The sequence below is a fragment of the Salvelinus namaycush genome, chromosome 31, assembly GCF_016432855.1.
Source record: "Salvelinus namaycush isolate Seneca chromosome 31, SaNama_1.0, whole genome shotgun sequence".
Classification (NCBI taxonomy): Eukaryota; Metazoa; Chordata; class Actinopteri; order Salmoniformes; family Salmonidae; genus Salvelinus; species Salvelinus namaycush.
In genome coordinates this window covers 10,858,267-10,930,355 of record NC_052337.1, presented here as the reverse complement: position 1 = coordinate 10,930,355, position 72,089 = coordinate 10,858,267, and the positions used below count along the sequence as shown (strand labels likewise).

At 44.7% G+C, this 72,089-nt stretch overlaps 3 protein-coding genes and 1 non-coding gene across 5 annotated transcripts; 3 read left to right on the top strand and 1 right to left on the bottom strand.

The window, feature by feature from the left end:
• Positions 1 to 31,938: 31,938 nt before the first annotated feature.
• LOC120025788 (protein phosphatase 1 regulatory subunit 26-like) lies at positions 31,939 to 41,523 on the top strand. Of its 2 annotated transcripts, none has more exons than XM_038970437.1 (5): positions 31,939 to 32,032; positions 33,755 to 37,516; positions 39,790 to 39,910; positions 40,724 to 40,779; positions 40,929 to 41,523. In XM_038970437.1, exons 2-5 carry the CDS (start codon positions 33,795 to 33,797, stop codon positions 40,951 to 40,953), a joined length of 3,924 nt encoding a protein of 1,307 aa, XP_038826365.1. In that variant the 5' UTR covers positions 31,939 to 32,032; positions 33,755 to 33,794; the 3' UTR covers positions 40,954 to 41,523. The 2 variants fall into 2 exon arrangements, with proteins under 2 accessions (XP_038826365.1, XP_038826364.1); XM_038970436.1 differs by lacking the exon at positions 31,939 to 32,032 and adding an exon at positions 32,041 to 32,304.
• A 114-nt stretch (positions 41,524 to 41,637) lies between these two features.
• On the top strand, positions 41,638 to 43,876 carry LOC120025824 (28S ribosomal protein S2, mitochondrial-like). The gene is made up of 4 exons (XM_038970515.1): positions 41,638 to 41,693; positions 41,996 to 42,109; positions 42,239 to 42,368; positions 42,843 to 43,876. The coding sequence occupies exons 1-4, from the start codon at positions 41,669 to 41,671 to the stop codon at positions 43,393 to 43,395; spliced, it is 822 nt and encodes a 273-aa protein (XP_038826443.1). The 5' UTR covers positions 41,638 to 41,668; the 3' UTR covers positions 43,396 to 43,876.
• A 9,017-nt stretch (positions 43,877 to 52,893) lies between these two features.
• On the top strand, positions 52,894 to 53,025 carry LOC120026615. Its single transcript, XR_005473186.1, has one exon. It is a non-coding gene; the product is annotated as a small nucleolar RNA SNORA17 (small nucleolar RNA).
• A 3,710-nt stretch (positions 53,026 to 56,735) lies between these two features.
• On the bottom strand, positions 56,736 to 71,119 carry LOC120026483 (divergent protein kinase domain 1B-like). Its single transcript, XM_038971356.1, has 7 exons — positions 70,995 to 71,119; positions 67,091 to 67,225; positions 65,073 to 65,180; positions 64,802 to 64,978; positions 58,105 to 58,331; positions 57,744 to 57,885; positions 56,736 to 57,312 (listed from the first exon to the last, which is right to left on the bottom strand). Exons 1-7 carry the CDS (start codon positions 71,061 to 71,063, stop codon positions 56,869 to 56,871), a joined length of 1,302 nt encoding a protein of 433 aa, XP_038827284.1. The 5' UTR covers positions 71,064 to 71,119; the 3' UTR covers positions 56,736 to 56,868.
• Between the last annotated feature and the right edge of the window lie 970 nt (positions 71,120 to 72,089).

Genomic DNA, 72,089 nt, shown 5'->3' with positions numbered 1-72,089 from the left:
TGATCCTGATCAGCAAATGTATGTTCTAATTTGGGACAACGTGAGTTTCCATCGGGCTGCTCAGGTCCGCAACTGGTTCCATGACCATCCCAGGTTTACAATTCTCTATCTCCCACCGTATTCCCCATTTCTCAACCCCATTGAGGTGTTCTTTTTAGTATGGCAGTGGAACGTATGGCCCTTCTCCAGGCAATGGAGGAGGCCTGTGGTGACATTCCAGCAGAGTTCTGTCAGGGGTGGACGCGTCATGCCAGAAGATATTTCCCCCGCTGTCTGGCCAAGGAGAATACCGCATGTGATGTTGATGAAAATCTGTAGCCGGACCAAAACACAAGACATGACTGATTTTGTTTTCACAATTGAGTATTTGTGTTTTGATTTTGATATTACTGTATTTTGACAGTTTCTTTATCTATTCCGTACAATTAATCTAACATACAGTACTGTAGTACAAATAGGCATATTTGTCTTCCTTTGCACATGCACGTGTGCTTACAGTATGCTGTTTGACCTGTATTGAGTCATATTGAAATATAAAACATATTTTTTTGCATTTGTGTTCTTTTCTTGTTTGAGTACACACAAACAATATACAGTATAACAACACAATCTTAGTCTTACACTAAAATAGGTTCTGATAGTAGTGTTTTGAATACGTCACACACAGGGAATATAGGAGGGGAATGAGTACGCACCCTGTGGGGCCCCCGTGTTGAGAATCAATGTCAAGGAGACCATACAAACGCTTCACACCGCGTGGCCGCCGCTACTCTAACCTGGTGGTCCCAGCGCGCACGACCCACGTGGAGTTCCAGGTCTCCGGCAGCCTCTGGAACTGCCGATCTGCGGCCAACAAGGCAGAGTTCATCTCAGCCTATGCGTCCCTCCAGTCCCTCGACTTCTTGGCACTGACGGAAACATGGATTACCACTGATAACACTGCTACTCCTACTGCTCTCTCCTCGTCTGCCCACGTGTTCTCGCACACCCCGAGAGCTTCTGGTCAGCGGGGTGGTGGCACTGGGATCCTCATCTCTCCCAAGTGGACATTCTCTCTTTCTCCCCTGACCCATCTGTCTATCGCCTCCTTTGAATTCCATGCTGTCACAGTTACCAGCCCTTTCAAGCTTAACATCCTTATCATTTATCGCCCTCCAGGTTCCCTTGGAGAGTTCATCAAGGAGCTTGACGCCCTGATAAGTTCCTTTCCTGAGGATGGCTCACCTCTCACAGTTCTGGGTGACTTTAACCTCCCCACGTCTACCTTTGACTCATTCCTCTCTGCCTCCTTCTTTCCACTCCTCTCCTCTTTTGACCTCACCCTCTCACCTTCCCCCCCTACTCACAAGGCAGGCAATACGCTTGACCTCATCTTTACTAGATGCTGTTCTTCCACTAATCTCATTGCAACTCCCCTCCAAGTCTCCGACCACTACCTTGTATCCTTTTCCCTCTCGCTCTCATCCAACACTTCCCACACTGCCCCTACTCGGATGGTATCGCGCCGTCCCAACCTTCGCTCTCTCTCCCCCGCTACTCTCTCCTCTTCCATCCTATCATCTCTTCCCTCTGCTCAAACCTTCTCCAACCTATCTCCTGATTCTGCCTCCTCAACCCTCCTCTCCTCCCTTTCTGCATCCTTTGACTCTCTATGTCCCCTATCCTCCAGGCCGGCTCGGTCCTCCCCTCCTGCTCCGTGGCTCGACGACTCACTGCGAGCTCACAGATCAGGGCTCCGGGCAGCCGAGCGGAAATGGAGGAAAACTCGCCTCCCTGCGGACCTGGCATCCTTTCACTCCCTCCTCTCTACATTCTCCTCTTCTGTCTCTGCTGCTAAAGCCACTTTCTACCACTCTAAATTCCAAGCATCTGCCTCTAACCCTAGGAAGCTCTTTGCCACCTTCTCCTCCCTCCTGAATCCTCCTCCCCCTCCTCCCCCCTCCTCCCTCTCTGCGGATGACTTCGTCAACCATTTTGAAAAGAAGGTCGACGACATCCGATCCTCGTTTGCTAAGTCAAACGACATCGCTGGTTCTGCTCACACTGCCCTACCCTGTGCTTTGACCTCTTTCTCCCCTCTCTCTCCAGATGAAATCTCGCGTCTTGTGACGGCCGGCCGCCCAACAACCTGCCCGCTTGACCCTATCCCCTCCTCTCTTCTCCAGACCATTTCCGGAGACCTTCTCCCTTACCTCACCTCGCTCATCAACTCATCCTTGACCGCTGGCTACGTCCCTTCCGTCTTCAAGAGAGCGAGAGTTGCACCCCTTCTGAAAAAACCTACACTCGATCCCTCCGATGTCAACAACTACAGACCAGTATCCCTTCTTTCTTTTCTCTCCAAAACTCTTGAACGGGCCGTCCTTGGCCAGCTCTCCTGCTATCTCTCTCAGAATGACCTTCTTGATCCAAATCAGTCCGGTTTCAAGACTAGTCATTAAACTGAGACTGCTCTTCTCTGTGTCACGGAGGCGCTCCGCACTGCTAAAGCTAACTCTCTCTCCTCTGCTCTCATCCTTCTAGACCTATCGGCTGCCTTTGATACTGTGAACCATCAGATCCTCCTCTCCACCCTCTCCGAGCTGGGCATCTCCGGCGCGGCCCACGCTTGGATTGCGTCCTACCTGACAGGTCGCTCCTACCAGGTGGCGTGGCGAGAATCTGTCTCCGCACCACGCGCTCTCACCACTGGTGTCCCCCAGGGCTCTGTTCTAGGCCCTCTCCTATTCTCGCTATACACCAAGTCACTTGGCTCTGTCATATCCTCACATGGTCTCTCCTATCATTGCTATGCAGACGACACACAATTAATCTTCTCCTTTCCCCCCTCTGAACCTCGGCAAGACGGAGCTGCTCTTCCTCCCGGGGAAGGACTGCCCGTTCCATGATCTCGCCATCACGGTTGACAACTCCATTGTGTCCTCCTCCCAGAGTGCTAAGAACCTTGGCGTGATCCTGGACAACACCCTGTCGTTCTCAACTCACATCAAGGCGGTGACCCGTTCCTGTAGGTTCATGCTCTACAACATTCGCAGAGTACGACCCTGCCTCACACAGGAAGCGGCGCAGGTCCTAATCCAGGCACTTGTCATCTCCCGTCTGGATTACTGCAACTCGCTGTTGGCTGGGCTCCCTGCCTGTGCTATTAAACCCCTACAACTCATCCAGAACGCCGCAGCCCGTCTGGTGTTCAACCTTCCCAAGTTCTCTCACGTCACCCCGCTCCTCCGCTCTCTCCACTGGCTTCCAGTTGAAGCTCGCATCCGCTACAAGACCATGGTGCTCGCCTACGGAGCTGTGAGGGGAACGGCACCTCCGTACCTTCAGGCTCTGATCAGGCCCTACACCCAAACAAGGGCACTGCGTTCATCCACCTCTGGCCTGCTCGCCTCCCTACCTCTGAGGAAGTACAGCTCCCGCTCAGCCCAGTCAAAACTGTTCGCTGCTCTGGCACCCCAATGGTGGAACAAACTCCCTCACGACGCCAGGTCAGCGGAGTCAATCACCACCTTCCGGAGACACCTGAAACCCCACCTCTTTAAGGAATACCTAGGATAGGATAAAGTAATCCTTCTACCCCCCCCTCCCCCTTAAAAGAGTTAGATGCACTATTGTAAAGTGGTTGTTCCACTGGATATCATAAGGTGAATGCACCAATTTGTAAGTCGCTCTGGATAAGAGCGTCTGCTAAATGACTTAAATGTAAATGTAAATGTAATGTAAATGATAAGTGTGATCTCAATTGTCACTAAGTTAGATTAATTTGATGTGTGTGTGAGTGTATTTTATTTGTATGCATTGTTTAATTTTGAGCAGGGAGTACATTATTTAGATTTCTGTGTTTCATTTTGCAAGATGTCTGTGGGGTTTGGGGAAATTGGCTAACTGTATTGTGTTTTGTATTTAGAGTTTTGAGTACCTGAGATGTAGTTTCAGCAAATGTGTGTTAACAATAGGGAAAAATTGTAATGAACAAAGCAAAGGCCTTTTGCAGAGCGAAGGAGTCTGAGGTCGATGGGACCGGCGTGTTGGCTAATCTACACAAGCACTACAAATCAATTTCACTGACGCTCTCGCTCTGCACCCCTCCTCTCTTCCCCTCCTTCCTCACCTCCTAACCCTTCTCAGGTGAGCCCCTTCACCAGAAGCAACAAATCCATTTCAGTGACGCTCTAGCTCGGCACCACCCCAACCCTCTCCCCTCCTCGCTCTCCTTCTCTTCCCCTCCTCCTCTCAGGTGAGCCCAGAGCCCCCTCTTCAGAAGCTAATTTCAGTAAATCACCCCAGACTCCCCCCTCCACTTCTCGTTGCCCCCTCCCTTACTCCCTCCTCCGCCCTCCCCTCTCCAGCTAGCCGGGCGCCCTCTCCAGAAGCTAATTTCAGAGAGTCACCCCAGAGCCGTGTCCTTGGCTGGCCTGAGTCTTTCTCATTATTGTTGTCTGGTGTGGATAACCATGTACCACTATGTTATTGTGTTGACACAGCTAGACTGGAGAAAATATGCTATTGGACTACATGCCTTTGGACTACATGCTACTGTTGCATAATTCACTGTTGTGCTACAACTAGTGTCTTTATCTTACTTGTTCTACTGCATTGTTTGAGCTACAGTGATTTAATATTAAATCATAGAAGTACTGCTATACTTTTGGAAATACATTATTTAGGATTATGTATGGGGTAAAAATGAACTCTCATACTTTTTTTTAGCAATGACTGGAGTGAGGTTAAATCGTCTTTGTTCACAGATGAGGAAACATTATAACAAGAGAGAGAGGAGAATAGGAGAAATGAAAAAAGAGAAGAAAAGATAGAAGGGATAGAAGAAGAGAGGCAAGGGTAATTCAGTACTCAATGAGGGAAACCTGAGAGACAGAACACTACTGTCCCCATCTGGCTGAGTTCTGAACTGCTGTGACACAATAGACCTGGCAAATCTCATATCTTTTATTATTTAAATTTTTTTAGCATTTTTTTTTTAGATATATAGAATAACTTATCCTACAATATCCCAGCCTGTCTGTCAGCCTGCAACTCTTCTCTTTACATCTCCATCTGTCAGCCTAAAACTCTTCTTCTCTTCTTTTTCTCAAACTACTAACCAAATGTTCATATGTTCAGGTGTAAAATCAAAAAAAAAAAACAGAAATAATTTACATTTTTTTGAATCAAATAATGTTATTGTGGTAAATTCACTGAAGCCCTCCTCGAAAAAGCATCCAGCGGCTGCACATATTTGACGGAAAGCTTATTTTGTTGCAGCTCAATTTTGGAATCAGTCCTTACAACACAACATTCAGACTTCTAACTATACATCCCCCAGTGAAGTCAGGAGGACTCCAGACCGATACACCAGACCGATACAAATACAAAATAGATCCTAGAGCTACTTGTGGCCTGGTAGTATCTTAGCAACCATGGTAAGGCAGCTACGGCTTCCACAGACAAGACTTCCCTAGTAGAATGATTTAGTCTGGAATGGTGAAATAGGTGTGCCCCTAGAATCCCTGCTGGCAAGCAATTACAAAATCTTGTTCTGTTTGTGGCAATACCTTAAAAAGTAACATTTTACCATTTTTGTTTCTCTCTTTGGGTTTGTTGTAAGTTCTGTTTCTCAATTCCCTGAATTGGGTTGCTGGCAGTGGCACAGTCCTACTACGGGTTCAATAATGGATCATCTGATAGGGTACAGTCTGCTGGTTTCTGTTGACACATTTGTTTAGCAGTCAAAAGGATATAATAGAGGCATTCAATTCCCCCTCCAATTGCAGACGTTGAACTTGTTTCTCATGACCAGATAGAGAATACAAAAGGAAAATGGATTTGTCTGCACAAAAGCATTTTCTGTATGTACTGCACATGGCCTACTACTCCACTCTTTCTTTATCTCTTTAGCTCCCTCTCTCTCCCCTCTCCCCCATCCCCCCCTCTCTCTCTCCCTCTCGCTGCCTCTCTCTCTCTGCCTCTCCCCCCACCCCTCTCTCTCCCCCCTCTCTAATACAATTCTACAATCATAAGTATTCTTACAACCATTACTCTTTCCTTGTAGATTCTATTATATTTGCTTTTTCATTTCCCCTGCATGTTGGGTTGTTAAAGGCAGAAATAGCTAATTGTTTTAGATACCCAGTGCAGATGGTGTGAAATGGTTGTTGTATAAATAGCCTCCATGCTAGCAAAGCCTCCCTCCTCTGAAATATATGGCTGTCTGAAATGGCACCCTATTCCCTATATAGTGCACTACTTTTTGACCAGGGCCCATAGCGTTCTGGTCTAAAATAGTACACTATGTAGGAAATAGGGTGTGATTACAGAAGCAGACCATGTTCTCTAAGTCCCCCCGTTCCCCCGTTGGACCTGCTTAGACCAGCAAACGCTTTACTCCACTCTCTGAACCAAACAACCAGTGTGATAGCCAGTGGTACACATCCCTGTACCATTATCTGACGTACCTACAAGACAGTGCTAAATACTGTAAAGAGATTAACTCCTAGGCTACTCTAGACTACACCAATAGTCACAAATGCATGCGTTTTCTAGCAAGTATTCTTCTACAAATCATTACGCTAGATAGCAGTCCTAACCATAGCTCGTTGGTCCAGGTCTTTCTTGAAAAATGTAGTTTTATCTCAATGAGACTAACCTGGTAAAATAAAAGTAAAATGACGGTTATTTTAAACTTACATTCACGAGCAATTTAATGACATCAATGTTCTTACATACTGTAATGTAATACATAGTTCATTGACTGTATGTTACCACTTTGTCAATTAGTGAGAGACACAGATTTGTGTTTCTAGTCAAGTCAGATTAGGATCTCTCCTTTTCCCTGTAAGAACCATCCTGTCAGTGATGTTTGGGGTTCTGCTAAAAGACTGTTATATTTTAGTTCCAGGGGCCAATTATAGATGACAGAAGCAGTAGGCTCTCAGGAAGTGCAACCCTGAAAGCCCTTTTAAAGCAGTGTCATAGCATAACTTGGAAGTTATTGAGGTCCCCTCGCCCCTCACACACACGCTAATACATACACTTTCAGAAACACACACACACTCAGACCCCCCCCCCCCCCCCCCCCCCCACACACACACACACTCACTCTACCTCAGCCCCTCCCTCCCGTAGCATGCATATTTTATAGACAACCTTTCACTCTGATCTCATCTCTTAACCCCATGGGTTACTCTGGGTAAAAGTCACATTGACTAGGCAAACATTTTTTTCACGGCTGCCAAGAACACAGCAGGATCCGCCATAAGCTCCCATCGATGTTAATCCTGCCATTTATACACTGTCATAAAGGAGGTATTGGACCATCGCTGGGTGTGAAATGCCACACCAGCAGAGGGTTGATATTCTCACTGACTTCTGAAATTGAATATTGACCTTGAGATGTCAATCAACATGGGAAAATGGGGAAAGATTGAAAGAAAGAGAGTGTTATAGCGCAGCTATGAAACTAGCTATGAAACTAGTTGGAAAATACTGATCGATCTGATACTGATCGATTAGATTTTCAAGGGAGTTTTAGAACTGGAGGGAGGGGAGTTTTGTAATTGATTAAGTTTTTTCATCACCCCTTGACCTCCCAATCCAGATATTGGATGCTTTTCTCTCTTGAACAATAAGAGAGGGATGGGACAAATATGTATGAAATAAAGGAGACAAGTGAGATCTGAGGACACACACACTACACACACACTACACACACTACACACACTACACACAGAAAAGGGCTGTCGCAGGCTAAGAGAAGCTACAGACTATAGCCTACTACAGTGGAGATGACTGAAACAGGTGTGCTTCACCTGGAGTAGGAATGGAGTGGATGTAAGCTGCTGATGCTTGACAAGCTGCAACATACTCTGCTGACAGAAACTTCGCCTTCCCTTCTTTTCCAACTCCACTCTTCCTCTCTGTTAAACTACGGCATTGTTGAATACTCTATTCTGATTGGCTAGAAGGCCATTCTAGAGTGTGCATTAGCTTCAGATATATGGGCAGTTGGAAAAGACATTGGACACCTCTTAAGAATTTCCAACAATAAGAGCCTTAATACTGTTCTAAATCACTGCAACAAGTGGACGTCATACTTGCTACAGTGACGAAACTAAACCATCAACCACACAAACTGAAATTGGATACATTGAAAACATTGGAAAAGCATAGCTATCTAAACGCAGGAAAAACATAGATATCTAGCAAGCATTCATTTATTTTTGCAGAGATGCCTTTTTTGCAGCATCTGATGATGTTGCAGTCAAAACACAAGTAGTGCTAGTGCTGTCAAATCCCACATTTCTCCTTTGACCAGTTGTTTTCGGCAAATAGTATTGTTTATATTTGGTTGTCATATTGGCAAATTCCTCACAATCTCTTTTACTTTCAGGGCCTAGGCTTGGATATCCCTATACCAGATTCTAATTGGTTATTAGAATGGTGGCCAACCAAGAGTGTCTTGTGTGGAGTGAGACAAGGAAGATAATCATCATGGGTCATCCCATGCCTGTGTTCTTCACTGGAACTCCTTCCTACCAGGAACCTGAGGAATGGGGGTGGAAGGATGCCTAGTGTTCAGGAAACATCAGTGTTTCCCTGTAAGATGGTGTTGTTTTGACATATATTTTGCCATTTTAGTCATTTAGCAGACATTCTTATCCAGAGAAATTAGGGTTAAGTTCCTTGCACAAAGGCACATCAACAGACTTTTCCCCTAGTTGACTCTGGGATTCAAACAAGAGACGTTTCGGTTACTGGCCAAACACTCTTAACCGCTAGGCTACCTGCTGCCCCTGTGTAGAACAGAGGCCTCAGGCTGCCATTGTGAGTCACAGAGGACGAGGATGCTACAGTATCTTTGTATCTAAAGAGCTATCGATTGCAGCGCAAACTCAAACTGACAAAATATGTTTGTTGTTTGTGAGGGAACGTTTATGGATCTTCAACATTTAAAAAAACTTGTGATTAAACTACTACTAGTCACCCAAAATAACCAGGCTACTATTATTACTAATTATAAACATATAAGCCGACAGATGCTTTTTCATAAGTACTACTTTACAACTGCCACGTGTTTGACAACCGACATTTTTTGTCTACCTCAGCTGTGAGCAGAGGACAGGATCCCCTAGAGGCCAACTCTAACTCTAACTCTCCAGGGTTTTCAGGTGTTCCACAAAGAAACTATAGAGGCACAGAAATTACCCTCGATGATGTCATCCTCTTTCTCTAATGAGTTATGATGTTCCAGCTGGAACCCTGGGGAGAGGGGTTGCCAGGGGAAAGGGGTTGCCAAGGACATGTGGGGGACATATGAGGGCCAAAGTCCCGCTGGGAACCCTGTTTCTGGGCTTTGGAAACTCACAAACACTCCCACAGGCACTGAGAGACAACTGTTATGCAAAGCTCTAAGGACTAAGTGTACTTTTAAGTTCTCACTTTTCTTTTAAATCAAGCACCTAATAATGATATATCTGATATTAAATGATGTGTCTATCTAGGTGTTACTACTGATGCACATCTGGAATTAACATTTCCCTGCAAAGGCTCTTGATAAGGTTACTTATCATGTAGTAAAGTGCTTTGAGAGCACTAGTTGACGTAAAGCAATGCAGAGGATTAATTATAAGCATAATAGGCTCTAGCCTGTTATTTTAGTTATTGACAGCATCTGTAACGACTTTCCTCTTCTTCTGACGAGGAGTAAGAGATATCGGACCAATGTGCAGCATGGTAAGTGTCCATTTTAATACATAAAACTGAACACTACAAAAATAACAAAGTGAATGAACAAACGAAAATTGAAACAGTCCTGTATGGTACAGACACAGACACAGGAAACAACCACCCACAAAACACAAAGGAAAACAGGCTACCTAAATATGGCTCCCAATCAGAGACAACGACTGACACCTGCCTCTGATTGAGAACCATACTAGGCCAAACACATAGAAATAGAACAGAACAAAACATAGAAAAACAACATAGAATGCCCACCCCAACTCACGCTCTGACCAAACTAAAATAAAGACATAAAAAAGGAACTAAGGTCAGAACGTGACAGTACCCCCCCCCCCCCAAAGGTGCGGACTCCGGCCGCAAAACCTGAACCTATAGGGGAGGGTCTGGGTGGGCATTTACCGCGGTGGCGGCTCTGGAGCGGGACGAGGACCCCACTCCACCATAGACTCGGCCCACTTCTGTGACACCTTAGGAGCGGCGACCCTCGCCACCGACCCCGGATTGGAGACCCTAGTAGAGGGCGCCTCTGGACTGACGGGCGCCTCTGGACTGACGGGCGCCTCTGGACTGGAGGGAGACTCTGGCAGATCCGGACTGGAGGGAGACTCTGGCAGATCCGGACTAGCGGGCGGCTCAGGCGGCTCCTGACTGACGGGCGGCTCAGGCGGCTCCTGACTGACGGGCGGCTCAGGCGGCTCCTGACTGGCGGCTCAGGCAGCTCCTGACTGACGGGCGGCTCAGGCAGCTCCTGACTGACGGGCGGCTCGGGCGGCTCCTGACTGACGTGCGGCTCGGGCGGCTCCTGACTGACGGGCGGCTCAGAACAGACGGGCGGCTCAGGACAGACGGGCGACTCAGGACAGACGGGCGACTCAGGCGGCTCAGGACAGACGGGCGGCTCAGGCGGCTCAGGACAGACGGGCGGCTCAGGTGGCTCAGGACAGACGGGCGGCTCAGGCGGCTCAGGCCAGACGTGCGGCTCAGGACAGACGGGCGGCTCAGGACAGACGGGCGGCTCAGGCAGCTCAGGACAGACGGGCGGCTCAGGCAGCTCAGGACAGACGGGCGGCTCAGGCGGCTCAGGACAGACGGGCGGCTCAGGCGGCTCAGGACAGACGGGCGGCTCTGGCGGCTCAGGACAGACGGGCGGCCCTGGAGGGTCCGGACTGGAGGAACACACATGAGACTTGGTTCTTAGAACAGGCACTGTACTCACCAGGCTGGAGAGATCTACTGGAGGCCTGGTCCTTGGAGGAGGCACAGGATAGACCGGTCTGTGGAGGCGCACTGGAGGTATCGAACTAAGGGCCTGAACAACACGTCCTGGCTGGATGTTGATTTTAGCCCGGCACTTGCGGGGCGCAGGCACAGGATGCACTGAGCTGTGCAGACCCACGGGAGACACAGTGCGTAGGGCTGGTGCCATATAACACGGACCGAGGAGACGCACTGGAGACCAGATGCGCTGAGCCGGCTTCATTACTCCTGGCTCGATGCCCACTCTAGCCCGGCCGATACGAGGAGCTGCAATGTAGCGCACCAGGCTACGTATGCACACTGGGGACACCGTGCGCTTCACCGCGTAACACGATGCCTGCCCGGTCACTCTCTCTCCACGGTAAGCACGGGGAGTTGGCTCAGGTCTCCGACCTGACTTATCCACACTCCCCGTGTGCCCCCCCCCAATAAATTTTTGGGGCTGCCTCTCGTCCCAGCCGCGCTGCCGTGCTGCCTCCTCATACCACCGCGGCTCAGCTTTCGCTGCCTCCAGCTCTGCCTTGGGACGGCGATATTCCCCAGCCTGTGCCCAGGGTCCTTCTCCGTCCAGAATCTCCTCCCATGTCCATGAGTCCAGAGATTTCTGCTGCTGCCCGATACCACGCTGCTTGGTCCTTTTTTGGTGGGTGGTTCTGTAACGACTTTCCTCTTCTTCTGACGAGGAGTAAGAGATATCGGACCAATGTGCAGCGTGGTAAGTGTCCATTTTAATATATAAAACTGAACACTACAAAAATACAAAATAACAAAGTGACAAAAATTGAAACAGTCCCGTATAGTACAGACACAGGAAACAACCACCCACAAAACACAAAGGAAAACAGGCTACCTAAATATGGCTCCCAATCAGAGACAACGACTGACACCTACCTCTGATTGAGAACCATACTAGGCCAAACACATAGAAATAGAACAACAGAACAAAACATAGAAAAACAACATAGAATGCCCACCCCAATTCACGCTCTGACCAAACTAAAATAAAGACATAAAAAAGCAACTAAGGTCAGAACATGACAGCATCTGAATAACAACATCTTGGATACACTCCAAAGTGCATATTTTTCTGACAAAACCCCATCAACTCAATAGTCCCTCTGGAGAGCAGAGGTTAGAGGGGGCATCTCTCTCTCTTTCTTTCGCTCTCTCTTTCCCTTTCGCCCTCCCTCTCTCTCTCTCTCTCTCCTTCCCTCTATATCTATCTCTCCCCTTCTCTCTCCCTCTCACACACACACTACCCCCCTTTCTCTTTCTCTCTCTCTCTCTCTCTCTCTCTCTCGCTCTATTGCTCTCTCTTTCTTTCTCACTCCCTCCTTCTCCATCCCTCTTTCACTCTCTCTCCCTCTTTCTCTGTAATATTCCATTAAAATAAGTCAAACAGAGGCCTCAAGGACAGTTGGCGAGTGAGGGAGATATTAAACGTATTTTCTTCTACGATCAATATCACATTGTGTGGCAGGGAGAGGACCGAAGAGGAACAGCAAGGAAAGGGCTGTGGGGTGAAACACACATACACACACACTGTGGGGTGAAACACACACACACACATATTGTGGGGTGAAACTGCCCTCTTGTCTCTAACATGACACTGTCCTCACAGCCAGCCAAGGGTCACTTTGTGTGTGTGTGTGTGCGATAATTTGTTTTTGCAAACATTGACCAAATAAAGCGAACTTCACTAAATCAGCCCTTCTCACATCTGTCTCTAGGTGACCTACAAAGAAGTCATCTGTCCACCAGAGAGGAAAATAAATGTATATTTTTTTGCTCGATGTGCGAACTCATTAATTCACTCACTAACGGCCATCAAGCCTCTTCAAGGACGTCCTTGTCAACGAAAGATGATAAGTCCACAGCAGCAAGAATTGTATCATTAATCATTATGTCACTTATACTTTGAATTAATAAATCATTCATTAATTATTAATACTGGAGGCATGCGATCATAGTAAATATTCTTCCTGTGGTGTCACACTAACAAAGAATAGAAGTAGAATTTGTGTGTTGCATTCTTGCAACTTAGCTGCTTTCAGTGTTATGAACATGCTATTCAGTTTTGGCAACAGTGCCTTTGAAATCCATCCTGATCTATTGTTCTGTTTAGATTGAAAGGAAAAGGATGAACTAGAGCACACCAAGGATCTTTGCTTGACATCTCAACCCTACAACCTTTGACATTTCCTCCAAGGCTCTACTCCTACTCAAGGCCCCACTCTCATTCCCACACTCCATCTCTCCCCTGCCCTTCACACTCCTTCCTCTTCTTATATCACATCTCTCTCTCTCCCCCTCTCCATTCTCTCTCTCTATCTCTCTCTCTATCAGTTTGTGGCATGTCTTCCCCCTCCCTCCAAAGGTTCTCGCCATCATATCTCTCTTTCCCTCTTTCCATCCTCCCTCTATCCCCACCCCTCTCAGGCTGTTGTCTATCCCTCTCTGCCCTTCTCCTCCCTCGCTTCCGTGTGTTCTCATTACATGTCATTCTCCTGGCTCCACCACAGGCCAACCACAGCCAACCCTGAGACAGGGCCATATTATTCACAACGTTACAACTGAAAACACTGGAAACACAGTTATTAGCATGTACCGACTGTAGTGACCGACGGACTCCCTACAACCTCATCTCCTCAGCCAGAGCAGGGGAAAATGTTCATTTGACTCAAATCATCATCGTGCTGCTCGAGGCGCAAGAAAGCAATGCCTTTATATCCTGGCCAAAGACAACTATCAATTATGAATTCATATAAGTTGCCAAACAAAACACATTTGTTTGAATAGTGAAGTCTGAGCATCTGGTCCTATTCTGTGTAACTGACAGGCAATAAAAATAGAAATACACTTTGCAGCAATGTTTGCAGATATTTTGATTGTGAGAAAAGACGTGTATGAAAATGTGTGGTCACACCAATTAATTAGATTTTGGGGCCAAACTTTTGTTAGCGGCTCCAGACTAATTACTGTTCCATGTATGCATGTGTTAATTGAAAGTATAATTACAAAGTGTATTAATAAGGAAATGTCACGACTTCTCCCGATGCCTCTCCTTGTTCGGGCGGTGCTCGGCGATCGACGTCACCGGTCTTCTAGCCGTCTGTAACGGCTGTCGTCGGTGGAAGAAGGTGAGGACCAAGGTGCAGCGTGATAAGTGTTCATGATATTTAATAATAAACAAAACTGAACACTGAAATGCAAAACAACAAAGAAACAACCGAAACAGTTCGATCTGGTGTAGACACACAAAGACTGAAAACAACCACCCACAAAACCCAACAGAAAACAGACTACCTAAATATGGTTCCCAATCAGGGACAACGATTGACAGCTGCCTCTGATTGAGAACCATATCAGGCCAAACACAGAAATAGAAAATCATAGAAAAACTAACATAGACAACCCACCCAACTCACGCTCTGACCATACTAAAACAAAAGACAAAACAAAGGAACTAAGGTCAGAACGTGACACCATCATTGATCTATGTTTCATTTTCCATTGGTTTTGTCTGGTCTTCTTACACACCTGGTTCCAATCCCATTCATTAATTGTTGTGTATTTAACCCTTTGTTTCCCCTCATGTCCTTGTCAGAGATTGTTTATTGTTATGTTCATGTTTTATGGATTGGTGTGCGACGGGTTTTTGATACTCCATTTATACCAAGTTTAATTCTCCTGCGCTTGACTTTCCTGCAACCTACATACACGACGTGACAGAATCTCTGACCAAAATATGAAGTCAGCAGGAGAAAATACCCCGGACCTGGAGGTGGAGGAACGCGTCCAGGAGCATACGGAGAAGATTTACCATCTGAGCGTCGCCATGGATCGCCTTGCCCAGAATATGGACCGCTGGGAGAGACAGGGAGTTCTTCCAGTGCCTTCACCAGCACAACCGGGGTCTATCCTGGGCGCCCCTTTACCACCTGAACCCAGTGGGATCCGTTTACCCATGCCACGGGGGTACAAAGGAAGTGCTGCCAACTGCCAGGGTTTCCTCCTCCAATTAAACCTTTATCTGGCCACGGTCCAACCAGCTCCATCGGACCATGATAAGGTTTTTGCCCTCGTCTCGTGCCTCACCGGGAAAGCACTGGAGTGGGCTAGCGCCGTGTGTGGAGGGGAAGATGCGGCGTTGGACCCTTTTGAGGAGTTCACCAGGAGTTCACCAGTTTTCGAGCACCCACCCGAGGGCAGAGCGGCGGGTGAGCGTCTCTATCATCTGAGGCAGGAGACGAGGAGCGCGCAGGAGTTTGCTCTGGAGTTTAGGACCCTGGCTGCCGGCGCGGGATGGAACAACAGGGCCCTGATCGACCATTACCACTGCAGTCTACGCGAAGACGTCCGTCAGGAGCTGGCCTGCAGAGACACAACCCTCACCTTCGACCAGATGGTGGACCTGTCCATCCGGCTGGACAACATGCTGGCTACTCGCGGACGTCCAGATCGGGGTCTAGTGGTTCCATCCTCCCGCACCCCCATGGAGCTGGGAGGGACGGTGCGCAGGGAGACCGGCGGGGGTTCCCGCTCGTGCACCATCTGTGGCCGCAGAGGGCACACTGCTGGTCGGTGCCGGGTTGGTTCCTCTGGGAATCGAGTCAGCAGGCAGGGCGCTCTTGCGTCACCCCAGGTGAGTCGCCACCATTCTCACCCAGAGCCCTCTGTCGCACATATATTTGTGTCTGTCACTTTTCTTGATTTTTTCCCCCTCGTTCCCAGCATAAGGCGCTAGTAGATTCAGGCGCGGCTGGGAATTTCATTGATAAAGTGTTAGCTCATAGTTTAGGGATTCCTATTGTTCCCGTGGATGTACCTTTCCCCGTTCACACCTTAGATAGTCGACCATTAGGGTCAGGGCTTATCAGGGAGACCACCGCTCCTTTGAGTATGGTGACGTGGGGGGGTCACACGGAAAAGATTAGTCTTTTCCTTATTGACTCTCCTGCGTATCCAGTGGTGCTAGGCCTACCCTGGTTAGCTTATCATAACTTATCATAGCTTACCACAGAGGGCTCTCACGGGATGGTCGCAAGAGTGCTTAGGTAGGTTTTTAGGGGTTTCCGTTGGTGCTACTACGGTGGAAAGTCCAGACCAGGTCTCCACCGTGCGCATCCCTCCAGAATATTCCGATTTGGCTCTCGCTTTCTGTAAAAAGAAGGCGACTCAATTACCACCCCATCGACGGGGGGATTGTGCGATAGATATCCTGGTAGACGCTGCACTTCCCAGGAGTCACGTGTATCCCCTATCGCAAGCGGAGACGGTGGCTATGGAGACATATGTCTCCGAATCCCTGCATCAGGGGTACATTCGGTCCTCCACTTCACCGGTCTCCTCGAGTTTCTTTTTTGTGAAGAAGAAGGATGGAGGTCTGCGCCCGTACATTGATTATCGAGGTCTAAATCAAATCACGGTGAGGTACAGTTACCTGCTACCTCTTATCACCACGGCGATTGAGTCAATGCACGGGTTGCGCTTCTTCACTAAACTGGATCTCAGGAGTGCGTACAACCTGGTGCGTATCCGAGAGGGAGACGAGTGGAAGACAGCATTTAGTACCACCTCAGGGCATTATGAGTACCTCCTCATGCCGTACAGGTTGATGAATGCTCCATCAGTCTTCCAATCCTTTGTAGATGAGATTTTCAGGGACCTGCACGGGCAGGGTGTAGTGGTGTATATCGATGACATTCTGATATACGCCGCTACACGCACCAGCATGTGTCCCTGGTGCGCAAGGTGCTTGGTCGCCTGTTGGAGCATGACCTATATGTCAAGGCTGAGAAATGCTTGTTCTTTCAACAGTCCGTCTCCTTCCTAGGGCATCGCATTTCCACGTCAGGAGTGGAGATGGAGAGTGACCGCATTGCAGCCGTGCGTAATTGGCCGACTCCCACCATAGCGAAGGAGGTGCAGCGATTCTTAGTAGTTTGCCAACTACTACCGGAGGTTTATCCGGGGTTTTGGTCAGGTGGCTGCTCCCATTACCTCACTGCTGAAGGGGGGCCCGGTGCGCTTGCAGTGGTCAGCTGGGGCGGACGGAGCTTTTAGGCACTTGAAGGCTCTGTTTACCTCGGCTCCTGTGTTGGTGTTACGCCCCTGAAAAGGAGAGAAATAATCACGAGAGTGATACGGTATTGTTTCCTCAATGAGAACTTTTAGTGCAATCATTTTACAAAAGTAACACATTTTACAGAACAACAGATCTACAGGAAATAGATAGTTTTGTAGGGTACAAGGCTTATTCAAGTCACAACAGTATACACTGTAATTCACTGAAACAGATACTAATTTCAATATAACTGTCAAGCACAAAGCTTTAACTCAGTAAACCATAAATCAATTTATCAACAGGCAAAAAAGTGTTTGAAAAACCATTATACAAATAACACCGCAAAATATCTTATTAACAACGCACATGTTCATTCACAATCGACATAAAATGGCAGCTACTCTCAGTACGAAGCTATTCTTCGCTGCAACCGAGCAGGGCTCATATTACTCTCTGCAAACTTAACTCTAACTTCCTCAAGATGTTACTAAGACACACCTTAAACACTCTTGACATGTTAGCGAGTTATTACATTTAAATTACTCTTTTTTATCATCAATAAGTACCTGAAAAAGGGGAGAAATAATCACGAGAGTGATACGGTATTGTTTCCTCAATGAGAACTTTTAGTGCACTAAGGAAAGACCGCGATTTCCCCGGGAACTTGTGTGGAGACCAGAGCAATCGATCTCAGGCTCATAGATTAAGAGCATTTAGTAGATCACAGATTAACACTTTTACCCTTCCATTAGGTACCACAAAATAAAGTAATCAATATAACGTTTACACATTCCTCTCACAATTCGTACCCTTTGTACGCTTGACGGATTTTAACTTTTTAACACAATTATATGAATGTTATCAATCTCTATCAACTAATACTGAATGCATGATCTTCTTAACCTTAGATGTTTTAAGATCCTCACATACTATGAACTTACTAATACTTTTTAATGTATAACAGGCTATGAGTATTTCCTTTAACCTGTCACATTGGCGCATCCTGATCCCTCTTTGGTCTTCATAGTGGAGGTGGACGCCTCCGATGCTGGGATAGGAGCTGTGCACTTTCAACGCTCGGGTACGCCACCGAAACTCCGCCCCAGTGCCTTCTTCTCTAAGAAGCTCAGCCCGGCGGAGCGAAACTATGATGTGGGGGACCGGGAGCTGTTGGCTGTCGTTAAAGCTTTGAAGGTGTGGAGACATTGGCTTGAGGGGGCTAAACACCCCTTTCTCATCTGGACTGACCACCGCAATCTGGAGTACATCCGGGCAGCGAGGAGAATGAATCCTCGTCAGGCAAGGTGGGCCATGTTTTTCACCCGTTTTGTGTTTACCCTCTCTTACAGACCAGGCTCCCAGAACGTCAAGGCAGATGCACTGTCCCGGCTGTATGACACAGAGGAGCGGTCCATGGATCCCACTCCCATACTCCCAGCCTTGGTGGCGCCGGTAGTGTGGGAGCTGGACGCGGACATTGAGCGGGTGTCACGTGCAGAGCCCGCGACCCCCTCAGTGTCCAGCTGGGCGTCTGTACTTCCAGTCTGCTGTCCGCCATCGGCTGATCTATTGGGCCCACACGTCACCCTCCTCTGGTCATCCTGGGATCGGTCGAACGGTGCGCTGTCTTAGTGGGAGGTACTGGTGGCCCACTTTAGAAAGAGACGTAAGGGTTTATGTTTCCTCCTGCTCAGTGTGCGCCCAGTGCAAGGCTCCGAGACACGTGCCCAGAGGTAAGTTACAACCCTTACCCGTTCCACAACGGCCGTGGTCGCACCTGTCGGTGGATTTTATAACCGATCTTCCACCTTCACAGGGTAACACCACGATCCTGGTCGTTGTGGATCGTTTTTCTAAGTCCTGTCGTCTCCTCCCTTTGCCCGGTCTACCTACGGCCCTACAAACTGCAGAGGCCCTGTTTACACACGTCTTCCGGCACTACGGGATGCCTGAGGATATAGTGTCTGATCGGGGTCCCCAATTTAGATCAAGGGTCTGGAAGGCGTTCATGGAAGGTCTGGGGGTCTCGGTCAGCCTTACCTCAGGTTTTCACCCCGAGAGTAACGGGCAGGTAGAGAGAGAACCAGGATGTGGGTAGGTTTCTGAGGTCTTATTGCCAGGACCGGCCGGGAGAGTGGGTGGCGTTCGTGCCCTGGGCAGAGATGGCCCAGAACTCGCTCCGCCACTCCTCCACTAACCTTTCTCCATTTCAGTGTGTATTGGGGTATAAGTTCTGGCTCCATGGCATCAGAGTCAGACAGAGGCTCCTGCGGTGGACGACTGGTTCCAGCGTGTGGAGGAAACATGGGACACCGCTCACGTCCACCTTCAGCACGCTGTTCTGAGCCAGAAAGTTGGTTCAGACCGTCACCGCAATGAGGCCCCGGTGTTCGCACCGGGGGACAGGGTCTGGCTCTCGACCCAAAACCTGCCCCTCCGACTGCCCTGCCGGAAGCTGGGTCCGCGGTTTGTGGGGCCATTTAAAGACCTGAGGAGAGTCAACGAGGTATGTTATAGGTTACAGCTTCCCCCCAATTACCGTATTAACCCCTCGTTCCATATGTCTCTCCTCAGGCCGGTGGTGGCTGGCCCGCTCCAGGAGGCTGAGGTGCGGGAGGTTCCTCCGCTCCCTCTGGAAATTGAGGGAGTCCCGGCATACTCCGTTCGATCCATCCTGGATTCGAGACGTCGGGCGAGGGGCCTTCATTACCTCGTGGACTGGGAGGGGTACGGTCCGGAGGAGAGATGCTGGGTTCCGGTGGAGGACGTGTTAGATCCTTCCCTGCTACGAGAGTTCCACCGTCTCCATCTGGATCGCCCTGCGCCTTGTCCTCCGGGTCGTCCCCGAGGCCGGTGTTGACGCGCTGCTGGAGCCGTGCGTCAAGGGGGGGGGGGGGGGTACTGTCACGACTTCTCGATGCCGTCGAACTTTTCACATTTTACACAACACACATTACCTGTCATTGTTGATGAAGCCATCTGTGTCTTCAGGGCAGTAACTTGGGTCACTATCAGAGGCCTCATGATGGTGTGTCCTTTTCATAGGAGTCGAGGGAGAATGTGTCAACAACGGAGGAGGTGTCACAAGGGTACCTGTGTCGCATGACACACCTTTATTCTGAGGTCTTGCCTGACAAGCTGTGAAAATAGCAAGTGAACTGTGAATGAAATTATTTTTGTAGGTCGCTAAACATGTTATGATACCCACCTTTGCTCCTACTGGTAGGTCCCGGCATCCATTCATAACCAGGTGATCAGTCTGGCACCCAACTGCACACTTTATCGAACAGAACAACAGGGTCAACGATTGTCATCATCCCGTTTGGAATCAAATGTTATGCTTTAGAGATGTAAACTGACTGGCTCCAGATTGGATTAGATTCAGGTCGGTGACACAGTTACACTATGCAACTGGACCCGTACAAATCAGATGGGCTAGACAATCTGGACGCTCTCTTTCTAAAATTATCCGCCACCATTGTTGCAACGCCTATTACTAGTCTGTTCAATCTCTCTTTCGTATCGTCCAAGATTCCCAAAGATTGGAAAGCTACCGCGGTCATCCCCCTCTTCAAAGGGGGTGACACTCTAGACCCAAACTGTTACAGACCTATATCCATCCTGCCCTGCCTTTCTAAAGTCTTCGAAAGCCAAGTTAACAAACAGATCACTGACCATTTCGAATCCCACCGTGCCTTCTCTGCTGTGCAATCCCGCTTTCGACTGTCAATCCCCACATTCTTATCGGCAGACTCAACAGCCTTGGTTTCTCAAATGATTGCCTCGCCTGGTTCACCAACTACTTCTCAGATAGAGTTCAGTGTGTCAAATCGGAGGGCCTGTTGTCCGGACCTCTGGCAGTCTCTATAGGGGTGCCACAGGGTTCAATTCTCGGGCCGACTCTTTTCTCTGTATATATCAACAATGTCGCTCTTGCTGCAGGTGATTCCTTGATCCACCTCTACGCAGACGACACCATTCTGTATACATCTGGCCCTTCTTTGGACACTGTGTTAACTTCTCTGCGCACAGATCCCGGTAGCGGGATTAAATTCGACAACATACGGTGAGCGCCACATAAATAGTCATATTAAACATTCCTGAAAATACAAGTGTCTCACATGGTTCAAAAGCCTAGAATCTTGCTAATCCAACTGCGTTGTCAGATTTAAAAAAGGATTTACTGCGAAAGAATACGATGCGATTATCTGAGAACAGAGCCCCATACCAAAATACTATTTCAACCAGCACAGGCGTAACAAAATCACAGATTGCAATAAAATAAATCGTTTACCTTTGACGATTTTCCTCTGTTTGCAATCCCAAGGCTCATTGTTACACAATGCATGGTCTTTTGTTCGGTTAAATCCATTTTTATAGCCTAACACGAAACATTTTGTGAACCGCTGGTGTCGTGAATTCCGTGTCATTCAATTTTCGACTAAACATTTGACGTAAATACACAGACTAAACGTGACTTTATCCAGTCATGTTTGGTTTCATTGCAATCAACTGTTTGTTTGTAACACAACCAAACTTGATGGGTCATTTCGCGGGACGTATTGACCGAAAGAAACCGATTGGAAGACAACAAGTAATGACCTCATTGTGCACCAATTATATGACCGCTGTTTCGTTGATTGACTGTATTTTAACCCAATGACCACGGATCGTCTTGAAATCTAGCTGGGTAGATAGCCAATGAGCAGAGGTAAACGGCAATATGTAATGTTTCTGTGTTGGAAGACCAACCCATGTAGTAAACTCCGGCATAAAGACGGTCTTTCGCCATTGAAGAGTCATACTGGAAGGAGCCAAGCTTGTTACGCACAGCACTATTTCGGTAACGCGCATCTTCAGCTGTTTATATATCGAACATCATGGCGAATAAGTCAGGGAAAGCTAAATCTAAGACTAGATATACGAACGTAGACAAAATTATAGAGGAAATTGATCGTGAAAGTGAAACAGATCTGCTTTTGGAAGACGACTCAGTTAGCGACCATAGCTATGACTCCAAAATGGAAGCATATTTTTTGAACGGAGAGGACATTGTTTTGGACTGGTAAGTTCTTCTCATGCTAATGCCGTTGTTTGAAATTAATAATATAAAATATTATTTGTGATTGTTTTTACATTTTATTTGCAATATATAAAAATTTAATGAAATGTGTAAAGTACACATTGGCTATACATTGTGGGTGGGGGTATGTTTGTATGTATGTGAATGACCCATAGCCTATGTTTGTGTGTGTATATATATATATATATAAATGGAATGGAGTAGAATGTAACAGCAAACCCACACATCTCAACACAGCGAGCAAGCTTCCTCCACTCAGTCTACATATTATGGATTAGAGGGAGCATGGTCGAGATGCGTGTGTCTGCCGCTCCACCCCACCCCCACATGAAATAGCCTATTTGAGGCAGGCCCACAACAATGGCCAAAGTGAAATGGAACAGCACTTTATGTTCCCTGTACTCTATATATCTGTTTATTATACCTGTTGATACAGGGCTCATATGTGAAACTATTCTAACTGAACATTTTCTTTCACAGTGACACTGACTCCGAATGGGAGCCCCCAGTGCCAACGTGTCCATCCCCCTCTGAAGCTGTTTCATCCAGCTGGACCCCTGCTGTCTCTAGCTCCACACCTCCCGGGCCATCTAGAGGTGTGAAGGCACTGACAAAGAAGCGGAGGAGGGGAAGTGTGCCACCTGCTAACAAAGGGACAGAAGGGATTGGCACACTGTCCTAGAAGATGATGTGGAGCCACCCCAACCAACTTTTAGGCCGAAAAGGAAGCCAGGACCTCAGGTGAACACGACCCCAACTTACAGCCCCCTTCAGCTTTTTCAGCTGTTTTTCACACAATCCGTTGTAGATTCGCTCATGTCTAACACGAATAAGTATGGGGAGAAGAAGCAAGCAGGCAAAAAGGTAGCATGGAAGCCCATATCCATGTCAGACTTTTTCTGCTACCTTTCACTGGTCATCTACATGGGGCTGGTGAAGCTGAAAAGCCTGAGGGACTACTGGAAAACGTCATCTCTCTACCAACTGCCTTTCCCCATGACTGTTACAGTATGTCCTGCAAAAGGTTTCTGGTTCTCTCACAGGCGCTTCATATCGGTGACCCAAAGGTTGATGAAGCGAATGACAAGAAGAGAAGCACAGCAACGTTTGATAGACTGTGCAAAATCAAACCTCTCTACTCCAGCTTTGTTGAGGCCTGCAAAACCTACTTTCAGCCAGCCCAGAACGTGTCAATAGATGAGAGGATGGTAGCCTCAAAGGCCAGAATTGGCCTCAAACAATACATGAGAAACAAACCAACCAAGTGGGGTTACAAGCTGTTTGTGTTGGCTGATTCTGTGTGTGCCTACACATGCAATTTTTTTGTCTATGAGGGGAAGAACAGTTTTGCTATCGGTAAGGGACTTAGCTATGACTCTGTAATGGAGTTATTGGATTTTCAACTGCTAGGGAAGGGCTACAAACTATTTGTGGATAACTTCTACACAAGCCCTACCCTGTTTGCAGACCTTAGGTAGCGGGAAGTGTGGGCTTGTGGCACCATTCGTACCAACAGGGTGGGCTTTCCGAAGACGAAGGTGAACGACATGCCTAAGCGGGCTGAGCGGGGGACCATGCGATGGATCCGTGAAGATGGCCTGCTGTTTGTAAAGTGGATGGATACCAGAGAGATGGTGATGTGCACAACAATCCAGAAGTCTTTCAGTGGGGATCACGTTGTCAGGCGTGTGAAGGACGGTGCCGGGGCATGGACCACCAAAAATGTCCCCATTCCAACTGCAGTAAAGGACTACAACAAGAGCATGGGAGGTGTGGACCTATCAGATGCGCTGATAGGCTATTACAATGTTCTCCATAAGACGATGAAATGGTACAAGACCTTCTTCTATCATTTCATTGACATTGCTGTGGTGAATGCATTCATCCTACACAAGGAAATGGCTAAGAACTGTGGAAAGCCCTTCCTCTCACAGAAAGCCTTCAGAGAGCTGCTCATCAAGGAGCTTGCTGGCTACAGCAACACTGCACCACGTTCTGGCCACTCTACCTCAGTCCCTTCTGCTCCTGCCACAAGTGTTCATCTGCCCAAATTTATTTCTGCAGGCATGGATGTGCCTCAGGGCCAAAAGGGCACAGCATGGAGGCGTCGCTGTGTTGTTTGCAAGATGAAGTCCCCCATCACCTGCACCACATGCTTGGTGACCCTCTGCTTTACAGCAGAAAGAGACTGCTATGGCACCTGGCATCAGCAGCACAATATGCAGTGCTTCTACACCTGCATTGCTTGCTGTTTGGGGTTTTAGGCTGGGTTTCTGTACAGCACTTTGAGATATTAGCTGATGTACGAAGGGCTATATAAATTGATTTGATTTGATAGAGGACTGAGGGTCTTCCAAATATTGAAAGTGTGTAAATAGTTACCCATGTTATTTTGTTAAAAAAAGGGATTTTTTTTTCAAATTGTTTTTTCTTCCATTTTTTTTTCTTCCATTTTATTTTCAATTTTTTGGGGGGGTGTGTTAGAATACCATTTTGGTGTTTCGTATATAGTTATTTGTTTCAAAATGTATACCTTCACCAATTTGGCCACTTGGGTACATTTGGGCTACTTGTGTGGGACACCTGGGTGACTTCATGATAAATGTCATGTAGCACACTCATTTTGGAAGTTATCATTCTGAAACTTTGCACAAGTACTGTTGCCCTCTTATGTTTTTCACTGAAATTGTCCCCATATTCATATCTGAATGTTTGTTTTATCTTGTTCATTTTAAAGATGATGATACAACAATAAAAATAAAAAACATATGGTTTTTTATTGTATTATCTAAACCAGATCTATTGTGTTATATTCTCCTACATTCAATTCACATTTACACAAACTTCAGAGTGTTTTCTTTCAAATGGTACCAAGAATATGCATATCCTTGCTTCTGGGCCTGAGCTAGAGGCAGTTAGATTTGGGTATGTCTTCAGGCGGAAATTGAAAGAAGGGGGGGGGGTAGCTGTAAGAGGTTTTTAACAAACCTCCAAACGAGCTTCAATGCCATACAACACTCCTTCCGTGGCCTCCAACTGCTCTTAAACGCTAGTAAAACTAAATGCATGCTTTTCAACCGATCGCTGCCCACACCCGCCCGCCCGACTAGCATCACTACTCTGGACGGTTCTGACTTAGAATATGTAGACAACTACAAATACTGGAACCCCGTTCCGCTAGCGGAACCCCTCGCCAACAGCCAATGAAATTGCAGGGCGCCAAATTCAATCAACAGAAATCTCATAATTTAATTCAATTTTCTCAAACATACAAGTATAAGACACCATTTTAACGATAAAATTCTCGTTAATCCAAACACAGTGTCCGATTTCAAAAAAGCTTTTTGGCGAAAGCAGAACATATCATTATGTTAGGTCAGCAACTAGTCACAGAAAGCATACAGCGATTTTCCAACCAATATTGATAAAATTAATCACTAAACTTTGATATTCTTCATCAGATGACACTCCCGGGACAACATGTTACACAATACATGTATGTTTTGTTCAATCAAGTTCATATTTATATCCAAAAACCTCAGTTTACATTTGGCTTTGCCTCCAAAACATCCCGTGAATTTGCACAGAGCCACATCAAATCACAGAAATACTCATAATAAACATTGATAAAAGATACAAGTGTTATTCACAGATTTAAAGATATGCTTCTCCTTAATGCAACCGCTGTGTCAGATTTCAAAAAAACTTTACGGAAAAAGCAAACCATGCAATAATTTGAGTACGGCGCTCAGAGACCAACACAACCCAAGAAGATATCCGCCATGTTGGAGTCAACATAAGTCAGAAATAGCATTATAAATATTCACTTACCTTTGATGATCTTCGTCAGAATGCACTCCCAGGAATCCCAGTTCCAAAATAAATGTTTGATTTGTTCCATAAAGTTCATCATTTATGTCCAAATACCTCCTTTTGTTAGCGCGTTTGGTTAACAAATCCAAACTCACGACGCACGTGCAAGTCCAGAGGAAAGTACAGACGAAAAGTCCAAAAAGTTATATTACAGGTTGTAGAAACATGTCAAACTAAGTATAGAATCAATCTTTAGGATGTTTTTAACATAAATCTTCAATAATGTTCCAACCGGAGAATTCCTTTGTCTTCAGAAAAGCAAATGGAACGGGAGCTACCTCTCATGTGAATGCGTGTGACCAGCTCATGGCTGCTGGCAGACCTCTGACTCATTCCCCTCTCATTCGGCCCCACTTCACAGTAGAAGCATCAGACAAGGTTCTAAAGACTATTGACATCTACTGGAAGCCTTAGGAAGTGCAATATGACCCATATCCCACTGTATATTCGATAGGGAATGAGTTGAAAAACGATCAACCTCAGATTTCCCACTTCCTGGTTGGATTTTTTCTCCGGTTTTTGCCTGCCATATGAGTTCTGTTATACTCACAGATATCATTCAAACCGTTTTAGAAACTTCAGAGTGTTTTCTATCCAAATCTACTAATAATATGCATATATTAGCAAGTGGGACTGAGTAGCAGACCGTTTACTCTGGGCACGCTTTTCATCCAAACGTGAAAAGGCTGCCCCCTATCCATAAGAAGTTTTAAGCATCTCCAATCCAAAATGAAATATAGAATCGGCTTCCTATTTCGCAACAAAGCCTCCTTCACTCACGCTGCCAAACATACCCTCGTAAAACTGACTATCCTTCCGATCCTCGACTTTGGCGATGTCATTTACAAAATAGCCTCCAACACTCTACTCAGCAAACTGGATGCAGTCTGTCACAGTGCCATCCGTTTTGTCACCAAAGCCCCATATACCACCCACCACTGCGACCTGTATGCTCTCGTCGGCTGGCCCTCGCTACATATTCGTCGCCAGACCCACTGACTCCAGGTCATCTATAAGTCTTTGCTAGGTAAAGCTCCGCCTTATCTCAGCTCACTGGTCACGATAACAACACCCACCTGTAGCAAGCGCTCCAGCAGGTATATCTCACTGGTCATCCCCAAAGCCAACAGCTCCTTTGGCCGCCTTTCCTTCCAGTTCTCTGCTGCCAATGACTGGAACGAATTGCAAAAATCGCTGAAGTTGGAGACTTATTTCTCCCTCACTAACTTTAAGCGTCAGCTGTCAGAGCAGCTTACTGATCGCTGCAGCTGTACACAGCCCATCTGTAAATAGCCCATCCAACTACCTACCTCATCCCCATGTTTTATTTACTTTTTTTTGCTCTTTTGCACACCAGTATTTCTACTTGCACATCATCATCTGCATATCTATCACTCCAGTGTTAATTTACTAAATTGTATTAACATCGCTACTATGGCCTATTTATTGCCTCACCTCCTTGCACACACTGTATATAGATTTTTCAATTGTGTTATTGACTGTACTTTTGTTCATCCCACGTGTAACTCTGTGTTGTTGTTTTTTGTCGCGCTGCTTTGCTTTATCTTGGCCAGGTCGCAGTTGTAAATGAGAACTTGTTCTCAACTGGCCTACCTGGTTAAATAAAGGTGAAATAAAAATAAATAAATAACTATGACATGTTTTGCTATGGCCCTGGGTTGGTTTGAGTTTGTTTTTGCTAGTTAGTAGACTGTTGTAGTCAGACATGAGTTAGCTAGTACCACCATAGCTGCATCCAATATTTAAGCAAATAATTCATACGAAACAACTTTGCCATATTATGATGTAGTCAAATTAACCTTGGGAGAAGGCAATGTTGCCATTACTGTTACAAGCAAAGTTTGTAAAAAATAGCTAGAAATGCTAATATTTTTATAACTAACCCAACATAGACCACATCCTTTCGTTTGGAGCAAATGAATCATAGTGGGCAGAACTAACAAGGAGGTGGGCAGAGCTAAGCACGAGCTAGCGAGATCTTGTTGGCACGTTCTAGCATGTATTTGCATATTTCCGTTAGAAAAGCGTACTCTATGAAGTGTGCGTCTGTAATAACTAAATTCGTCCTAACCCTTGCATTCCTAAACAATGCAATTGTTTGAAACTTTGGCAAAGGGTAAAGTCTACAAAAGTAATGATCCTTTGAACGTGTTTGGAGCGATGAAACAATGGAACCCCATTAAATGAAGTGAAGCAAAGTGGGCAGAGGGGTGATTTCCATGTGGAGCTTGGCAAAAGGGGGCACGATTTGTTGACATAATTGTAATCCAAATCTAACCTTCATTTACTCGTTGTGACAAACCGAGGTTCCAAACTCCGTTTTAGATGAGACCGACTTTATGAGCAAAATGATCCTACTTTGTAGTCAATCTTAACACTAGAAAAAATGTTTCTTACTCGTATCGATACCACATAGCTAGTTTCAAAAGGGATGAGTTGGTTTTTAGGGGCAGTCGCTCTTTAAGGCATTGTTTAGCACCTTGATGAAAGTGTGTGCTATCGGTAAAATGTTTATTGCCTGAATATGTGCCAGTCATGCTCTTTATGATGTTAATTGCTCATTCATGTCTAATGGGATATCCCATGGTGAAATGCATTATAGGTCAAGTTAATTATTAAGGTTAGGTCATTGCTTTTACTTATGTTGCTCTTTGTCCTGTTTATTAATTTGTAAATATTGTAAGTATCCTACTTTTGGTGCCTATTTATTCCCCACTTTTGCTAAAAACAGTAGATGTTTTTTACATTTTTATATCCTTCTCTGCCTCCTCACTGCTACATCCAATGTGACGGCCTACCTCACATTGTATTGATGCAGCCCTCAATAACAAATGGGTATTCTAACACTAAGGCTCATTCTCCTGAACCTCAGTGTATGGGGATGGAGTTCACACACATAGTTAGGGGAAATATAAAGAGGGGGGGGGGGGGGGGTTGGTGCAGTGAGAGACATTGAGAAGTTTGTCATGACTGCATGTGCTGACAGTGCAACTTTTAAAATTTTATTTAACCTTTATTCAACTAGGCAAGTCAGTTAAGAACAAATTCTTGCTTACAATGACGACCTACCACGGCTAAACCCTAACCCAGACGTCGCTGGGCCAATTGTGCACCGCCCTATGGGACTCCCAATCATGCTGGAAAAGCGTGATCTTCATGGATGGATCCCGGTTTCAACTGTACTGGGCAGATGGCAGACAGTGTGTATGGCATTGTGTGGGCAAGCAGTTAACTGATGTCAACGTTGTGAACAGAGTGCCCCATGGTTGGGGTGGGGTTACGGTATGGGCAGGCATAAGCTACGAACAATGAACACAATTGCATTTTATTGATGGCAATTTGAATGCACAGAGATACCATGAGGAGATCCTGAGGCCCATTGTCATGCCATTCATCCGCCGCCATCACCTCATATTTTAGCATGATAATGCACGGGCCCCATGGATCTGTACACAATTCCTGTATCTGTACACAAGGTTCTGTACACAAGCTGAAAATGTCCCAGTTCTTCCATAGCCTGCATACTCACCAGTCATGTCACCTATTGAGCATGTTTGGGATGCTCTCGATCGACGATAACCAGCAACTTCACACAGCCATTGAAGAGGAGTGGGACAACATTTCACATGCCACAATCAACAGCCTGATCAACTCTACACAAAGGAGATACTTTGTGCTGTATGAGGAAAATAGTGGTCCCACCAGATAGTGACTGGTTTTCTGATCCATGCCCCTACCTTTTTTTTAAGGTATATGTGACCAACAGATGCATATCTGTATTCCCAGTCATGTGAAGTCCATAGATTAGGGACTAATTTATTTATTTCAATTGACTTATTTTCTTATATGAGCTGTAACTCAGTAACATTTTTGAAATTGTTGCATGTTGAGTTTATATGTTTGTTCAGTTAGATGTTCAATGTTTCTTTAAAAATATATATATTTTAAAAGGAATAGTTTCACCATATTAAATGAGAGATATGTTCACATAACAGGGTTGACCTTAAAATGAGGGACAGATGTAAATTAACCACTAATCACATTAAATAAATACTAATTTTCAGAAAAGACTTTGTCAAAGCAATAAAATAACTAGGTCTTTACAATGATGGTGAAACTTTGAGAAATGTTGGGATTCAATTTGTTAAAATCTTTCTAGAAATGACACAAGGTTGATCGTAGGGACATGTCAAAATGCTGAAATTTGGTATTTTAGAAAGCTTTTTTTCATATTCAAAATCTGATTTGTTGAATTATCTACGTGGTCTGTATTAAAAGGCACTTCATAACAGGCTTCAAAATGCAATATTATTGTACAATTTCTACTTAAATATCAAAGAGACGCAAAATACACTAATTTCGTGGAAAGACCCAGGGAATAGGGTTGCATTTGGGACACAGGCACTCACTACTGTGATAGGATGTTGTCAATAGAGCTGCAATCTGGGATTCATGTTTCAACCAAATGGCAGCCCCTCCATTTGTTTTGGTATTCATCTAAGGGAAGGGGCTCAGGGGGAAATGAGACCCCTCTCAAATTCATAGACAGTACTCTAGATCCAAGGGCAGTGCTAAGCTCATGAGTCATGAGGCATGTTATATTATTGAATAATTTAAAAGACCATTAAACAGATTCCCATAACCCAGACTGTAGCTTTAAGATATTTTAAGCCTGTGTGTGAGATGGTGTCTATGCCCCAAATGGCACCCTATTCCCTACAAAGTGCACTACTTGATCAGAGGGCTAGGTAGTGCACTTTGTAGGGAATAGGGTGCCATTTTGGACACAGATATTATCTCACACACAGGCTTAAAATATCTTAAAGCTACAGTCTGGGATATGGGAACCTGTTTAATGTTTTTTTTAATTAATTAGAGAGGAAGAGAGAAATGAACTGACTCCACTGAGAATCACTGTGATAGAAGACTGTTTGAGTGAATCATAATAAAGATGGAGGGAGGAAGGGGACAGAGGGAGAGAGGGGTTGTGTCCCCATAACTCCTTCTATCCCCATAATATCTATTTTCCCCTGAAGTTTGCACTTGTTCACTTCCCTTGAAAGGAAATGACTGGCATGGGAAACTTCCTCTAGCCCATGCCTACACCAATCCAAGTTGAAGAAATTGAGACAAAAAGTATCAGTATTTTGAACCTGGGGTGTAACTGCACCTGAGGGAAAGAGAAAGAGAGAAATAGATGATGAGAGGGGAAAGAGGGTGAGAGATGAAGAGGGAGAGAGGTTAGGAAATGAGAGAGAAGAAAATAAGAGATGGTTTGTGCTTGCATACAGCATCATCTTGTGGTATTTGAAACAACTACAGATACAGCATATGTAGTATAGCTCACTTTATGTATAGTATTTATATTGCTACTGTCACGTTCACCAACCTACAGTAAATGCATGGAACATAGTAGACAATTAATTTGTGTGTCTGTTTTTAAGTGAATTCCAATTACTTTCTATAAGGCTACTATTAATAATTTGAGCTGCACTACATGTATATTTGTAACTGCATTGTCTGGACCTGTAGCTTTGTATTAAACATATTTGTTGGAATAAAAGTGCCATCAACTTATAATACTATTATGATTATTTACTTGTAACTCATTTAAGAAGGTCTAATTATTGCAAAATGTCATTAGGCCACAATATTTCGTAATATGTAAAGACATTTGTGTCATATTATTTCTAACATCATAGGCTACTTTAAAATAATTAGGCCTGATTTCTAATATGCCTGGCTGTCCATATCAATAATATTTTAATCATATAAAATGGTTTGTAGGTTAGTAAAAGGAGGAGGTTAACATCAGGAGGAGCTGTTACACAAAGTTAACGTAATACAGGAGGAGGTTAACATCAGGAGGAGCTGTTACATAAAGCTAACATAGTCCTTACTGAAAGTCAGTGGTGGTCAACTTTGAGAGATAGTCTATATGTTATTTTACTGTTCCTTTAAAGAAGATGGCCAATGTGTCGCACGGACAACTGGTAAAGTACGCCAAAATGTAATTTTATTCAACATTCTGGCATGTAGAGGTCGTGAGAGAAAACTTTCCTGATTCAAACGCTAATTTCGGCCTGACAGAATTCAATGCAATTTAATACCGCGTTTCCTGTCAAGCGGAGGTGGAGACGAAGGGGTGCTCGACATCGTGCACTGTCTGCGCGTGTCTGTTCTGTGTGTGGATGCTAAAAGCTGAAGAATTACCAGGGAAATTAAATTAACGTGTAGGCCCTACGAGTAATTCAACCATAACCAGGTAAATTGAACTAAGTAGATGTGCCGTGTGTGTTAATATTTAGAGGTTGTCGAGGTGCACAATACAAATGTTTTCTTCGCAGAAAAATTCCTGTTCTACAGCAGGCCCGCCAGTATCTTATTTCTCAATACACCGAATACGTTCAGTGGGATATCCCCTATTCCGCCTGTTTTATACCTTTCTATTAATATCGTTATTAGTGAGAAAAATGTTGTCGAATTACCGGTGTCCTTTGAGAATATGATAACGTAAAGAGAGGGTTTGATGGAGCAGTGGCCAGGTAGTGGAGGAACATGGTTGCTCTGCGGTGTCTCCTAGTGATACACACCGGGCAATAGTGCAGCCCGAGCCGCTAGAGGGATACGGGCCTGCCGGGGGTGACGTTGCGACAACCAAGGCATTGAGGTTCGGAGACAATGTCCTCAACATACGATTTTGTTGGAAAGTAAACGTCCCTATTTATCAGCTATAGCCATATGCAGACGATGTTACCTGTTACCACAGGTAAAGTTAAATGTTTGTATGGATGGTAACAAATTATTTTTGGATTCAGTGTTAAAAGTCGTTCTCGGCTGTTAAGTATGATGACGGCAAATCACATTTGGACATGGATTGTCGTCTTTTAACTGGATATACAGTAAGTTACATTGACTCATCTGTCCACGTTGTATTCGTGACCAAACGATATCTGAGTTTTTGTGGTATATTATTTAATTAAACAGTAGCCTAGGCTTGGTCTTCTCTGGGTTTACAGCCCTCCCTTCTTTCGCATCTGGCTACTGCAGCCTGGGATGTCGGCGACGTTGTTTATCACTCTACTTGGTTGAAACAGAATGGCGGGTTTGAGTATCGCGCTACACATGACCGCCCCTTACACCTGCTAGTTTGATGCAGTGTATTCGTGCATGACGTAGTCTATTTGTAGAATACCCTAATTTAGTTGAGTGTTAAATTAATAAAACGTTCATATTCTGGCAGATTGTCTTTTTACCAATTTAGGCCAATGCCCTTAGTGCATTGCTGTAGCTATACCCTGTACCTATACCCTGGTCTCAATTGGGATTCCCTGTATAAATAGAGGTTAAATTAAAGCATTGTAATTATCATGATACTCAGTAAAGGACCATTTCAGCAGTAATGTGATGTACTTTTCAAAGGTTTTCTATTCCTTTCTAGGTGCATAATCAGAAATACAAGACCAATATGAGGCATTGTGCCCATAGGGGGCACATGGGCTGTTTCAGGTGTTTGAAAAATGCAAAATTCTCCAACTTATGGACAGGGGTTTAGCTCCCCTCCAGACCACCCCCTCACATACTTTGTGCCCCCTCATCCTTTGTGCCTATAGCCTACAGTGAAAATCTGAACAATAATAATAAAAAAGAATGTATTTTAGTATGATATGAATACAAAAGCTGTATTTTGACTCTTGTTTCCTTTTTTGTTTCAGATGTAAAGATGTGAGTGTGGTCTGAGGCAGCTGTGATCCCATGCTCCAGCCCCCCCACCCACCCCAGCACCACACTAGAATGTACTTGAACTTGCCTCCAGTCGCGGCTTTGCACACAGAATGGAGGTCATCGTGCGGTGGTCTGCCCAGAGGCTTTAGCGGTCTGCCACTGTGCTTCAATGACTCTGACAGCGACTTGTCCACCACTGGAACACCCATCTCAGAGAAGGTCCAGATGATCATAGAGAGCCTAAGGAGCACCCAGTCCTCACTCAACATGGGCGACGAGACAGAAGGGAACCAAGTGCTATCAGGGCAACCGGTACAGGAGGCTGGAGCCCGGGGCTCCCAGGGCCAAGGCTTCAAGGTCCGGAGGGTGCCTCCTGTGGTTATCGAACCCAAGCCCAAATTCAGAGGCCCTCTTCCTCTCACTCACACTGATAACTTGCTGGCACTGCCAGAAGTTTCCTATAATGTTGATTTGGAGAGTTCTGACGGCGATGACTCTGTAGATAGAGGCATCGAGGAGGCCATTCAGGAGTACCTGAAGGAAAAGGATGACCACAAACGCAAGGCTGAGCCAGAACCAGCCACTAATATTTTACAGCCACCCAAGATTCCCCGGAGGGAGGCTGCTCCAACCTTTCCAGAACCTACTAAACAACATTCCGACAGCAATAAGGTTTTAACTGCCAGCAACCAGGTTCCGAGAAGTGTCAAAACAGAGACACACAACACAGCACTACCCATGAAGAAATGTTTGAAAAGTAAGATACCCACCTGCAAAGAGAATCCCTTTAAGAAACTGGACACAATAAGCAATGCAGCGGTGGTAAAAAAACTATCTTCTTTGCAACAGAAGAGAGGCCCCTCTAATTCCAACCCTCTCTCTGACAAACAGAAGAGTCCTGTACTGAAAGCAGTGAAGTTGGAGGAACACTTGTCTGACAGTGACAGCAGCAGCAGTAGTGATGACGGCATTGAGGAGGCTATTCAACGCTACCAGCATGAGAAGAAGAAAGAGAGACATGGAGGCAGACAGTCCTCCAAACCCCTTCTCGTCCTCAAAGAGGAGTCAGACTCCAGCAGCAGTGATGACGGAATAGAGGAGGCCATCCGCCACTACCAGCTGGAGAAGCAGAAAGAGAAGGGTGTACCGAAGCTCTCTCTATTTCTACCCAAACAAAAGCAAGTGGGTAAAGCAGGGGCTCCCCTGCACTGTCCAGAGAGCACAAGCACTCAGGCAGCGGCCATGAAAAAACACAAACGGTCTAAAAAGAAGAAACCTGAGACTAGGGATTTAAAATCATCTCTACATTCTCAAACTCCTGGTTCCTCACTCTCTCTTATCAAGAAGAGATTAGCAGTTAGCAGCCCCAAAGGGAATGGCCTCCTCTTGTCGACTAAAGTGGAGCCGCTGCGAGAGAGGGAGCAAGAGCAGCACACCACCCCATGCCCAGCCACTCTGAAGGTGAACACCACCACCACAGCTGAGCTGATGTGTGCTGAGGCCATCCTGGACATTTCTAAAGCTGTCATTAAAATGCCAGGGGCCTTTAACCCTAACGTAGCATTAGCAGGCCATATCAATATTAACAGTAGCTCCACGGAGTCCACCGCCACCACTTCTCTTATCATCTCCACAAACTGCCATGGTGATGATGATAGTAATACAAGTGATAATGAGAGCTCCATTGATAGTGAGGATGGGATCGAACAGGAAATCCGGAAGTTTCTTGAGAAGAAAGCCCAAATGCACAAACTGTCATCTGGGCCCGGCTCAGATGTTGGTACTACAAGTCCAGGTGGAAACAACACAATAACAGAACCAGAGAAAAACACCAAACTGAGTCCGGCCCAGAAGAAAACACTGAGGCTGTCTGTGACGCAGAAAAGAAAGCGCAAAGAGGAAGGTGGCAGCAGGAGGAGTTCCAAGGAAGGAGAGAGTGATCTCAAAATGAAAGAAGAGGCACTCCCAAAGCATTTGACCAAGCATGACCAAAGGTCAAGGTCATCTGTTTCCACCCTGAAAAAAGCCCCACTGAAATCAGTGAGGGCCTCAGAGAGGAGGGGGGAACCTAAGAGTGGAGACAAGAGTAGCTCACTGGACAGTGACGAAGACCTGGACACTGCAATAAAAGACTTGCTCAAGACTAAGAAGAAGTTGAAAAAGAAGACTAGAGATATGAAGTTGAAGTCAAGGAAGGGCCTTGAGGATGAGGAGCCGCTGTCTAGAAAAACATCAGAGTTAAAGAAGCTGGGTATGGACCATGTGCCCAAGACTACCAGCCTTTTGAAAACTAGCCTTAAAGTCACTACTACTACTGCCCAGAGTAGTAACAACAACAGAGAAAAAGGCATATTTAGTAAGAATGTGTCACAGTATCCACAGAGCAATGAAAAGAAAGAGCCCCTCAACCAGACAGATGAGATGGACCGATCTCAAGGGAACAGGGATGTAGAAGGCCTGTCAAGAGAGACTAACCCAGTTGTTGTTCAGATCAAGGAAGAGAGCAGTTCAGTGGACAGCGACGACAGCATCGAACAGGAGATCAGAAAGTTCCTGGCAGAAAAGGCCAAGGTTTCTACTACCACAGTGAAAACAGATGATAGAGAGGAGATCGGGAATGGCAAGGGCAAAACTACAGTCCCTCTCACGGAGAAATGCATCAAATTGGAAAATCTGCTGGCTGAAATTCCAAGGATAGACATTACTCAATTCCCTGACCTGCCTCGTCAGAGCAGTTGTGAGCAGAGAGGAGTTCTGGACAGAGGAATCTTTCCAAACACACCCCCTATCCAGCCTGTGCCAGGAAACCACACCCCAGAAACAGCCAGGGGGTCGTGCCTCCTCTCAGCCCTCACCCCCAGCTCCTATCCTCCAGCGCTGGAGCCTGCCAATGGCACTGTTTCTGGGTCTGCCAGATCAGAGAAGAGGAGGAGCTCTAGTTCAGATTCAGGAAGCGGTGATACCCACCAGAGTGCCAACTCTGAGATGGCAAGGGGTTACAGCTACAGGTCATTTCCCAGCACCAGCTACCCCTTGCCCAGGACTGACTCGGAGCAGTGGCGTAAGAGCCAAGTGATCCCCACCACTGAGACAAAAGAGAAGATCCATAACAGGAACCCATTCCAGTACAGCTCACCTAGTTTCGGTGAGAAGACAGCCACCACTCCAGCATATCAGTGTGTAGTACCAGCCAGTATCTATCCGAGTAGGAGGAATATTGAGCCTGCACCGGATACACCTGTCTCCACCCGTCCTGCTACTGTACGGACTGGGAGCAGCATCAGATCACCACTGGTTCCATTCCACCGCCCCTCATCCTCAGAGACTACATCTACGTCGGCTGCCGTCTTCAGCTCCCCGTTCCCCAGCCTGACCAGGAGACCTACGGAGACAGGACCATCAGGGAGGTACTTCCTTCAGAGTCATGGGTCAGGCAGCCGCTGGGGTCAATCCCCAACCCTGACCCCGGGGCTGTCGGAGAGCAGCGTGGTACACGTGGCCAAGGACAAGACGATGTTTGTTGAACTGTTCATGAACGAGACCAACCACGTTCAGGTCAGAAGCAGGGAGGTGAAAGTGAGTGAGGGAAAGGAGGAAAGGAGGAGAGACTTGCCAGCAGGAGAGAGTGAGAGAGAAAGGGAGTGCAGGAAGACAGAGCAGATAGGAAGACGAGGAGAGGAGTGTGTAGATGAGACCGACGTCAGCGAGTCAGATGAGAGGACGAGCCCAGAGCAGCAGGGCTTTCACACTTTGTAAGTGCAGGCTTTTTCCTTGTTTGTTAGGTCACATAGCAGCATCACATAACCTTTTTTAAAATATTAGTTAGCCTATTGAGTGTGCCCTCCTTCCTGGTGGATGTCAATTCAAGTACATTTGTTAGTTCGTAGGTTCCAATGGATTGTTTGTTGTTAATACACACACAAAGCCTTTTTTTATATGTTTGTACATTTTATACATCTATTTAAATACTATAACGCAATGTCATTGAGAATTTAAGACTAAAATGTTCCTTTTTTAATTTGTGCTCTTAGATTATTATTATTTTAAATTCTTATCATTGAAACCCTTAAGCAATATCAGCCACTGCCCTGAAACAACAAGCAGAGTGCATGAATGTTAGTACCACCCAATGCACAGCTGTGTGTCTGGTTGTTTCTTACAGGAAATAAGATGGTTATTTTTGTCTCACCAATGTTTCACTGACTGTTTTTGTAAAGATACAACATATGAAAATCCTATCGAAGCCCTCAAAGTTATCAGGCCAAAGATATAGGCCTAACCACCCAAATATACTATATGAATAATTGGTACAATAAAATATTGGGTCAAAATGAACAATTGAAGACATCATTTTACAGGGAGCAGTGAGTTAGGGTTTTGTTGCTCCATGGATGAGTGACTGAAGGGACTTATTTTTATCATGCAAATACGTCAGACTGTATTCAACTAATATTTGTGTGTGTGTGTTTGTTCCCATGCCCTCCTTGTAATTTGTCCATCGGCCAAAATCTTCCCTTTGCATTCTAATATAGTCTTCCTCTTTTTTTTGTGTGGCATTAACACATTTTAAACAAAAAAAGTATCATATTGTATTCTCATGACAAGCCAGTTTAAACCTTGTCATAAAGTAGGCATATATTTGTTTGTTCTCTTTTAAGGGTTCTGTCAGCAGTGGTTAAAATAGCAAAAGCAACTAACCCCAGTCACAAATGCTGTTTTTACATGTGGTTTTTGTATATTTGCTCTGTTCTGTCGCTGAAAATATACAAATACTTTTTAATCATGAAGAGATTTTCCTCTACAATCATAGGCACATTGCCCATATCAATGGTTGATTTCCCTCTGACAAACTGTCAACAGCACACAAATCATCAACGCTCTTTGTATTTCTTGACTTGCCATTTGGTTGATTTTTGTTTGATGTTCTAGTAGTTTTCTTGAATTTTGTTATGTGAAAATATTATTTATTTTTGTTTATGGAAAAAAGGAGGGGAAAAAATATTGTACTGAACATGCTGTGCATCGCCAGTTTTCATAAGTATTTAGCAAAAATTTAACTTTTCTCCCCTTTCCCTGTCAAAGGAAGAACTTTGACTATCTTTTAAAGTGCAACTGTGTAATAAAGAGTGAATTTCATCAATAGTGGTGCATCTCTTATCTAATTCAATTAAAATGTATCCTCAACAATATTATAAACACCTTGATATTCCTCAACAAAGATGGGCCATACATACATTACAGCTCTTCAAGGTGTTCTTATCAGCTGCTACTCTTCAGAAGGACACTTGCCACTGGAGAAATGTGCATTTCTGTTAAACCAACTGTCTAACTCATGCTATATTATCCCTGTATATGACTAATTTAGCTCATGTTAAAAGCCTTAGTGTCCTCCGACCTCTCTTCTCATCATATTACCAAATCAGAATTACTCAGCAGTGAGGGGATCAGCAGTACCTTGGTCCACAATACATTATATTAGACAGACAGACTGACTTGGATACATGAATGAGTAACTCAAAGGCTTCTCTCTCCTTGATCTCTCAACATTTTCCTCTGGTAACAGCATGTAAAAGTCTGGTCTGCGGCCAGCCGGCCACACCATTTACATTTCTCTACTGTTGAGAGTGATATGATCGTACTGGCTTCATGGTTATCATGATGTTCATAATGTCTAGTGCATAAGCAGAGTGAGGATAGGAGTCTGTTCGACATCAATTTTGCTCAGTCGCTGATTGCCGACCCCAAATTATAGGGCGTGTTCCTCTGTCCAGGCTTAGCTGACGCATGCCAGATCTTACAATGCCTGGATAGGTATTTTACAGCACGTGAACCACATGTTATAGCTATCTGGTGTATGACGGCACAGTCGATGACGTGGCACGCAACCATTGGTTGATGCATGCAACGTCTGAGCACGGGAATGCGACCATAATGAGTAGTCATTTATAATGCAAGGTGATGTGTAGATCAGTCTGTCTACATAAACATGCACTGATGTTTCCTCCCCTACTCTGCCTTTCTCCAGGTCTCTGTCCAGCGCCATTGACCCTGGTATCACCCTCAGCCCTTACATAGCATTGAACACAGAGGAAAGGAGCAAGAGGTTCAGATGGATGTGTAAAGCTGTTGCTGTAAATCAGCCAAAGGTACAGTGACGTACGGGGACAGTTAAGCACGTTGCACACTGCCCATACAATGCCAATCAAACACCAACTAAAAACAGAGATGGATAGGTGTGCCTAGTGCTTAATTTGAGCCGGCACCTCCCTGTTTTAGACTGTTTTGTTCTGGGAGCTGTTTGGCCGGATCCGGTACCTCTCATGGCATGAAACATAATTGTCACTTTTTACAATGTAAAAATTCAAATGAAAGAGATCAAAGATGAGTTATATGAGTTACCTCTTCGTTTATTGTCCTGCCCCAACCCACCCAAAAAAACGTAATGAGAAAATGTAGATTTTCAGCCTGGGCCTGATATTCTAAGAGTTGATTCGGGTTGGGCCAGCCCTGACTTATGGTTTGCGTAACATTGTAACCTATGTTTGAGACCAATGCGTAGCCATGGCTGTGTGAGTAGAACACCTGTATCTCTCACAGAACTAAAATATTCCCAATGTGTAAGTGCCTCTACTCTCCTGCTCTATGCCACTACGCAAATGCGATGATATGCATGCAATGCTTTATTATTAAGGTAATTATTTTTTCTTATGTGTTCCAGTACCTCAGAGCTCCCCAGGGCACCCCTCTCTCCCGCTCACATTTTTTTCCGGCACCTCCCTATTTACAAATTAAGTACTGGGTGTACCCCTATGTTTTTGTTGGAGTTTATTAGGCATTGTAATGGGCAGTGTGCAATGGGCTTTACAGTGTGTTCCAATCTGTCTGGAATAGGTTTGTGATGAATTGGGGTTTGTTGGCTTAGTTTGTTAACAATCGATTCTTTCTGGGCTCTTTTTCAGAAGACCAAGTTTGAGAAACCTGTGAAGAGAAAGCTCCAATTTCTACCTCTATCCAGGTACATTTTGTAGGCAAATCTTGTCATATTTAACCTACTTGATAACACAATAGTACAACACATAGATAAATAAAGGATTAGACACAGACATGATTAAATTAGAAGATAAGGAGGGTTCATTGAGTGTAATGAATTATTTTTCTTTGCAGGAAAAATAAATCAACTGGGAAGTAAAGCAACAGAAGCACAGATGTTTTTTTTACAGGAAGATCTTTCAAGATTTCTTATCAAACATTTAAATGAGTATATGCCATTTAGCAACTGCTTATATCCAAAGCGACTTAGTCATGTGGATGAAAACTGTTATTGTTGGTGAAGAGGGTTTGTCTGTTGTATGTGAATTGTTTGATTCTGAATTATGTTGGTTATGTTGAAATTGCACTTGTTATTGTTCAACAATGTTTTAATTATTTATATTTGTTTAATATTTGGATACATCATTTTTTTTATTCAGCTATGGGTTCTCAATATTCAAATTGACAGTTGTTGAAGAACGTTTTCAATTTCAATAGATTTTATAGATTGACTTCTACATCACATTCATATTGATGTTAAAATATTTTTTAATTTATTATAATTTATTATAATTTATTTTAAAAAAACAGTTCTGAAAATCAACATATCCCAAAAAATGTAGATGTTACAGTATTTGGCTAGAATTTGACAATAAAATGTGTAGGCTACAAGAGAGTACAGTATGGTTCAGTAACTGGTATTACAATTCAATAAAGTTTTTGAATGAGCATTCAACTACATGCGTGCTCATGGGAGTTGTGGTCCAATGGAAATTATTGACACGTGATCTAGTGCGTACGACACATCCAATGGACTTCAACTACCAGTCGCATATTTCTTTGACCTTCAGTGGGAGGGGACAGCACGAGCAAGCATGGCAGCAGGAGTTTTTACCAAAGGTACATTTTTATTTACATTATACAATCAAATCAAATATTTTGGTTATGATTATGACATGAAATATATTTAGCATCTCTTTTGCTACCTTGCTAGACTGTACAACCTATCCTCGTTTTTAATTGTCCGACAATTCAATTACACAACCATTGCTAACTGGCTAACGTTAGCTAGCAGTAGCATCACACATCCAAATCAAGTTGGATGCCCAACGTTACAATGTAATGTTTTATATGTTGTAGCTAGCTGCTGTCTTTATCGTCTGACTGCTAGCTAACTGACTATGCTGGTGGGTTTCTTGTAGGTTTGTGCGGGTTCCGCCAGCCCCGGATTGTTGCAGCTGGATACTCCTGTAGTGGACCTCTCTATGCGACTGCTACCGCAGTCAAAACACTCCCTTTGCAAACTGACAGCACGGGTAGGCAGAGTTGTCAGTGACAAGTACAGTTAGCTATCTTACATGCTATGGATATTTAACACGAATTCATAAAGCTTCTCTACAATCACAAAGAACTAACCACTTCTCGATATATATTTTTTTGAATAGCTGTCACTGACAAGATCCAGAACTTGCCTCTTGAAATGCCAGATTTCTTTCGCTTGTCAGAACTCTTCTCCTTGAAAGATCTATTCGATGCCAGAGTGCACCTTGGACACAAGAAAGGCTGCAGACACAGGTTGGATGGCTGATTTTCATAGTTCATCTGACAGTTATGTTCTCTTTGTGGTTCGTATTGACCTTATCTACCATATTTACTTTACTCTTGCATCAGAGTAAAGTAAAACCAGCTGGATTATCTTCATAGGGCAACATGAAAACATATACATATATTTTTTTATTAATCTTTTCTTTAACTAGGCAAGTCAGTTAAGAACAAATTCTTATTTTACAATGACAGCCTACCAGGGAACAGTGGGTTAACTGCCAGAACTGCCTGTTCTGGGGCAGAAGGATAACTTGTCAGCTCAGGGATTCGATCCAGCAACCTTTCGGTTCCTGGCCCAACGCTCTAACCGCTAGGCTACCTGCCATCCAAATACATGCCTTGCAGATTTCATATACAGAGACAGACAGCATACTGTAGGTATGAACAGGAGTACATTGTCACACAAACATTGATCTTGATTCTCCCTTCATCCCTCTCTACTAGGCTGATGGAGCCCTATCTGTTCGGCAGTCGTCTGGACCAGGACATCATCGACCTGGACCAGACAATGGAGCACCTCCAGAGCGCCCTGAACTTCACCGCCCACATCGCCTACCGCGGCGGAATCATCCTCTTCGTCTCCCGCCGCCGACAGTTCGGCCACCTGGTGGAGAGCACGGCAGGGGACTGCGGAGAATATGCCCACACACGCTACTGGCAGGGTGGTCTGCTCACCAATGCCCCAATCCAGTACGGCCCGGGGGTCAGGCTGCCTGACCTCATCGTCTTCCTCTCAACGCTCAACAACGTCTTCCAGCAGCATGTGGGAGTCCGTGATGCGGCCAAGATGAATATACCCACGGTGGGGGTAGTGGACTCTAACTGCAACCCCAGCCTGGTGACATACCCGGTGCCTGGGAACGATGACACACCAGCCGCAATGGAGCTGTACTGCCGCCTCTTCAAGATGACCATCAACAGGGCCAAGGACAAGAGGAGGCAGATGGAGCTGCTCCAGGGTCTATCACCAGCGGGCCTCACACCGGGCTCCTCGTGAGAGGCGCTGGTGGAATTAATGAAGGGCCCCTTTTTGAGTTATTTGAAAATGCATTCTTCAATTTTACTCCCTTGAAGTTAACCCTGATCTGAAATGATAGGATAGGTGAAATCTCTGCCTTTTGGCTAAGATCAAGTGTAGTATTTGAAAGCAAGTGTTCCACTTCATTGTTTACAACAACATAACAAATAAATTGTTATTGGTCGGGTGTATCGAAATGCTTGTGTTCCTAGCTCCAACAGTGCGGTAGTATCTAACAGTTCACAGCAAAAAAAACACATCTCAAAGTAAAATAATGGAATTAAGAAATATATAAATATTATGTTCATGTCAGATTAGGGATTTATGCCAAGGAAGGGTGGGTAAAGCAAGCATTTAGGTGCGGCAGGTAGCCTAGTGGTTAGTGTTGGGCCAGTAACCGAAAGGTTGCTAGATCAAATCTCCGAGCTGACAAGGTAAAAATCTGTCGTTCTGCCCCTGAACAAGGCAGTTAACCCACTGTTCCTAGGCCTGTCATTGTAAATAAGAATTTGTTCTTAACTGACTTGCCTAGTTAAATAAAGGAAACAATATATATATATAGTCAAACATGGCCAAGGACTGTACTGCTAAAATGCTATATGAAGCACTGTTTTTCAGCAACAGATTTGGTGCTATTTGTCTAGATTTATCTGTGGAGAAACTGAGGTTTACAAAGTATGTAATTGCAATGTTTGCTCCATCAAACTGATCATGTTTCCAGATTATTTCTAACATTCAGCTTGACATTGTCTGGTCAAATAAAAAAGAAGCTATTTCTGTATCAAATTACATGAATGCACTCATGCTATTTATCAAGTAAACTTTCTTTTCACTAAATATGTATGGTCTCCTCGTGTGCTTTTTCTACATTCCAACTATTTCCTTGAATTGTAATACTGGGCTAACATCTTAGTGTACCCAGTCATATAAAATCAATGTCCGAAATTATCTAACATCCTTATCATTGTAGCAATAAAATACAAAATGGCGCTGGCATGTATAGTGGCTGTTTTATGGGTTCCTGACCAATTATACTATTTTCCTCTAATCTTAACTTTTTTTCTTTTGTACATTATGTTTCTGCCATCGTTTCATATAACCGAAAAGAGCTTCTGGACATCAAAACGGTGATCACACCTCGATTTGGATGAAGAATTATACTTCAATGACTCAGCCGCTCAAGACATAATGCTCACCCGGGACCAGGTCCTAATCCCCGACACTCGGAAGAGGAAAAGACAGAGATATAGAGGCCGACGTGGGGGCAGCCTGATGAAACTACCTCTAACCCATGTTCTATTGGCAAATGTACAATCACTGGAGAACAAATGAGACAGGCGCCGTTTGAGAATGTCCTATTGTAATAACCTATGCTTCGTGGAGTCGTGGCTGAACAAGGAAATGGTTAATATGAATCTAGCTGTTTTTTCTATGCATCGACAGGACAGAACGTCAGTGTCTCGTAAACTCAAGAGCGGAGGTGTGTGTCTCTGTTAACAACAGCTGGTGCACAATCTCGAGGTTCTGCTCGCCTGAGTTAGAATACCTCATGATAAGCTGTAGACCATACTATTTACCAAGAGAGTTTTCATCAATATTTTTCGTAGCTGTATACTGACCACCACAAACCGAAGCTGGCACTAAGACCGCACTCAACGATCTGTATAGGGCCATAAGCCAACAAGAAAATGCTCATCCAATGGCAGCGCTCCTAGGTGGCAGTGATTTTAATGCAGGAAAACTGAAATCTGTTTTACCTAATTTCTACCAGCATGTCACCTGTACAACTAGCGGGAAAAAACTAGATCATCTTTACTCCACACACGCATACAAAGCTCTCCCTCGCAGTCCATTTGGCAAATCTGACCTGGCAAATCAATTTTCACCTAAAATGACATACCCAAATCTAACTGCCTGTAGCTCTGGCCCTGAAGCAAGGATATGCATATTCTTGGTACCATTTGAAAGGAAACACTGACGTTTGTGGAAATGTGAAAGGAATGTAGGAGAATATAACACATTAGATCTGGTAAAAGATAATACAAAGAAAAAATGAACCCGTTTTATGTGTTTTTTTGGTACCATCGTCTTTGAAATGCAAGAGAAAGGCCATAATGTATTATTCCAGCAAAGGTGCAATTCACATTTTGGCCAGTAGATGGCAGCAGTGTATGTGCAAAGTTTTAGACTGATCCAATGAACAATTTAATTTCTGTGCAAAATCAAGACTTCCCAATATGCCTCATTTGTTTATTAATAACTTTTCATGTTCAAAACTGTGCACTCTCCTCAAACAATAGCATGGTATTCTTTCACTGTAATAGCTACTGTAAATTGGACAGTGCAGTTAGATTAACAATAATTTAAGCTTTCTGTCAATACCAGATATGTCTATGTCCTGGGAAATATTCTTGTTACTTAGAACCGCATGCTAATCGCATTAACCTACATTAGCTTAACCGTCCCACAGGGGACCCACCGATCCTGAAGAAAGTTTACAAGCAAGAACTCAAACAGGAAGTACCAGTGACACACTCAATTCGGAAGTGGTGGGATGAAGTGGATGCTAAACTGTTTTGCTTGCACAGACTGGAATATGTTCTGGGATTTATCTGATGATATTGAGGAGTTTACCACATCAGTCACCGGCTTCATTAATAAGCACATCGGCCAAGTCGTCCCCACAGTGACCATACGTATATATTCCAACAAGAAGCCATGGAATACAGGCAACATCCGCACTGAGCTAAAGGCTATAGAGTTGCTGCTTTCAAAGAGCGGGACACGAATCCGGACACTTATAAGAAATCCCGCTACGCACTCCGACGAACCATCAAACAGGCAAAGCATCAATACAGGACTAAGATCAAATCCTACTACACTGGCTCTGACGCTCGTTGAATGTGGCAGGGCTTGCAAACTATCACGGATTACAAAGGGAAACCCAGCCACGAGCTGCCCTATGACACAAACCAAACAACTGTGTGATCACGCTGTCCGTAGCCAATGTAAAACCTTTAAACAGGTTAACATTCACAAGGCCCCAGGGCCAGACGTATTACCAGGAAGCGTATTCAGAGCATGCGCTGACCAGCCGGGAAGTGTCTTCACTTACATTTTCAATCTCTCCCTGGCCCAGTCTGTAATACCTACATATTTCAAGCAGACCACCATAGTCCCTGTGCCCAAGAACGCCAAGGTAACCTGTCTAAATGACTATTGCCCCGAATCCATGGCTCACATTAACACCATCATCCCAGAGACCCTGGACCCTCTCCAATTCGCACACCGCCCACACATATCCACAGATGACGCAATCACTATTGCACTCACTGCCCCTTCTCACTTGGACAAAAGGAACAACTATGTGAGAATGCTGTTCATTGACTATAGCTCAGCGTTCAACACCATAGGCGTCTCAAAGATCATCACTAAGCTAAGCTCCCTGGGACTGAACACCTCCCTCTGCAACTGGATCCTGGACTTCCAAACGGGCCACCCCAGGTGGTGAGGGTAGGCATAAAATATCTGCCATGCTGACCCTCAACACGGGGGCCCCTCAAGGAGGGGTGCTTAGTCCCCTCCTGTACTCCCTCTTCACCCACGACTGCGTGGCCGCGCATAACATAGCGCCTATACAGGATTAAGATCGAATCGTACTACATCGGCTCCGACACTCGTCTGATTTGGCAGGGTCTGCAAACTATTACAGACTACAAAGGGAAGCACAGCCAAGAGCTGCCCAGTGACACGAGCCTACCAGACAAGCTAAAAAACTTCTATGCTCGCTTCGAGGCAAATAACACTGAAACATGCATGAGAGCATCAGCTGTTCCGGACAACTGCGTGATCACGCTCCCCGCAGCCTATGTGAGAAAGACCTTTAAACAGGTCAACATTCACAAGGCCGCAGGGCCAGACAGATTACCAGGACGTGTACTCCGAGCATGCGCTGACCAACTGGCAAGTGTCTTCACTGACATTTTCAACCTCTCCCTGTCTGAGTCTGTAATACCAACATGTTTTAAGCAGACCATCATAGTCCTTGTGCCCAAGAACAGGTAACCTGCCTAAATGACTACCTACACGTAGCACCCACGTCTGTAGCCATGAAAGGCTGGTCATGGCTCACATAAACACCATTATCCCAGAAACCCTAGACCCACTCCAATTTGCATACTGCACCAACAGATCCACAGATAATGCAATCTCTATTGCACTCCACACTGATCTTTCACACCTGGAAAAAATGCTATTCATTGACTACAGCTCAGCGTTCAACACCATAGTGCCCTCAAAGCTCATCAGTAAGCTAAGGACCCTGGGACTAAACACATCCCTCTGCAACTGGATCCTGGACTTCCTGACGGGCTGCCCCCAGGTGGTAAGGGTAGGTAACAACATATCCGCCACACTGATCCTCAACACGGGGGCCCCTCAGGGGTGCGTGCTTACACCCCTCCTGTACTCCCTGTTCACTCATGACTGCACGACTCCAACACCATCATTAAGTTTGCTGATGACACAACAGTGGTAGGCCTGATCACCGACAACGATGAGACAGCCTATAGGGAGGAGGTCAGAGACCTGGCCGTGTGGTGCAAGCACAATCTCCCTCAACGTGATCAAGACAAAGGAGATGATTGTGGACTACAGGAAAAGGAGGACCGAGCACACCCCCATTCTCATCGACGGGGCTGTAGTGGAGCGGGTTGAGAGCTTCAAGTTCCTTGGCGTCCACATCACCAGCAAACTAACATGGTCCAAGCACACCAAGAAAGTCGTGAACAAAACCTATTCCCACTCAGGAGACTGAAAAGATTTGGCATGGGTCCTCAGATCTTCAAAAGGTTTTACAGCTGCACCATCGAGAGCATCCTGACGGGTTGCATGACTGCCTGGTATGGCAACTGCTCGGCCCCCGACCGCAAGGCACTACAGAGGGTAGTGTGTACGGCCCAGTACATCACCAGGGCCAAGCTTCCTGCCATCCAGGACCTCTATACCAGGAGGTGTCAGAGGAAGGCCCTAAAAATTGTCAAATACTCCAGCCACCTTAGTCATAGACAGTGCCAAGTCTAGGCCCAAGAGGCTCCTAAATAACTTCTACCCCCAAGCCATAAGACACCTGAACAGCTGGAACGCTGCTGCTACTCTCTGTTATTATCTATGCATAGTCACTTTAATAACTCTATCTACATGCACATATTACCTCAATTACCTCAACACCAGTGCCCCGCACATTGACTCTGTACCGGTCAGAGACCTGGCCGTGTGGTGCAAGCACAATCTCCCTCAACGTGATCAAGACAAAGGAGATGATTGTGGACTACAGGAAAAGGAGGACCGAGCACACCCCCATTCTCATCGACGGGGCTGTAGTGGAGAGGGTTGAGAGCTTCAAGTTCCTTGGCGTCCACATCACCAGCAAACTAACATGGTCCAAGCACACCAAGAAAGTCGTGAACAAAACCTATTCCCACTCAGGAGACTGAAAAGATTTGGCATGGGTCCTCAGATCTTCAAAAGGTTTTACAGCTGCACCATCGAGAGCATCCTGACGGGTTGCATGACTGCCTGGTATGGCAACTGCTCGGCCCCCGACCGCAAGGCACTACAGAGGGTAGTGTGTACGGCCCAGTACATCACCAGGGCCAAGCTTCCTGCCATCCAGGACCTCTATACCAGGAGGTGTCAGAGGAAGGCCCTAAAAATTGTCAAATACTCCAGCCACCTTAGTCATAGACAGTGCCAAGTCTAGGCCCAAGAGGCTCCTAAATAACTTCTACCCCCAAGCCATAAGACACCTGAACAGCTGGAACGCTGCTGCTACTCTCTGTTATTATCTATGCATAGTCACTTTAATAACTCTATCTACATGCACATATTACCTCAATTACCTCAACACCAGTGCCCCGCACATTGACTCTGTACCGGTACCCCCTGTATACATCCCAGCTATTTTTATTTACTGCTTGTTTTTAATCATTTGTTATTCTTATCTCTTATTTTTGGGGGGGTAGTTTCTTAAAACCACATTGTTGGTTAAGGGCTTGTCAGTAAACATTTCACTGTAAGGTCTACACCTGTTGTATTTGGTCACGGATACCTTTTTAAAAAGTAGGGGCGTGGATAAGAATGTATTTTTTATTTTTTATTGAACCTTTATTTAACTAGGCAAGTCAGTTAAGAACAAATTCTTATTTACAATAACGGCCAATCCCGGATGATGCTGGGCCAATTGTGCGCCACCCTATGGGACTCCCAATCACGGCCGGATGTGATGCAGCCTAAGAAAACAAGTCAGTATTTGGTGTGACCACAATTGGCCTCATGCAGCCTGACACCTTTCCTTAGCATGGAGTTGATCCGCCTGTGGAATGTTGTCCCACTCTTCAATGGCTGTGTGAAGTGCCTGGAATTGGAACTCTGTCATGTTAATCCAGAGCATCCCAAACATGCACAATGGGTGACATGTCTGAGTATGCAAGTCATGGAAGAAATTAGACATTTTCAGCTTCCAGGAATTGTGTACAGAACCTTGCGACAATGGGCCTTGCGATAATATTGTCTCGGTTTCTCTGTGCATTCAAATTGCCAACAAATATAAATGCAAAGTGTTGGTTTCATGAGCTGAAATAAAAGATCCCAGAAATGTTCTACAGGCACAAAGCTTATTCCTCTCATTTGCCAAATTTGTTTACATCCTTGTTAGTGAGCATTTCTCCTTTGCCAAAATAATCCATCCACCTGACAAGTGTGGCATCAAGAAGCTGATTAAACCGCACAATCATTACAGGTGCACCTTGTGCTGGGGACAAGACCACTCTAAAATGTCCAGTTTTGTCACAACACAATGTCACAGATGTCTGAAGTTGAGTGAGTGTACAATTGGCATGCTGACAGCAGGAATGTCCATGAGAGCTGTTGCCAGAAAACTGAATGTTAATTTCTCTGCCATAAGCCGCCTCAAATGTCGTTTTGGAGAATTTGGCAGTACCTCCAACCGGCCTCACAAACGCAGACTAAATGTAACTAAGCCAGCCCAGGACCTCCACATCACCTGCAGGATCGTCTGAGACCAGCCACATGGACAGCTGATGAAACTGGGTTTGCACAACCAAAGAATTTCTGCACAAACTGTCAGAAACCGTCTCGGGGAAGCTCATCTGCGTGCTCATCAACCTCACCAGGGTCTTGACCTGACTGCAATTTGGCGCCGTGGACAAATGTTCACCTTCGATGGCCACTGGCACGCTGGATAAGTGTGCTCTTCACGGATGAATCCCGGTTTCAACTGTACCGGGTAGATGGCAGACAAGGTGTATGGTGTTGTGTGGGCACGGTGTGGTTTGGGCCGGCATAAGCTATGGACAACATCCAAATTAATTTTATCGATGGCAATTTGAATGCACAGATATCTTGAGATCCTGAGGCCCATTGTCATGCCATACATCCCCCGCCATTACCTCATGTTTCAGCATGATAATGCACAGCCCCATGTCGCAAGGATCTAAACAATTCCTGGAAGCTGAAAATGTCCCAGGTCTTCCATGGCCTGCATACTCACCATACATGTCACCCATTGAGCATGTTTGGGATGCTCTGGATCAATGTGTACGACAGTGCGTTCCAGTTCCTGCCAATACCCAGTAACTTCACAAAACAATTGAAGAGTGGGAGAACATTGCACAGGCCACAATCAACAGGCTGATCAACTCCATGCGAAGATGTCACGCTGCATCAGGCAAATGTTCACAACAGATACTGACTGGTTTTCTGATCCACGCCCCACCTTTTATTGACGCTATCTGTGATCAATCTGATACATTTGTATTCTCAGTCATGTGAAATATATAGGTTAGGCCCTAATTAATTAATTTCAATTTACTGAGTTCCTTATATGAACTATCTCAGTAAAATCTTAATTGTTGCGTTTTTATTTTTGGTCAGTGTATATAAAATGTTGAGGGTAAATAATTACTGGTATTCATGTCAGTCATATCTCAAATTATCTATTTTCTCTAGCCCCTCGGCTGGGAAGCGTCCAATGAGGAACATTGGATACCACCATGATCATTTGGGTCCCACTGGCCAAGCTGATGAAACATGAAAATAACAGCCTATCGTTCCTCCCCGAAAGAATGTTGTGCACACCTAATGGTAAGCAACGGGTGGCCTTAATTCAGTCTGCATGAAATATATAGGTCTGTGATGAAAAAGCATGCACCATGCTGAACTTGTGATGAACAACCTCTACCACATTATCTGAGACCTGCACAGCCTAATAGTCTCTGGGTTTTTTCCTCCCTTCAGAATTAACTGTGGTGCCAATGCCACGGTTGTGCAATGACCGGGCAGACAAACTGACACATGATGGCTCTACTGCCCTGTCCAGCGGGTACGGAACTGGGCCAGATAGACCCTGACCCTCACCAGAAGGGCAGGGTATGTCTAACCTATAGACTGGTTGTTTAGCAACAACCGATGTGTGTCAACTATGGGGCAAAACACATGGGTTTGGCTTAGATGATTGACAACATTTGAACTTTCGTCTCATTGTTTATTGAAAACATAAATACATCTGCACAATTCCACAAGAGCTCTCTTCACAGTCCCCAAGTCCAGAACAGACTATGGGAGGCACATAGTTCTACATAGAGCCATGACTACAGTACATGGAACTCTATTCCACATCAAGTAACTGACGCAAGCAGTAAAATTTGATTTAAAAAACAGATAAAAAAACACCTTATGGAACAGCGGGGACTGTGAAGCAACACAAACATTAGCAAAGACACACACACACACGATAACATGATAACATACGCACTATACATACACATGGATTTAGTACTGTAGATATGTGGTAGTGGTGGAGTAGGGGCCTGAGGGCACACAGTGTCTTGTGAAATCTGTGAATGTATTGTAATGTTTTTAAGATTGTGTAAACTGTCTTAATTTTGCTGGACCCCAGGAAGAGTAGCTGATCCATAATAAATACAAATACAAAATGAGTACTTGTCTCAAATACATTGATAGTTGTTGGCTGGCTAGAAAATTTGAGCCAACATGAAATCTGTGAAAATGCCTCTGAACAAGACATGGTCTCAACAAGAGAACTAGCTGAGATGTGCCACCTACGATTCCCCACATGGCAGCTTCTTGTCATTGTTGATAGCTATCTGACATTTCAGAATCATGATAACTCAAGCTGTAGCTGTAAAATGGATGCTGTAGCACTAGCAGCAATGTACTTGGACTAACTACTTTATGTACTTTTGACTTTGTTGCCTTAATCAGTTTCCTTGTGGCTCTTCAAACCTAACCTATAGTCTTTTGGATGTTAATTTCAGATGAAGAGCAGTCTGGAGGTGCAGCAGTAGCGACTGTGGTCGTAGCGGGGGATGACCAAGCCATGGTAATTACACTCCTCACTAGGTAACATACTGGCTAAGTGTATTGGTCTCTGACCAATCCGCCCCTCGAGGCGTTGCAGTCTGACTGTACGTGTTGAGCCTGTGTGATGAGGGGCGGAGAGTGAAAGATATATGTATATGCTGAGGACCCAGAACGGTGGGTACTTGAAATGATCATAGCTCTGACATTTGGCCACCAAGGAACCATTTAGACCCTCTGAAAAAGGTTCTTATTGTACAGGAAGTGTTTGAACAGGAGTGAGCTAATTAAAGAAAAACTATTTTGGTATTTATTGCTTTAGTCCATTGGTGACATAGTCCAAAAATGTTTTACTTATGTCAACTTTTCTTGGACTTTTCCTTTAAGATCCCTCACCCTCAGCAGTTGTGTTTCTTGTGTTGTGCCAAAGCTAATTTGTTTACTGACTGGTAATTGCCATTAGTCCAAGACTTTGAGTTTTGATTCACTTTGATCTGAGGTCTACTTTTCTTGATCATTTTGGAGGATTGATAGGTTTTTTGGCTATCGTTTTCTCACCCATTTCCGGATTATTTGACAGATTGCAGATGTGACGAAGAAGCCAAGATGTGGCCAGTTTCAAAGTTGAAGATTCAAGGTGATGGTAGAGAAAGGATTGTGCAGGCCACACTCTTGCCTGTTTATGGTGACATCTTCTATAGTGTAGGGCCCTGTTTTGTGTTTTGCTGCATTAATATGTAATCTAATGGATTACATGTTATTATATTCCTACAGATCTACACAACCTACTCCACATCTTCAACGTTAAAGTTATAGAAAATGTAACAAATTAAACACTGAAATATCATCATTTGGATAAGTCTCCACCCTCGACTTAGTACTAGGAAGCACCTTTGGCATCCATTAGTTCTGAATCATTTGGAAAAAGATTCTACCAACTTTGCACAACTCTTACGGCAACAAGCACTGTGTACAAAACATTAGGAACACCTGCTCTTTCCATGACATGGCCTGACCAGGTGAAAGCTATGATCCTTGATGTTAAATCCACTTCAATCTGTGTAAATAAAGGTGAGGAGATGGGTTAAAAGATTTAATACTTGAGACACATGGATTGTGTATGTGTGCCATTCAGAGGGTGAATGGGCAAGATTGAAGTGCCTTTGAACGGAGTATGGTAGTAGCTGTCGGGCATATCAGTTTGTCAAGAACTGCAATGCTGCTGGGTTTTTCACGCTCAAGATTCCCGTGTCTCAAGAATGGTCCACCGCCTAAAGGACATCCAGCCAACGGCAGACCTGTGGCCGAAAATGGGTCTTTGACGAAAAACGATAAAGGAGGCTGACCTGAATTGTGCAGAGCAACAGACTGGCTACAGTTAGTCAACTGACAGTCCAGTACAACATTGGTACCCAGACCCATAAAAGAATGCACAACTCGTCGTACCTTGACACGAATGGGGCATGGCAGCCGACGACCTTGGAGTTCCACTTTCAGCACAAAAAAATAAATGGGTTGCAGTGGGCTAAGGAACAAACCATAGAGAATTTGAAAAACATTGCATGGTCTGATGAATTCCAGTTCCTGCTGTTTCACGCTGATGGGAGGACTTGGGTATGGCGAGAACCACATGAGTACATGCATCCATCATGCCGCGTGTCAACATTGCAGGTTGGTGGTGTGGGGTGTTTTCATGGCACACATTGGGCCCCTTGATAAGTGGCACAATGTTTGAATGCCAAGGGATATATAAACATGATTGCCAATCGGGTGCATCCCTTCATGGCAGCAGTGTATCAATCTGTGAATGGATTTTTTTTCAGCAGGATAATGCCACAAGGCTTGGATTGTCCAGGAATGGTTCAACGAATGATTCATTCAGCTTACTGCAGTGGCCTGCCCAGTCACCAGATCGCAATCCAATTGAGCATTTGTGGGATGAGATGGAATGAGCTATTCGGTATAGAGGTCCACTACCAGCCAATTTGATACAACTGTGGGACGCATTGGAGTCAACATGGGCCAGCATCCCTGTGGAAAGCTTTCTAGACCTTGTGGAGTCCATGGCCCGACAAATTGAGGCTGTTCTGAGGGCAAAATCGGGTGCAACTCGATATTAGGAAGGTATTCCTAATGTTTTGTACACTGTGCATGTTGCTGTAAGAGTTGTGCAAAGTTGGTAGAATCTGATAGGCACTGTATTTGGGTAGATGGATGATAAGTGTTACCTGATCATGTTAACCTCTGGACTGTGTACCCTTTATTTAATTAGGCAGTATTTGGAACCAATTTACTCTGTTGAATTTGAAGAATAAAATTGCATAATGGACCAGATTTTGGTTTTGAGTATCACTTTTATCATGATGCAATTTTCAAGCTAATTCAAATCTCAAGCTGATCTCACTGGTTGAAATGTATTTTCTTATGAGCGTTTCCCTTCAGATGCCGAAACATGTCGCTATTACAATGTATCTACTGACACTGGAGACTATTTTAACAAGTACACCTGTAAAATGAATATATTGGTGCCATGGAAAAATGGATGGAACTTGAGGCGAGAACATGGTTGGTTGGAATGTGAATTGCGAAATACTGGCGGGGCGAACTATACAAAAGATGGTAAAAGACCGTTTTTCCCCCCTTAAGTGATAATGCCAGAGAAGCCGGTGTTTGGAGTATATATTGGCACGGGTGTTCGGTCCGGCAAACCGTGCCAATATCATCCACACCGGCTTTGAGTGCATATTCACTTTTATACAACGGGTTACCAACATATTCAAATAATGATTAACATTTTGTTTTGATGAATTTGTTCATACTATTTCATCGTTCCACAAGATAGTCCCGACACAAATCTAGGGTTGTTACCCAAACCGGCTGGTGTTTCGGTTGCCAGAGACGCGCCCCAGTCGTTACATTTTTTGTTCTGTATCTGTCGTTCATTCTTAATGTTCCATTGCCATGCTGGCTGGCAACGTTCTTATCCCTTGCTTGCTAGCTAGCCAACTTAGTCACGTCAAACAGTGCAGCCTGAATAGCTGCGTTTTTTAAGCTGTTTTGTGACATTTGTTTGGATGCATGTTTATTGTTTATTTGGATGCATCATAGCAATGAGCTAATGAGGTGCAATATCGCCTGGTATGTCAGACAGACAGCAAGGTTTATACAAGTCTCCGCTGTTAACTAAATGTCTAGATACCTTTTTGTAGTGGATCAAATTTATAAACATCCTGGCTGGGCTGATGAGACAGTGGATTGCGTAATCAGATGGAACAGTAAATAGTCATTTTAATGTAATAATTTAGCTGGTGGTACCTTGTGGAATAGACACTGGCTGGAATGCGGTTTTAACCAATCAGCATTCAGGATTAGACCAGCCTGTTGTATAATTCCTAAAATACCGAGACTTCTATTTTTTTAGTCTAGAAAAATTGCCATAGTTTGGAGTGCTGTATATATTTTTTTTTCATCTGAGTAATATAGTTTGGTTATGATCTATCACAAAAGCTCAAGTGATCCCTCCATATTTCCATCTCATTTGACCTTGTCTGATGGATCATTCACACAGATAAAATAGTAGTTTTTCCACATACTGTTACATCACTCCCATATTTTCATGGCATTACACCTCTACATTGACGTTCCCTGATAGAAGTTATACACTTAATAACTACTCTTTAAAGCAGAATACTGTACAGTTAATTATCAGTACATAGGCAAGGCCCTGAGAATACACCAGACAGTTTCCTCCTTCACAAAATAAAGAATCCTTCCATAAAAATAAACTGCCTTTACTTTTAAATCATAACCCATTTGATTTTCATTCATTTTCACTTTCAGTCAGTGATTTACTAGTCTGTTTTACTCAAGCTTTTGGCATGTCTTGTAACTGCCCCGAAAAAGTAGGGTAGGAGGGGAAGTACCTCTAGGGTAAATAAAATCTTACTGGACAACTTCGGATTGTCCATTTGTTTCAATCCATTTTCCTTTATTTGGTGTCAAATGAATACGACCCAGGCCTACATATGTCTCCCAGCAGCTCTTCTGTGGTCCTCAGGAGTACTGTGTGTTGGAGATGGTCTTCCACAGCAGGGTTTTCAGGTTGTTGAGAACCAGCGAGTGGTGCACCTCCATCTGGCTAGCCAGGCCACTGAGCGTCACACAGGTACGGAGCTGCTTCTCCAGGTCTATGCGGAGGTCCTGGGGCGCCCCGGACACCAGATAGTCCTGTAGCATCACACACACCTTGGCCAGGTTGGGCTGGACCACCTCTGTGTTACATTGCTTCACCAGTCGATCGCAGGTGGCAGTGCAGTCACGCCCGAAGGTGCAGTCAGCGTTGGTCTCGCAGCGACGTCCCCGCAGGAACCTGCGGACCGCCATCTCGGACGCCACGCTGCGCAGGTCTGCCATCTTGCAGTCATACCTGAAGTTGTACCCCACGTGGCGCGGGCTGGCGTCACACATCAGGAAGCTGCCGTAGGCCCCGTGGAACACCTGTTGTAATTGATGGGGTACAGATGTTTAGTGTATAGATCATTATAAAATCAGACAACTACTTTCTATTCCCAATGATTATAAATTGTCTGTCCTCTGTCTAAGCTTGATGTGTTTTATGTATTCACAGAGCCGCAACCAGTGGCCAAAAGGTCATATTAGCATGGGCAGTACCCTTGGGCTTCCATCATTTTAATTTAGCCAACTAGGGGGAAACTTCCAATTTCATTGGCTGATCCCTCCTGGTGACCCTTTTGGAGTCATGTTCAACCAGGTCATCAGGAGGGATCAGCCAATCGTGAAGAAAATTGACTACTTTAAAATGGAGATGGCCTCAATGGCACTGCCCATGCTGTCACAGACGCTATAATGGCACAGATACAAAGATGAGTCCTCTATCTCTATGGCTCCTCCCATAATCTTATCTTTACCTCCTCTATGAACTCCAGCAGGCCGATGGTGATGCGGGCCCTCCGGGGCCACGCCGGGGCCAGCCACTGGTTCAGGCTGGAGCTCAGGGCCTCTGGGACTAATGCCTGCAGGTAGCTGGGGACCTCCAACCTATAGAGGGAGCTGTAGATTGAATGTAATATTATTTCTGGGTAAAAAAAATAATACATACATTTAATCCCATAGAATATAATTTGAAACCAATATACACCAAATCAAACCACACATCCAAGACACAAATGTTTGCAGTGGCATTTCTTGAAAATTACAAGTACAAAACCAATTAAAATCAGCCAGTAGTCATTCTTTAATTAAAACCCTTATTTCCAAAGTGGTCCTCACCTGTGGCCCACGCGCTCAGTCACGTACAGGTCCCCGCAGAAGCCCAGCAGTTTGGGGGTATGCTCCTTCTCCTGCAGGGCTACCATCAGAAGGAACTCGTTGATCTGGAGGAGAGCCCACACAGACTTGGCTTCCGCCAGGGACACCTTGCGGTCCTTGTTGACATCGGCCAGGGTGATGAGACGACCCACCAAGGTGGTGAGAGAAGGTTGCTCTCCCAGGTTAGACTGCAGGGAGGACAGAGAGAAGACGAAGTGAGGAACTGATATGTACAGGTGACCTCGATGTTCAAACCTTGCAAGCGAATATTACAGTTTTTGTCCACTAAGCAACGGCGTAAATATCAGCCAGCTAAGACTAGAAGAACAGTTTAAATATACACTTCATGGACAGTTTATTAGGTACACCCATCTACACTGAAATATAAAAAACGCAACATGCAACAATTTCAAAGATTTACTGAGTTACTGAGTTACAGTTCATATGGAAAGGCCTAATCTATCGATTTCACATGACTGGAAATACAGATATGCATCTGTTGGTCACAGATCGGTTGGGATTTGGTAATTGGATCCCCATTAGCCATGGCAAAAGTATCAGCTACTCTTCCTGGGGTCCACATGAAACATGACATAATACAGAACATTATTAGTCAAGGACTGAAATGCAGTGCATTCGGAAAGTATTCAGACCCCTTGACTTTTTCCACATTTTGATACGTTACAGCCTTATTTTAAAATTGATAAAAATGTGTTTTTCATCTCATCAACCTACACAAAATACCCTATAATGACAAAGCAAAAACAGGTTTTTAGGAATTTTTGAAAATGTATATAAAAAGAAAAACTGATATCACATTTACATAAGTATTCAGACCATTTACTCTATTTTGTTGAAGCACCTTTGGCAGCAATTACAACCTCACGTCTTCTTGGGTATGACGCTACAAACTTGGCACACCTGTATTTGTGGAATTTCTCCCATTCTTCTCTGCAGATCCTCTCAAGCTCTGTCAGGTTGGATGGGGATCGTCACTGCACAGCTATTTTCAGATTTCGCCAGAGATATTTGATTGGGTTCAAGTCCGGGCTCTGGCTGGGCCACTCAAAGGCATTCAGAGACTTGTCCCGAAGCCACTCCTGCATTGTGTTGGCTGTGTGCTTAGGGTCGTTGTCCTGTCCCCAGTCTGAGGCCCTGAGTGCTCTAGAGAAGTTTTTCATCAAGGATCTCACTGTACTTTGTTCCGTTCATATTTCCCTCGTCTTCCAGTCCCTGCCGCGGCAAAACATCCCCACTGCATGATACTGCCACCACCATACTTCACCGTAGGGATGGTGCCAGGTTTCCTCCAGATGTGACGCTTGACATTCAGGCAAAAATAATTCAGTCTTGATTTCATCAGACCAGAGAATCTAGTTTATCATGGTCTGAGAGTCTTTTAGGTGCCTTTTGGCACTCTCAAAGTGGAATGTTGTGCTTTTTACTAAAGAGTGGCTTCCGTCTGGCCACTCTATCATAAAGGCCAGATTGGTGGAGTGCTGCAGAGGTGGTTGTCCTTCTGGAAGGTGCTCCCATCTCCACAGAGGAACTCTCTAGCTCTGTTAGAGTGACTATTGGGTTCTTGGCGGTTCCAAACGTCTTTCATTTAAGAATGATAGAGACCACTGTGTTCTTGGGGACCATCAATGCTGCAGAATTTTTTTAGTACCCTTTCCCAGATCTGTGCCTCGACACAATCCTGTCTCATCTCTCTATGGACAATTCCTTCAACCTCATGGCTTGTTTTTTTTCTGACATGCACTGTCAACTGTGGGACCTTATATAGACAGGTGTGTGCCTTTCCAAATCATGTCCAATGAATTGAATTTACCACAGGTGGACTCTAATCAAGTTGTAGAAACATCTCAAGGATGATCAATGGAAAAAGGATGTACCTGAGCTCAATTTTGAGTCTCATAGCAAAGGGTCTGAATACTATTGTAAATAAGCTATTTCTGTTTTTATTATTAATACATTTGCAAAAATGTAAAAAAATTAATGTTTTCGCTTTGTCATTATGGGGTATTTTAATCCATTTTAGAACAATGCTGTAACGCAACAAAATGTGGTAAAAAGGAAGGGGTGCACTGTACATTTAAAATGTCACACACAGCCTACATATCAGTACATACACACAATATCTAGATCTCATACATAGTACAGTGCAAATTACACTACAAGATATATAAAAAACATATTTGCCACACATCACCACAGCTGGGCAGTAGTCCAGGTGCAAAATAAAATAGGGCCTGTAGGACGATGTCAAGAAGGCAGAGCAGCAACCTATCATGGACAGACCTCTTCCCATTTTAGCAGCCATTGAGTGCATATGTTTTGACCATGACAGCTTACCATCTCGGGTTACACCCAGCAGTTGTCTCCTTAACTTGCTCAATAGCCACATTATTCAATAATATATCTAAACAAGGTTTAGAGTTGCGTACGTGATTTGTACAAAAGATTATGCTTTTAGTTTGAGATATTTAGCACAGGCCTATTGCAAGTTACCCACTCTAAAACTGAAGCGTCTGAGTAATTTATTTTACTGTTGCAGCCGACATGTATATTGTTGAGTCATCAGCGTACATTGACACACAGGCTTTATTCAAGGTAAGTGGAAGTTCATATGTAAAAACAATAATGGCCTAAGCCGGCTGCCCTACGGTAGCGTCCCTATAAGCACACTGAAAGTCTGTTGCGAATTTGTTTTCTGTAAGCTATAAAAACAAAGAGAGTCGCACACTATATATATATATATATACACACAATGGGGCAAAAAAAGTATTTAGTCAGCCACCAATTGTGCAAGTTCTCCCACTTAAAAAGATGAGAGAGGCCTGTAATTTTCATCATAGGTACACTTCAACTATGACAGACAAAATGAGAAAAAAAAAATCCAGAAAATCACATTGTAGGATTTTTAATGAATTTATTTGCAAATTATGGTGGAAAATAAGTATTTGGTCACCTACAAACAAGCAAGATTTCTGGCTCTCACAGACCTGTAACTTCTTCTTTAAGAGGCTCCTCTGTCCTCCACTCGTTACCTGTATTAATGGCACCTGTTTGAACTTGTTATCAGTATAAAAGACACCTGTCCACAACCTCAAACAGTCACACTCCAAACTCCACTATGGCCAAGACCAAAGAGCTGTCAAAGGACACCAGAAACAAAATTGTTGACCTGCACCAGGCTGGGAAGACTGAATCTGTAATAGGTAAGCAGCTTGGTTTGAAGAAATCAACTGTGGGAGCAATTATTAGGAAATGGAAGACATACAAGACCACTGATTCTCCCTCGATCTGGGGCTACACGCAAGATCTCACCCCGTGGGGTCAAAATGATCACAAGAACGGTGAGCAAAAATCCCAGAACCACACAGGGGGACCTAGTGAATGACCTGCAGAGAGCTGGGACCAAAGTAACAAAGCCTACCATCAGTAACACACTACGCCGCCAGGGACTCAAATCCTGCAGTGCCAGACGTGTCCCACTGCTTAAGCCAGTACATGTCCAGGCCCGTCTGAAGTTTGCTAGAGAGCATTTGGATGATCCAGAAGAAGATTGGGAGAATGTCATATGGTCAGATGAAACCAAAATAGAACTTTTTGGTAAAAACTCAATTGTTTGGAGGACAAAGAATGCTGAGTTGCATCCAAAGAACACCATACCTACTGTGAAGCATGGGGGTGGAAACATCATGCTTTGGGGCTGTTTTTCTGCAAAGGGACCAGGACGACTGATCCGTGTAAAGGACAGAATGAATGGGGCCATGTATCGTGAGATTTTGAGTGAAAACCTCCTTCCATCAGCAAGGGCATTGAAGATGAAACGTGGCTGGGTCTTTCAGCATGACAATGATCCCAAACTCCCTGCCCGGGCAACGAAGGAGTGGCTTCGTAAGAAGCATTTCAAGGTCCTGGAGTGGCCTAGCCAGTCTCCAGATCTCAACCCCATAGAAAATCTTTGGAGGGAGTTGAAAGTCTGTGTTGCCCAGCAACAGCCCCAAAACATCACTGCTCTAGAGGAGATCTGCATGGAGGAATGGGCCAAAATACCAGCAACAGTGTGTGAAAACCTTGTGAAGACTTACAGAAAACGTTTGACCTCTGTCATTGCCAACAAAGGGTATATAACAAAGTATTGAGAAACTTTTGTTATTGACCAAATACTTATTTTCCACCATAATTTGCAAATAAATTCATTAAAAATCCTACAATGTGATTTTCTGGATTTTTTTTTCTCATTTTGTCTGTCATAGTTGAAGTGTACCTATGATGAAAATTACAGGCCTCTCTCATCTTTTTAAGTGGGAGAACTTGCACAATTGGTGGCTGACTAAATACTTTTTTGCCCCACTGTACACACACACACACAGTTGAAGTCGGAAGTTTACATACACTTAGGTTGGAGTCATTAAAATTCATTTTTCAACCAATCCACAAATTTCTTGTTAACAAACTATAGTTTTGGCAAGTCGGTTAGGACATCTACTTTGTGCATGGCACAAGTAATTTTTCCAACAATGGTTTGCAGACATTATTTCACTGTATCACAATTCCAGTGGGTCAGAAGTTTACATACAGTAAGTTGAATGTGCCTTTAAACAGCTTGGAAAATTCCAGAAAATGATGTCATGGCTATAGAAGCTTCTGATAGGCTAATTGACATAATTTGAGTCAATTGGAGGTGTACCTGTGGATGTATTTTAAGGCCTACCTTCTAACTCAGTGCCTCTTTGGTTGACATTATTGGAAAATCTAAAGAAATTAGCCAAGACCTCAGAATTTTTTTTGTAGAACTCCACAAGTCTGGTTCATCCTTGGGAGCAATTTCCAAATGCCTGAAGGTACCACGTTCATCTGTACAAGCAATAGTACGCAAGTATAAACACCATGGGACCACGCAGCCGTCATACTGCTCAGGAAGGAGACGCGTTCTGTGTCGAGTGCATTGTCATGCTGAAACAGGAAAGGGCCTTCCCCAAACTGTTGCCACAAAGTTGGAAGCACAGAATCATCTAGAATGCCATTGTATGGTGTTGTTTTAAGATTTCCCTTCACTGGAACTAAGGGGCCTAGACCGAACCATGACAAACAGCCCCAGACCATTATTCCTCCTCCACCAAACTTTACAGTTGGCACTATGCATTGGGGCAGGTAGCGTTATCCTGGCATCCACTAAACCCAGATTTGTCCGTCGGGTTGCCAGATGGTGAAGCTTGATTCATCACTCCAGAGAACGCGTTTCCACTGCTCACCTTGCTTTTCTGGTTGGCTGGCAAGTTTCACTATCCAATTATCTCAGCTCTACAGGAGTGCAAATTTCACCATGGCAAGGACTAGCCTAGGCAGCTGATGTGATAGGAACATAGGAGTTATTAGAATGTGGCAAATATTAGTAAATTATTGCATGCTGGCTTTCGCAGGCTACCTGAGACATGAAACAGATAGGTGGGAGGGCATACAAATGTCAGCAATGTATTAATGTGAAATTTGCCTGAATGGATAATGGTAACACTTCAACCACTACATTTGTATTAGACACTGGGTTTTCTGAAAAAGTGTTTAGGTGTGAATTCATTACATCCAGCAGTTTTTAAATCGACTCGATAGTTCAATGGAAACGCAACCTAACAGACGATTGTTACATCTATTTTCTATTCAAATGTTCTACATGTCGACAAAAAAAAAAATCACTGGACAAGTTAATGGAAACATAGCTAATGTCTGTAGGAGCAAACCATTTTCATGAATGGGGTGGTGTACCTAATAAACTGGCCACTGAGTGTATATAATGCTATTTAAAGAAAGAAAAAAATAGACAACCAAAAACAGTTCACTTTTCAGTTCAGTTAGTCGTACACACCATAATAAAAACGAGACTGTGTTCAATGATTGAAATGTGCTAGATTTCTTCCATATAACGTATTCCCTTCCCCACTCTCAGCCCATCTCTATATGGCTGAGAGTGGAGCCATTGTACTGACAATGACGTGTAGGGTTATATTTGGCACGGGGCTCCAGCCCCTAACCTCTCTCTGCCTCTCCCTCCCTCTCTCCCCCTACCGCCTCGTTCCATCACACACTCTATCCTCTATCTCTATCTCCCTCCTCTCTGATTGAAGGGTTGAGTTAAATTGCATTTCAAATGTGCATGCCTGTAACACTGCCTGTACTGCCTGACATCATCAAAAAGCACCAGTTCCCTATAGATGGGTTAGCTGCCAACGTCACGAAAACGATGTGCGCTTCCATGGGGCAGATGTCATCCTGTTGTTGTGTTTCTGGATGGTCAGATTGCTAGCAAGAATGACAAGAAACTGCCATGTGGGGAATCGTAAGTGGCTTGTTTCAGCTTGTTATTGATACTATGTTTTGACTGATTTCATGTTAATGCTAATATGGTTCAAATTCACTAGCTAGCTAACTAACGATTTAATTGAAAGACAAGTGCTCATTGTACAAATGTATTTAAGTTTTCAATAAACATTGGAGACTAAATATAGCTTCTATCTTAGCCAACCCTGTCTGTTTTCCCCATAGTTACGCACGCCTCGGTTTTGTTGCTAAACAACCAACATGTCTATTATGGAAAGCTCTTCTATCTAATCTAACTGTGAGGACTGACAGGAAGTGAAATGGGCAACCAGACCTTGAGAAAGCTGTGCAACATCTCTCTGAACTCATCCATGGAGGTCCCGCGGGTGGGCTTGTCAAACAGGGTAATTTCCTGTCTCAGTACAGAGTCAGGAGCTCCGTCCCCCTTCAGAGGCTCTTCTAGACCACACTTTATCACCACAGGCCTGTCCTTCCACAGACCACTGTACACCTAGAACCACAGATAAATACACATTACATAGAGACAGAGTAGATAGAGTGTGTGTGCGTGGGTATTACCTGATGTGTGTGTATGTGTTACCTACTTGGTGTGTGGAAGAGGTGGACATGCATCGCTGCAGAGTCAGGCTCCTCTCCTCACACAGGGCCTTGCAGGACGACCCTGAGATAATGCCTCTCCTGTAGTGGTCACACTGAGACAGACAGGAAACAGAAAATACGTCATCACATTATCAACAGGAAGAGGATCCAAGGATCCTACAATATAGCAGGTTAAGAGAACTTAGCAGGTTAGGTGAATTAGGTAAAGGTTAGGAAACGGGTTAGCTAAAAAAAAAGTACAGCTTTTGTCAAATTGTCAAAGGTGAATAATTGTATCTCTTCTGGCCATTACCATCTCTTCCTCATATGTACTATGCCCTAAATCCCAGGTGGAGATACCCACCTGCACGCAAACCATAGTTTTTTTTATACTGTAGATAACAATGGTGAGGATTTTCCAGTTTCCACACAGATGTCAACTTATTTTCACCCCCTGTGAGATGGCTTATGTGTTCATACACATGTATCGGTTATATTTGGTCCACCCAGGGCACTATGTAGCGATATACCCCAACCCCCCAAAAATATCTGGAAAAGACTGTTTGCAGAAGCAGAAAGGAGAAGTAAAGTCATTGCATAAATTAGCATGTGTGAGATTATCTTGCTTAGGAAACATCCAGGCAAAACATCCAGGCAGCACGCCAGCCTGTAGCTAAAGCCACTGCTCCAGTAGCTAGTGCCACAGTGAGATGAGATCCACCCAAACAGTTTCACTCTTGCAAAACAAAATTGACAAATAAAGACTATAGGCTGTGACCTCCTTCTCCACAGTATAGCAGTTGCTATGGTACTATGACTTCATTTTGGCCACTTTGGTTGCGAGCCAACCAATTTAAGGCCCAGTCGTCCTTAATGTCGCACTAATGTGCAAATTAGCCTAGCGGGACACACACAACAATGACACCACTCTTCTCTCACTCCTTCCTTCTCTCTTTTACACTCTCCATCCCGCTATCTCCTCTCTCCATGTTCCCCCTTTCCAGACACTGTTTTCCCTGTTTGTATGTCCTGAGACTGACAGCCTGCCTCTCCCTCTCACAGCACAAGGAAGAGTAGGGCACGATAGTACTGCCTTATTCATCACAATAACACTATACATAGATAAAGACACCAAAACAGGACCACCTCAGGCTGGCCATTCATCTTTACCCTCCCCAGATCCCAGATCATTCCCAGATCAACAACGTCAGCACAGTCATTTCCCTCGTCACATACGTCACATATTTTACATTTCAGGTTGAATATATTCAGAAGTAAAGGATCAAGAGAGGATCAAGAGAGATCAAGGATCAAGATATCCTTTACTTCTGAATATGTGTGTGCTGACTGCTGAGCAACAAACACTCCCACTTTCAGAGTATAAATGTAATATTTCACAGGGATCTCGCCCTTGCTGCTTATATTCAACCTGAAATGTAAAATATGTGACGTATGTGACGAGGGAAATGACTGTGCTGACGTTGTTGATCTGGGAATGATTGGTTACTTCTCATCACTGTTTATCACAGGGAACAATGCTAAAGAAAATTAGAGTAGAGTCACTTCTCCTGTGGCCTGGCTATCATTAAATGGCACCCTATTCCCTATTTAGTGCACAACTTTTGGACAGAGCCTGAGTAAATAAGATGCCATTTTGGATGCAGCATCTCTGTTACATCACTGATTTCTCATCCAGTGTTACTCTTATCAGGTATTCTGTTAATTACTTTTTCCTGGTCCAAATTTGCTACTGTATTATAAGAGGAACCATCCTGCACTCAGCAGTCACTGACACAAAATACAGATTACCCTTTTTCTCATTCACTCCTTCCATCTGTCCATTTCCAGACCTTAGTGTTCCATCTTCCACCCACAGCTTGCCCACAAGGTGTTGTGGGCTAAAGCACACCTGCCCCCTCCCTCACAGTCCCTTTATATTGTCTTCCAATCCCTTACTCCCACGCTCTCGCTTTCTCCTTCCTTCGTAAGAGGTGTCAGCGTGTTCACGCTGTTTCATACTTACGATGACCATGTGGCAGACGTGTCCTCGGCAGAGCTCTGAGTAGGAGGCGTACTGCATGTAGAGGACCCAGCTGGCTACCAGGATCCCCAGCCAGGCCAGCAGCAGGTACTTCACCTTTAACGCCGGGAGACGACTCTACACAGGAGAGGAGAAGATTACACATTGACCAAAGTCCACAGTCCTACAGAAATGTGTCTTCTGCTTTATCCCAAACAATACACACATACTGAGGAAGAGAGGGGTTTTTGGCCAGAAAGACACTGAGAAATCTAAGCAATAATTATAATATGGTCTTGTGGAAGACATTTTTATCCAAGGCGAAATACAGAACTATCAGCATGGCCATTGCGGGGAAGAAAACACACAACACTGATTTGGCCAGCAGCATGTTCTACTCAATGATCCATTGGAACCTGTATTTATGTAAGGACAGACGCTGGGAGATGAGAAGCAAGTACAGGGAGTCAACATTTCATAAATATCTGACATGAAACAAACAAGGACAGCATCTGAACAGGGGAAACAACAACAATAATGCTGACACGGAGATCAAACCGAGGAACAGACAGATATGGAGGGAAAAATCAAAGTAATGGAGTCCAGGTGAGTCCAAAGAAGGAGCAGATGCGCTTCCAGGCCTTTAGATGGCTCGAGAGGTTTTCTTGCCTCGGTTGGCTCGGCAGGCTCCCGCGCCTCAGCCGGCTCGTCAGGCTCCCGCGCCTCAGCCGGCTCGTCAGGCTCCCGCGCCTCAGCCGGCTCCCGCGCCTCAGCCGGCTCCCGCGCCTCAGCCGGCTCCCGCGCCTCAGCCGGCTCGTCAGGCTCCCACGCACGCCTCAGCGGGATTGTCAGGCTCCCACGCACGCCTCAGCGGGATTGTCAGGCTCCCACGCCTCAGCGGGATCGTCAGGCTTTCACACCTCATCCGGCTCGTCAGGCTCCCCCGCCTCAGCCAGCTCGTCAGGCTTCCATGCCTCAGCCGGCTCCCATGGCTTGGCCGGCCCGTCAGGCTCACCCAGGTGGGACGCCGGGTGGCTCTCCTAGAGGGGGTGGGGTACTGTCACACCTGTTCCCTCTCCTCCTGCCTGGCGCTCGAGGACGCCAGGCTGCCCATTATTACGCACACCTGTCACCCATTATTACGCACACCTGTCACCAAGCCTGATGAGCAAGCTAAGGCATCTCCGGTTCCGTCGGCAACGGCACCCGGACCCGACGTCACCAATCAAAACTAAAAAACTAAAAGGAAACTCCCTGATGCTTCCAATATGGGTGTCAGCATTCTGTAAAGACAGACGCTGAGAGACGAGAAGCAAGTACAGGGAGTGAACATTTAATAAATATCTGACATGAAACAAACAAGGACAGCGTCTGAACAGGGGAAACATAATGACAATAAATGCTGACACAGGGATCAAACCGAGGAACAGACAGATATAGGAGGGGCAATCAACAAAGTAATGGAGTCCAGGTGAGTCCAAAGAAGCGCAGATGTGTGTAACGATGGTGACAGGTGTGCGTAATGATGGGCAGCCTGGCACCCTCGAGCGCCAGGGAGGGGGAGCAGGAACAGGTGTGACAATTTACTGTTGGCTGTAGTGCCATATCAGAGGGGCATCTACAAAGTTACATTTTTAACAGATGCCCTCTTGTTGAACTCTCTAATGTGCAAAGAAATATGCAGTCTTGCCATTCCTGGCACCTTTCTTTTACTCCTCAAACGTTCATCGAGTGTAAGGTTTGGTTGGCATTTTGTATTATGCTGTACACAAACCTGAGAAAATTCATTTAGTATGTTATGTTATGTTTCGTATGGCATGTATTAATTTGTGATGTCCATCCCCCATTTCATATGATATATTACGAATTACAATTTGTATTATATGTTACGAATTTGAAAAACGTACAATATTTTATGAATTTGCAAAATGTACAATATGTCACAAATTTGCAAAATGTAAGATATGTTACGAATTCTAGCTAGGTGGCTAACGTTACCTAGGGGTTAGGGTTAAGTTTAGGAGTTAGATTAAAGGGTTAAGGTTAGGGGAAGGGTAAGATAAAAGGGTTAAGGTTAGGGGAAGGGTTAGCAAACATGCTAAGTAGTTGCAAAGTAGCTCAAAAGTAGTAAGTAGTTGAAAATGTGCTAAAATGCTAAAGTTGTCCGTGATGATATTTGAACTCACAACCTTTGGATTGCTAAACATTCACGTTACACGCCAACCCAGTCACACCGACCAGCCACCCTCCTTCATTTTTGTCTTAAGTAACCATCTGTCTTATGTAACCATACCAAACATAATATATCATACTAAATGGAGTGTCCAGAATTTATACTGAACACAAATATAAACGCAACATGCAACAACTTAAAAGATTTTACTGAGTTACAGTTCATATAAGGAAATCAGTCAATTTAAATAAATTCATTAGGCCCAGATATGCATCTGTTGTTCAGATAGCTTAAAAAACAGTAAGGGCATGGATCAGAAGACCAGTCAGTATCTGGTGTGATCACCATTTGCCTCATGCAGCGCGACACACCTCCTTCGCATAGAGTTGATCAGTCTGTTGATTCTGGCCTGTGGAATGTTGTTCCACTCCTCTTCAATGGCTGTGCAAAGTTGCTGGATATTGGCGGGAAATAGAACATGCTGTCATACATGTCGATCCAGAGCATGCCAAACCTGCTCAATGGGTGACATGTCTTGTGAGTATGCAGGCCATGGAAGAACTGGGACATTTTCAGCTTCCAGGAAGAGTGTACATACAGATCCTTGCAACATGGGGCCGTGCATTATTATACTGAAACATGAGGTGATGGCAGCCGATGAATGGCAAGACAATGGGCCTCAGGATCTTGTCATGGTATCTCTGTGCATTCAAATTGCCATCAATTAAATGCAATTGTGTTCGATGTCTGTAGCTTATGCCTACCTATACCATAACACCACCGCCACCATGGGGAACTCTGTACACAAAATTGACGTCTGCAAACTGCTAACCCACACGACGCCATACACATGATTGTAAGGCCGGTTGAACGTACTGCCAAATTTTCTAAAATGAAGTTGAAGGCGGCCTATGGTATAGAAATGAAAATTCAATTCTCTGGCAACAGCTCTGGTGGACATTCCTGCAGTCAGCATGCCAATTGCACGCTACCTCCAAACTTGAGACATCTGTGGCATTGTGTTGCGTGACAAAACTGCACATTTTCCCCAGCACAAGGTGTAACGATCCTGCTGTTTAATCAGCTTCTTGATATGCCACACCTGTCAGGTGGATGGATGCTCTTGGCGAAGGAGAAATGCTCACTAACTGGGATGTAAACACATTTGTGCACAAAAGTTGAGATAAAATAAGGTTTTTGTGCATATGGAACATTTCTGGGATCTTTAATGGACCAACAATTTACATGTTGCGTTTATATTTTTGTTCAGTGTACGTACAGAATAATATGCAAAGCTCTGAGACCAGATTGCAAATGAATATGAATAATCACTTTTAATACATAAGTACGTGCAGAACCCATACTCTGGGGGTAGTAAATTGTCTCGATTTTCATGCAACTTGCCAAGCCATCATTCACAGTTTCAGGGCCTTCACTGCAGCCAAAACTGAAAGGCTTGTGTATTCAAGAAATGAATACCACGGATGTATATCACTCAAATCTTTCCAACATTGATATTGAATAGCACCCCAGTGTCCACAAGGCAAATAGCCTGGTGTCAACTTTGTGCAGACAAAATAAAATCAATACAATGGTTTATTGTGTTATTACCTAATTAGAAGTCTATGGTTTAGCAATTTACTAACAAATAGAGAGAGAGAATACTCTTATTTGTAACGATCTGATGGCATATAGGGCACAAAAACGCAGCCAAATCTCAGCTAGTGGTCCCACCTGCAGCCCCTTCGACATAGGGCAAAACAGCACCAGGTGCACAAGCCTCCGTAAACCTCTGGGCATCATAAGCGATTCCGTTAGTAGAAAGCGCTCGGGCTGGAACGGCAAATCACTGAACCTTATTCCCGTCGAGACACATCCATGGGACCAGCATCTCCAGTCTGAGCACACTAAACTGACGTCACCTGTTCAATTTTGGCATTCAATTTTGTGCGCATTTATCGTTCGAGATTTGCATGTGGAGAAAAGATCCTTTATGAAAATAAAAGACCAAATCTAAACAGTCCAGAGCGACAGTGAGTCAGGTCAGCGAGAAAGTGGGCATCGTTTCATAATCCAATTTCACACACAAACAACGCCATTCGTTTTGCAGAAAATCATAGCCTATCCTTAGCTTTCAGCCGTCATTGGGGAAAAATACAAAGTGGAGCTATATTCCCTTCACAACATGCAGACTGACATTCTGAGCACATGTTTTCAGCTGCCTAGGCACAATCGGTTAGGATATTAATGTTGACTGAAAAATCCTGTCCGACTCCTCCGTTTCAAAAAATACATTATTGAATACGCTACTAGTCTACCCCTTCTGACTAAACGAATGAACTCTCGTAACAGCAAGAGCCAATGTATGCCTGACCTGAAAATGTGGTCGGTGCCACTAAATGGATGGTGTGACGCAATCGCGGAGCATCCGGAGGAGGCAGGTCAAATTGAGCTCTGTACAACATCGCCAGCTCTGTACAACATCGCCGTACGCCTCTCAAACGTTGTAACAATGGGGAGGGCTCGGTATAGCTCCGCATTGACATGATTGGTTGACGGTCGGGAAGTCCTGTATGAACACAAACTCACTTCCTTGACAACTTCCTTCACAACCTGACCTCTGCAGAGGCCATATCGCCGTAGATTGACCATGTAGCGCCTTTAACAGCCAGCTTTGCAGTGACTCATGAGAGTGCTATTTTAAAAGGGCAAGTTGCAGGTCTCAAGCCACCGGTATTCTGCCAGCAGGACAAATGATGACGTCACGTTCGTATGGTAATAAGGAAACCTTTAAAATAAAAGCCCCTATTTCAAAACAATGCAAAGTGG

Coding starts and splice junctions, on each gene's coding strand:
- LOC120025788 (XM_038970437.1), top strand. CDS start 33,795: ATGCTCCAGCCCCCCCACCCACCCCAGCACCACACTAGAATGTACTTG. Junction 37,517..39,789: donor CAGCAGGGCTTTCACACTTT/GTAAGTGCAGGC, acceptor GCCTTTCTCCAG/GTCTCTGTCCAGCGCCATTG. Junction 39,911..40,723: donor TTGCTGTAAATCAGCCAAAG/GTACAGTGACGT, acceptor GCTCTTTTTCAG/AAGACCAAGTTTGAGAAACC.
- LOC120025824 (XM_038970515.1), top strand. CDS start 41,669: ATGGCAGCAGGAGTTTTTACCAAAG. Junction 42,110..42,238: donor TTTGCAAACTGACAGCACGG/GTAGGCAGAGTT, acceptor TTTTTTGAATAG/CTGTCACTGACAAGATCCAG. Junction 42,369..42,842: donor AAGAAAGGCTGCAGACACAG/GTTGGATGGCTG, acceptor CCTCTCTACTAG/GCTGATGGAGCCCTATCTGT.
- LOC120026483 (XM_038971356.1), bottom strand. CDS start 71,063: ATGATGCCCAGAGGTTTACGGAGGCTTGTGCACCTGGTGCTGTTTTGC. Junction 67,226..70,994: donor CTATGTCGAAGGGGCTGCAG/GTGGGACCACTA, acceptor TCTCCTGTGTAG/AGTCGTCTCCCGGCGTTAAA. Junction 65,181..67,090: donor ACGTCTGCCACATGGTCATC/GTAAGTATGAAA, acceptor TGTCTGTCTCAG/TGTGACCACTACAGGAGAGG.